The 66,600-nt window shown below is 49.4% G+C and overlaps 1 protein-coding gene across 2 annotated transcripts; it reads right to left on the reverse strand.

Moving 5' to 3' along the window:
• Positions 1-5,895: 5,895 nt before the first annotated feature.
• LOC144509185 (GATOR2 complex protein WDR24-like) lies at positions 5,896-57,300 on the reverse strand. 2 transcript variants are annotated; one of them, XM_078237625.1, is made up of 9 exons: positions 57,045-57,300; positions 40,132-40,760; positions 34,271-34,448; positions 32,143-32,922; positions 19,147-19,271; positions 17,933-18,031; positions 15,256-15,593; positions 12,593-12,777; positions 5,896-8,844 (listed from the first exon to the last, which is right to left on the reverse strand). In XM_078237625.1, the coding sequence occupies exons 2-9, from the start codon at positions 40,601-40,603 to the stop codon at positions 8,676-8,678; spliced, it is 2,346 nt and encodes a 781-aa protein (XP_078093751.1). In that variant the 5' UTR covers positions 40,604-40,760; positions 57,045-57,300; the 3' UTR covers positions 5,896-8,675. The 2 variants fall into 2 exon arrangements, with proteins under 2 accessions (XP_078093751.1, XP_078093752.1); XM_078237626.1 differs by lacking the exon at positions 57,045-57,300 and adding an exon at positions 49,005-49,141.
• Between the last annotated feature and the right edge of the window lie 9,300 nt (positions 57,301-66,600).

The following is a 66,600-nucleotide window of genomic DNA, read 5'->3' on the forward strand; positions in this document are numbered from 1 at the left end:
CACAGTCTGAAAGACGCACTGGTTAGGTGCATTGTCCTGAACAGGCATCGGAATGTGGCGACGAGGGGAATTTCACAGTAACTTCATTGCAGTGTTAATGTAAGCCTACTTGTGACAATAATTAAACTTTAAACTCCTTATGTCTATATTGGCATCCGCTGGGGGACTAATTTTGTAAATTAAAGTGTGAAATTCAGGTTGGAGGTGGGGTTGCCAACACTGACTGGATGTGTTCCTGGAAGTTACACCACAGATAATCCTCAAATTCCTGCCCCCTTTGCTCGCCCCATTGTCTGCCTGACGCATCCATTCTTGTCACATCCAACCTTATTGTAAAGTGAAATGCTTTTTATTACCCAATTGGATAATTCCTGACCATCAAACAGCCTTTCCCCCATCTCCGTTATTTTTATAACTATTAAACCAGTGTTGAGAGACAATTATCCTTTGTTTTTTCAAAACGCTGCTTTGATTTCTCCTGTGTTGCTCCAGGGAGTGAATCTTCAACTCCTGGAGGTTTCGGGCTCTACCTGAATGTAGGAGAGGTCATTCTGCCCCTCAACCCATGGATGATTTTTAATCTAATTTTATCTTTCTGTCAAGTACTAGGGGACATGGGTTTAAGGTGCGTGGGGAAAAGTTTAGAGGAGATGTGCGAGGCAAGTTTTTTACGCAGAGGGTGGTGAATGTCTGGAACACGCTGCCCGGGGAGGTGGTGGGAGCGGGTACGATAGCGACATTTAAGGGGCAACTAGACGAATACATGAATAGGATGGGAATGGAAGGATACGGACTCCGTAAACGCATACAGTTTTAGTTTAGGCAAGCATCATGATTGGCGCAGGCTTGGAGGGCCGAAGGGCCTGTTCCTGTGCTGTACTGTTCTCTTTGACTCTTCTCCATACCCATGAATACTATTGCCTGTCGCTTAATTGTGACCCCATGCCTTGTCAGTTGTGTAGCAGTGCTTCCTGATGCTATCCCTGATTAGCCTAGTGACTTTCCTAAGGGGATGTTGGTGGCATGGTAATGGTCTAGCAATCCGGAAACCCAGGGTATATATCCCTGATGCCATGGGTTCAAATCCCATCCTAGCATTTATAAAATTTAAATTTCATTAATCTGGAGTGTATAGTTGGTTGTGACAATTATCAATTGTTAGTATGTATGGCACAGTGGTTAGCACTGCTGCCTCACAGTGCCAGGGACCCGGGTTCAATTCCGGCCTAGAGTCACTGTCTGTGTGGAGTCTGCACGTTCTCCCCGTGTCTGCGTGGGTTTCCTCCGGGTGCTCCGGTTTCCCCCCACACGCCTAAGATGTGCAGGGTAGATGGATGGGCCGTGCTAAATTGCCCTTTGGTGTCCAAGGGTGTGCAGGTTAGGAGGATTAGTGGGGTAAATACATGGGGTTACAGGAATAGGGTCTGGGTAAGATACTCTATTGAAGAGTTGATTCAGACTCGATGGGCCAAATGGCCTCCTCCCTGCACTGTAGAGATTCCATGATAATGGGGTTGCAGCTTGATGGCATTAATCCTCGGTCATTGTGTGGAAGGTGAAGCTAAGCCGACCTGTCTCAGCATCCTGTCATGACTCTGTCTGAATCTCTCAGACCCCAGGTCAGTGCAGCAAACTGCCTGGCGCTCAGCATTCAGTCCTTTCTCAAACACTCTGGTCTCGCTGATTTGGGTTATTTATATTTGAGTGTTTTAATTTATTCTTGGGATGAGAGTGTCACTGACATGATCACATTTCTCACCCATCTCAAGTTGCCCCGTGGTGCGCCATTTCTGTCTTGTAGCAGTTTGTTGTGTGTGGCTTATAGGGCCATCTCAGAGGGCATTGAAAATCAATTCTGTAGCGTGGGTCTGGAATCCCTCGGAGATGCAGTAAGGGTGACACATTCTCTTCCCTGAGTCAGTTTGGTTTTTATGACAATCTGGTCCTGCCACCAAACACTCAGATTTATGGAATTCCATTTTGTAACTGATCCAGGTGGGAGGTCGAGCCCCAATTTTTAGGACAGGACCCTCAGTCCTGTCAGGAATACCAAATCAGGACATTTGATTAAAAGTCAATCATCTCGGTGCCCAAACTGTGCTGGGTTAGGTTATTACTGCCGCCTTTGTTAGTGCATAATGGAGATACGGTAGCACAGTGGTTAGCACTGCTGCTTCACAGCTCCAGGGTCCCGGGTTCGATTCCCGGCTCGGGTCACTGTCTGTGTGGAGTTTGCACATTCTCCTCGTGTCTGCGTGGGTTTCCTCCGGGTGCTCCGGTTTCCTCCCACAGTCCAAAGATGTGCGGGTTAGGTTGATTGGCCAGGTTAAAAAATTGCCCCTTAGAGTCCTGGGATGTGTAGGTTAGAGGCATTAGCGGGTAAAATATGTGGGGGTAGGGCCTGGGTGGGATTGTGGTCGGTGCAGACTCGATGGGCCGAATGGCCTCCTTCTGCACTGTAGGGTTTCTATGATTCTCCTCGTGTCTGCGTGGGTTTCCTCCGGGTGCTCCGGTTTCCTCCCACAGTCCAAAGATGTGCGGGTTAGGTTGATTGGCCATGCTAAAATTGCCCCTTAATGTCCTGGGATGCATAGATTAGAGGGATTAGCGGGTAAATATGTAGGGATATGGGTGTAGGGCCTGGGTGGGATTGTGGTCGGTGCAGACTCGATGGGCCGAATGGCCTCTTTCTGTACTGTAGGATTCTATGATTTCTGGTAAGAGAGCCTGGTGCTTGTACTCGTACTGTACTACACTCCAGTGTCTATTCACCTGCCAGTGCAGACCAGCATGGCCAGACCATTCGACAATGGAGGGCTATCATAACCAAGCGGGGCTGCTGAACCCTTTGTGCCTGTTCCACCATCTAGATTTACGACACCCCCTTGCTTTGCCCCTGTGCTGCTGCTGCCCCTAGCCCCACCACCAGAAGCTGCGTCGACAGACATCTGGAACTGGATTGCTCAGTTGTGCATCCTGTTCGGTGTAGCTGGGACTGGGAAATGAAGCAAGGGGCAGTGGTGCCTCACCAATGGTTTAATAAATGAGTCCTGTGAAGCAGAAAGCTCCTAAATTTGATCTCTGCTCTGTCCTGAATTGGGTGATTCTAGGGTGTGCTGACAGCTATGAACGGTATGCTTTGTCTTTTTAGCGGACCCACAAGCAATATGTTAATACATGCGACAATAATAAATCAAATCAAAATCACCTCAGTTTGGGCTAGAAAAATTGATCGGGGTTCGTGCTTTTATTCGGCACGGTGGTTAGCACTGCTGTCTCACGGTGCCAGGGACCCGGGTTCAATTCCAGCCTCGGGTGACTGTGTGGAGTCTGCACGTTCTCCCCGTGTCTGCGTGGGTTTCCTTCGGGTGCTCCGGTTTCCTCCCACAGTCCAAAGATGTGCAGGTTAGGGGGAAATTATAGAATCCCTACAGTGCAGAAGGAAGCCATTCGGCCCATCGAGTCTACACCGACCACAATCCCACCCAGGCCCTATTCCCACATATTTACCCTGCTAATCCCCCTGACACTAAGGGTCAATTTAGCACGGCCAAACAACCTAACCTGCACACCTTTGGAGTGTGTGAGGAAACCGGAGCACCTGGAGGAAACCCACGCGGACACGGGGAGAATGTGCAGAGTCCACATAGTAAGAAGTTTAACAACGCCAGGTCAAAGTCCAACAGGTTTATTTGGTAGCAAATGCTACTAGCTTTCGGAGCGCTGCCCCTTCGTCAGGTGGAGTGGAGACAGAGACACAAACTCAATTTACAGAATAATGATTGGAATGCAGTCTTTACAGATAATCAAGTCTTAAAGGTACAAACAATGTGAGTGGAGAGAGCATTAAGCACAGGTTAAAGAGATGCGTATTGTCTCCAGACAGGATAGCCAGTGAGATTCTGCAAGTCCAGACAAGCTGTGGGGGTTACAGATAGTGTGACATGAACCCAAGATCCCGGCTGAGGCCGTCCTCATGTGTGCGGAACTTGGCTATCAGTTTCTGCTCAGCGACTCTGCGCTGTCGTGTGTCATGAAGGCCCTGATGAAGGGGCAGCGCTCCAAAAGCTAGTGGCATTTGCTACTAAATAAACCTGTTGGACTTTAACCTGGTGGTGTTAAACTTCTTACTGTGTTTACCCCAGTCCAATGCCAGCATCTCCACATCGAGTCCACACAGACAGTGATCCAAGCCGGGAATCGAACCCAGTTTCCTGGAGCTGTGAGGCAGCAGTGTTAACCACTGTGCCACCCAAAGCCATGTTAAATGCACATGGGGTTACAGGGACAGGGTGGGGGAGAGGGCATTGGCAAGATATTGTCGGTTGGTGAGGGCTTGATGGGCCGAATGGCTTCCTCCTGCACTGTAGGGATTCTATTGACTCCTGTTGAGTGGTAGACATCTGTGGCTGTTGGGTTGTAGCGGCCTCCAACTTAATCAAATAATCTGCAGTGTTAATGTTGAATCAGTACGAAGTCTCACAACACCAGGTTAAAGTCCAACAGTTTATTTGGAATCACGAGCTTTCGGAGCGCTGTACCTTCATCAATAAATCTGTTGGACTTTAACCTGGTGTTGTGAGACTTCTTACAGTGCCCACCCCAGTCCAATGCTGGCATCTCCACATCATAGCGTTGGATCAATGATAGCACACTTGCCTCTGACTGAGCTTGATGTGCAGAAACCAGGCTGTCACTTCAGTCGAGTACTGAGGGAGTGCAGTCTGTCAGATGAAACATCAAACCAAGGTTAGGTGTACACTCTCCTGGGTGGATTTAAAAGGTGCCTTGTAATATTTTAAAGGAACGCTGACCACTTCTCCCCAATATCCTTGTTAATATTTAAGCCTCAACCATAGAAAGCATTCTTTCTGGTTGTATCACAGCTTGGTGTGGCTCCTGCTCTGCCCAAGACCGCAAGGAACTACAAAAGGTCATGAATGCAGCCCAATCCATCACGCAAACCAGCCTCCCATCCATTGACTCTGTCTACACTTCCCGCTGCCTCGGCAAAGCAGCCAGCATAATCAAGGACCCCACGCACCCCGGACATTCTCTCTTCCACCTTCTTCCTTCGGGAAAAAGATACAAAAGTCTGAGGTCATGTACCAACCGACTCAAGAACAGCTTCTTCCCTGCTGCCATCAGACTTTTGAACGGACCTACCTCGCACTAAGTTGATCTTTCTCTGCACCCTAGCTATGACTGTAACGCTACATTCTGCATTTTCTCCTTTCCTTCTCTATGAATGGTATGCTTTGTCTGTATAGCGCGCAAGAAACAATACATTTCAATGTATGTTAATACATGTGACAATAATAAATCAAACCATCACTGAAACCATTTTTTAAAAATAGCAAGTCAATGATGTTATAGATGGTAGTTGTATTACTGCATGAGGGATCTTGCATCATTTGGTTTCTGCATCAGTGGCTAACACTTTGTATGTCATTGGCTGTAAAGCACTTTGGGCCGTCCTTTGGTCATGAAAGACACTGAATCCATAAATACAAATTTAGTTTTGTTACCTTCACCACTAAGGCTCACACTTGAGGATAAGCGTACTTGGCAGAGGTACCAGAATCCAAAATCGAAGAGAGGGAAAGGGGAGGGAAATGGGCAAGGATTGAACGAACACAGAAACTGTTGAATTTCCCAATGAATCCTTGCGGTCATAGTTTTCTCCATGTTAACTTGCACTGAATCCTTTTGCCGAGGTATATCACCTTCTGGATTGTCTCGGGTATGACTGCAGTGCGAGTGTAAGCTTCAATGATTCTGGATGATGGATTGACATTTCCTCTGAAAAATCAAGGTGAGTAAATGTGTGCTTGTGTTCAAACTGAATAAATAACGATTATAGTAAATAGGGAGCAGAAAACACCATTCCACACCCACAATCCAACGCCTGGAGTTTACAAGCTCCCTTTTAAATTAAAACTCAGCATTCGTTAAAATATTACAGGTATTAAAGATCTTTCCACGGCTGGGTTCTCCTTCTGGGCTTTAACCCAAGTGCCAGTGAGGTTTGTGTTAATTTAGCGAATGAGCTATTTGTTAATTCTCTGAATTGCAGCAGTGGAGGCAGAGGCTTTGCTAAGCAACAGAAGAAATAATGAGAAAAAAACCAACCTGAGCTTAAACCAAACCCCCCCTCCCCCCCGCTGCCCACAAGTTTTCTGCATTGATCTGCTGATGCCTGGGTCAGTTTTTTTTTGTTCTGGCCGCTCTTGTCCATGATAACATTAGGCAACATCAGGGACCCGGGTTCGATTCCTGGCTTGGGCCACTGTCTGTGCGGAGTCTGCATGTTCTCCCCGTGTCTGCATAGGTTTCCTCCGGGTGCTCCAGTTTCCTCCCACAGTCTGAAAGACGTGCGTTGGCCGTGCTAAATTCTCCCTCAGTGTACCCAAACAGAAGTGTGGCGACTAGGGGGATTTTCACAGTAACTTCATTGCAGTGTTAATGTAAGCCTACTTGTGACACTAATAAATAGACTTTATTAGATGTGCCGGTTTAGAGTGGAGTAACTCACCGCACCAACCAGCCTGTCACTAACTACACGTCGAGAGTCTGATGGAATATTCTCCACTTGCCTGAATGAACGGCGCTCCAACAACATTCAACAAGTTTGACAGAATCCAGGACAATTCGCCTGCTTACTCTGTGCCTTTTCATAGAAATCATAGAATCCCTACAGTACAGAAAGAGGCCATTCGGCCCATCGAGTCTGCACCGACCACAATCCCACCCAGGCCCTACCCCCATATCCCTACATATTTTACCCGCTAATCCCTCTAACCTACGCATCTCAGGACACTAAGGGGCAATTTTTAGCATGGCCAATCAACCTAACCCGCACATCTTTGGACTGTGGGAGGAAACCGGAGCACCCGGAGGAAAGATTGGACATTTATTTCCTCCATCAGTGCAGCACTGCCATGTGAGGAAGGGGAAGGAATTAATGCTGTTTCTTCAAGCGCTCCTCCTCTTCCCTGTTCTAGCCACAGATAAACTCTAACTAATGGGATTGACCGTGTGTTCCCAGGGCTTTAACATTCCACACTGAGTATGAGGACCAGTTGAGGACTCTGGGTCTGTACTCAAAAGAGAAAATGCTGGAAAATCTCAGCAGGTCTGGCAGCATCTGTAAGGAGAGAAAAGAGCTGCCCAAAGCTTTGACAAAGGGTCGTCTGGACTCGAAACGTCAGCTCTTTTCTCTCCTTACAGATGCTGCCAGACCCGCTGAGATTTTCCAGCATTTTCTCTTTTGGTTTCAGATTCCAGCATCCGCAGTAATTTGCTTTTATCCTGGGTCTGTACTCGTTGGAGTTTAGAAGGATGAGGGGGGGGATCTTATTGAAACTTACAGGATACGGCGAGGCCTGGATAGAGTGGACGTGGAGAGGATGTTTCCACTAGTAGGAAAAACTAGAACCAGAGGGCGCAACCTCAGGCTAAAGGGACGATCCTTTAAAACAGAGATGAGGAGGAATTTCTTCAGCCAGAGAGTGGTGAATCTGTGGAACTCTTTGCCGCAGAAGGCTGTGGAGGCCAGGTCAGTGACAGTGATTGTTAGTCATTGGCCTAATTCTGCTCCTTTGTCCTATGGTCTTATGGTTGCTCTGCAGCAGACAGGTCAGTGGTCAATGAAGAATTGCATCTCTGACGCTCTTCCCCACTCCACAGAGGAGCAGGGAAGTAGTTAGCACAGAACTGAGATTGGGGAGGGAATCTAAAACCCCAGCCAGCCAGGCAGTGTGTTTGCAATCTGCTGAAACCACTCTTTGCCACAAGAGTAACTTTGGTTTTCTTTAATCTCACTGTCGTTACCCCCACACCCAGTCCACGGCTGCAATGCCACCTCCCCCACCTTTACTTCACCAGAAGTAAAATATCCCCGGGCAGCTTGAGTTTGCCTTTACCCACCGGCCTGGAATTATAGAATCCCTACAATGCAGAAGGAGGCCATTTGGCCCATCGAGTCTGCACCGACCAAAATCCCACGCATTCACCCCAGCTAAACTAGGGAACTCGACCACTTTCCTTCCAGGCTGAAGTGCTGGAAGTTGAGACTGCTTCTGCCAATGTGACTACCCAATCGATGGAGACCCCTCTATGCTATAATCCTGCCCAAAGCAGCAGTGCCAGCTTGAGACCCTGTGGTACTCTCTGTTGGAGAGTAGGTGCAGACTTGATGGGCCAAATGGCCTCCTTCTGCACTGTAGGGATTCTATCCTTGGATTATGTAGCAATGACGATGGTGGGGGTTGGGGTGGGGTGCATGGGGGAGGTGAATGGCAATTATTCTCTCCCCGTAACCATTAAAAGCCACAGTTCTTCCTGTAAAGCGTGTCCTTTGTATGTACAATAGGTGCACAGTGTCTGAAATCCATCCATATTGCGTGTGCGCACAGTGCCTGCTGCCAGGTGCCTCATCCTACCAGCCAAATGCCCCCGACCAACACCCCAGTGAACCCCACTCCAGCCTCTTTCCATTCAGAGTAAATCTTGCTTGGGGGGGTGGGGGGGTGGGTGGGTGGGTGGGTGGGCGGGTGGGGGGGTGGGTGGGTGGGTTGCCCCTGTGTAACTGAATTCCTTCCATTCCGAATCTCCGTTCTTCCTCGCCCACCATGTGTCATCGTCCGGAGGCTCCCTGGTGTTTGGCAGGGCAGCTACGTATATTCACAGAGATGTCCACATCCTGTGGGGCACTGGGTGTGCAACTGAAACCAGTCCATGACGTGTTGGAGGTGTCCTCCGTGAGTGCAGCCCTGGCACCAGACAAACAGCCCCTTCACCGCGTGATGGCAAATGGCACACGTACTGGCTCCACGCCGACACCTAGCAACAATCAGAACACATCGTAAACAACACGTACTTAATATCAGGAGGCCACCAGTCCCACAGACTCCTCCCTAATATTATTTTCATAGAATAGAATGAATCGTAGAATCTCTACCGTGCCGAAGGAGGCCATTCGGCCCATTGAGTCTGCACCGACCACATTCCCATAACCCCACATATTTACCTCAATTCCCCTGACACTAGGATCAATTTATCATGGCCAATCAACCTAACCTACACATCCTTGTACTGTGGGAGGAAACCGGAGCACTCAGAGGAAACCCATGCAGACACAGGGAGAATGTGCAGACTCCGCACAGACAGTGACCCGAGGCTGGAATCGAACCCGTGTCCCTGGTGCTGTGAGGCAGCAGTGCTAACCACTGTGCCACCGTGCCGCTCGTAATTTTGAGGTGTTGATCAGAATAGATGGAGGGGGAGCTTTCCGACAACAGATTAGATGACCCGAGACTAGAGGTTTAAAGACATTGGCGAAACCAGGTAAGAATATTTTTTACGCAGCGAGTTCTGATGTTCTGGAGTGCAGTACCTGAAGAGGCGATGGAAACAGATTCAATTGTAACTTTCAAAACAGAATTGGATGGATAAACGTAGAAGGTTCAGCTATAGGAGTCAAAGTGTTGAGGGCCACTATTTAACATCAAATCTTATCTGGGCAGGAGTCACTTTCCTTGCCTGCCACTGGGTGGATTTATAAGCTGATAACCTGTTTGACCGTGTAATAAATGTACCTTCTTTGACCAGCAAGTCTTGGGGTTGGGCTCAAACCCGAAGCTTCTGGTTCAGAGGCCGGGACAGCACCACAACACATCCTAATTGGGTCAATACTTGAAACGCAAACTGTTACAGGGCACTGGGGAGGGGGTGAAATGAGTAGCTTTTACAAAGAATCGGCACAAACGCAATGGGCTGAATGGCCTCTTTTTGTGCTCTATGGCTCAACACTCCTCCAGGGACCAGGCCGTAAGAGGGCGCTGGCGACCATGGATTCCTATTGGATTGCCCCATGAATCTGCTTGGCAGTGGTTTGCTGTTACCTTCTACAGTGTGGCCAACCAGGAAACTCTCCCACTTTTACCACTAGCCCTCATTGGAAGGATTTAGAGGTGGTTAATTAATCTACTTAACCATCTTAAGAACGCACCTTCCATGGCCATCAAGTCCTGAAGAGGGACTTTTTTTTAAAGTTTATTTATTAGTCACAAGTAAGGCTTACATTAACACTGCAATGAAGTTACTGTGAAATTCCCCTAGTCGCCACACTCCGGTGCCAGTTTGGGTCAATGCACCCTAACCAGCACGTCTTTCGGATTGTGGGAGGAAACTGGAGCACCCGGAGGAAACCCCCGCAGATACGGGGAGAACGTGCAAACTCCACACAGACGGTGATCCAAGACGGGAATTGAACCCAGATCCCTGGCGCTGTGAGGCAGCAGCGCTAACCGCTGTGCCACCATGCCGCCCCACTTAAGCCCAGTAGTAGGGACACTAACCCACTGCACCACAAGACACCTCTGACTACTGAATACTGTGTACCGTTCTGGTCACCCTATTATAGAAAGTTATAAACTTTCTATAACCTATTATAAACTAGAAAGAGTGCAGAAAAGATTTACGAGGATCCTACCGGGACTTGATGTTTTGAGTCATAAGGAGAGGTTGGATAGACTGGGACTTTTTTCTCTGGAGCGTAGGAGGCTGAGGGGTGATCTTATAGAGGTCTATAAAATAATGAGGGGCACAGATCAGCTAGATAGTCAATATCTTTTGCCAAAGGTAGGGGAGTCTAAAACTAGAGGGCATAGGTTTAAGGTGAAAGGGGAGAGATACAAAAGGGTCCAGAGGGGCAATTTTTTCACACACAGGGTGGTGAGTGTCTGGAATGAGCTGCCAGAGGCGGGTACAATTTTGCCTTTCAAAAAGCATTTGGACAGTTACATGGGCAAGATGGGTATAGGGAGATATGGGCCAAATGCAGGCAATTGGGACTGGCTTAGTGGTTAAAAGCTGGGTGGCATAGACAAGTTGGGCCGAAGGGCCTGTTTCCATGCTGTAAACCTCTATGACTCGGGGCGGCACGGTAGCACAGTGGTTAGCACTGCTGCTTCACAGCTCCAGGGACCTGGATTCGACTCGATGACCCAACACTACTTTTTAATAATACTTCTTCCCCATTCGGATAATCTCACTCTTGGCTACTGTTCCCCAAGTCCTTGCCCCAAGTACCCAAACGAGTCTATTCAAAAAAGGGAGGTAGAGAGAATACAGGCAACTATAGACCAGTGAGCCTCACGTTGGTACTGGGGAAGTTGTTAGAGTCCATTATCAAGGATTTCATAACTCAGCATTTGGAAGGCAGTGGTTATAATCAGACAAAGTCAGCATGGATTTACAATCTTGATGAATCTATTGGAATTTCTTGAGGGTGTAACTCGATCCACCGAGGAGAACCAGTCAATGTGGTTTATTTAGACTTTCAGAAGGCTTTCAACAAAGTCTCACATAACAGACTACTATGTAAAGTTAAAGCATGGGATTGCAGGTAATGTCTTGAGTTGGATAGAAAGCTGGTTAGCAGATAGGAAGCAAAGAGTTGGCATAAATGGGTCTTTTTCTGATTGGCAGTCAGTGACCAGTGGGGTTCCATAGGGATCTGTGCTGGGACTCCAACTGTTCATATTATATATTAATGATTTGGAAGAGGGAACTGAATTCTTCTCTCCAAATTTGCAGATGATACAAAGTTGGGTGGGAGGGTGAGCTGTGAGGAGGATGCAGAGATGGTTCAGTGTGATTTGGACAGGCTGAGTGTGTGGGCATCTGCATGGCAGATGCAGTATAATGTGGATAAATGTGAGGTTATCCACTTTGGTAGCAATAATAGGAAGGCATTATTATTTGAATGGGTGTAAATTGAGGAAGGTGGATACGCAATGAGACCTTGGAGTCCTCATGCATCAGTCGCTGAAAGTAAGCGCGCAGGTACAGCAGGCAGTAAAGGCGGCAAATGGTATGTTGGCCTTCATAGCGAGAGGATTTGAGTATAGGAATAGGGATGTTTTTCTGCAATTGTATAGGGCGTTGGTGAGGCCACACCTGGAGTATTGTGTGCAGTTTTGGTGTCCTTATCTGAGGAAGGATGTCCTTGTTACAGCGAAGGATTACCAGGCTGATTCCTGGGAGGGCAGGTCTGTCATATGAGGAGAGACTAAGTTGGTTAGGAATATATTCACTGGAGTTTAGGAGAGTGAGAGGGGATCTCATAGAAACTTATAAAATTCTAACAGGGTTAGACAGGGTAGATTCAGAAAGAATGTTCCCAATCGTGGGGGAGTCCAGAACTAGGGGTGATAGTTTGAGGATAAGCGATAAACCTTTTAGAACCGAGGTGAGGAGAAATTTCTTCACCCAGAGGGTGGTGAATGTGTGGAATTCACTCCCACAGAAAGTAGGTGAGGCCAAAACGTTGTGTGATTTCAAGAAGAAATTAGATATAGCTCTTGGGGCTAAAGGGATCGAGGGATATGGGGGGGAAAGGGGGAATCAGGATATTGAATTCGATGATCAGCCATGATCATAATGAATGGTGGAGCAGGCTTGAAGGGCCGAATGGCCTCCTCCTGCTTCTAGTTTCTATGTTTCTATGTTTGCAGCCCCACCCCTTTCCAGCCCCACAATGCAACAAGTTTGCAACGGCAGGTTTCCCGCCACCTATTCCACTTGCCTCTCGCACATCCACCCTCGGGTGTTCATTGGCCGTTTGCAGTTGTTACAGTTGACGTGCAGGGTTGTTGAGGCCTGGTTCAGGCAGTTGATGGATCGACAAGTACTCAGCTTGATAACTTCATTGGCCACGTTCCAAAGTCGGAAGCGCTGGAGGAGGTCGATGTAGGATGTGTACCAGTGTTCCTAACGGGTTTACAGACAACAGGGGTTACAATTCACACCGATGTAAACAGCTCCCAACAAAAAAACTGGACACAAGAATCCAGAAACAAAACGAGGCCATTCAGCCCCACAAACCTGTTCCATCACTCAATTATAGGAGCAGGCATAGGCCATTCAGCCCCTCGAGCCTGCTCCGCCATTTGTGGTTGTGGTTTCAGTTCCTCTTTCTTGCCCGTCTTCCCCCATTATCCTCCACTCCCTTGTAGAATCATAGAATCCCTATAGTGCAGAAGAGGCCATTTGGCCCATTGAGTCCCCACTGACTCTCTGACAGAGTATCTTACCCACGCCCTCTCCCCCACCCTATACCCGTAACCCCACACATTTACCATGGCTAATCCACCAAACCTACACATCTTTGGACTGTGGGAGGAAAAGGCAGTCAAGTAGGCATACGGCATGCTTGCCTTCATCAGTTGGGGCATTGAGTATAGAAATTGGCAGGTCATGCTGCAGCTGTACAGAACCTTAGTTAGACCTCATTTGGAATATTGTGTATAATTCTGGTCACCACACCACCAGAAGAATGTGGATTCTTTGGAGAGGGTACAGAAGAGGTTTATCAGGATGTTGCCTGGTCTGGAGGGTATTAGCTATGAGGAGAGGTTAGATAAACTCGGTTTGTTCTCACTGGAACGAAGGAGGTTGAGGGGTGACCTGATAGAGGTTTACAAGATTATGAGGGACACGGACAGAGTGGATAGTCAGATACTCTTTCCTAGGGTAGAAAAGTCAAGTACTAGGGGGCATAGGTTTAAAGTGCGTGGGGAAAAGTTTAGAGGAGATGTGCGAGGCAAGTTTTTTACACAGAGGGTGGTGAATGTCTGGAACGCGCTGCCCGGGGAGGTGGTGGGAGTGGGTACGATAGCGGCATTTAAGAGGCATCGAGACGAATACACGAATAGGATGGGAATGGGAGGATACGGACTCCGTAAGTGCATACGGTTTTAGTTTAGGCGCATCATGATCGGCACAGGCTTGGAGGGCCGAAGGGCCTGTTGCTGTGCTGTACTGTTCTTTGTTTTTGTTCTTTGAAACCGGAGCACCCAGAGGAAACCCACGTAGACATGGGGAGAACGTGCAAACTCCACACAGACAGTGACCCAAGCCGGGAATTGAACCCGGATCCCTGGCGCTGTGAGACAGCGGTGCTAACCACTGTGCCACCGTGCCACACCTCGTCAATCAAAAATCTGTCGTGTCCCAGCCCCAATGCTTTCTGGGGGAGAGAATTCCAAAGACTAACAAACCTCTGAGAGAAGAAACTCCCCCTCATCTCTAAACCCTTTAATCTGGAAACTGTGCCCCCCCCCAATCCTAGATTACCCCAGGAGGGGAAACATCCTCTCGGCATCGACCCTGTCAGCATCAGTTTCAATATCTTCGACTCAAACCTGCTGATGAATACAGCATTAAGCTGCCATTAACTTGTCCATCGTGCTGAGAGCAGCCACTAGGTGAGTGACGGAGGTCGGAGCCGTTCTCCATGGGGTGGGGGAATGTCGCCCTCATTCATGGCACAGAGACGTTAGCATGACGCTGAGCCATGTCTAGACAAGCCACATCTAGACAAGCCACGTCTAGACAAGCCACGTCTGGACAAGCGACATCTAGACAAGCCACATCCAGACAAGCCAGGTCTAGACAAGCCAGGTCTAGACAAGCCACATCTACGCAAGCAATGCCTAGACAAGCCACGTCTAGACAAACCACGTCTGGACAAACCACATGTAGACAAGTCAGGTCCCTGCCTGACCTGTGCTGATTTGTTGATGAGGGCTTTACACCAACCTTCCCAGAACCAGGAAAGAGGGAAAGCAGCCAGAACCCAATCCTGATCATTGCCATAGTGGTTCCGAGTCAGGCTTTGAACCTGTGAGTGTCAGCTGTGATGGTAGGGTTGGGTTCGGACTCACACAGGGGGGGTAAGTCTGCCAGTGCTCATTAACTACAGGCGATGATAGAGTAAGCGGTGTCCCACCCTCCAGAAACTTCAAACCATCCCAAACTCCTCGTAAAGTTCCATTCGCCCATTGCCCCTACCCTGATTGACTGGCTCCCAGTCTGTAACTTTAAACCTTTCATCTGTGCTTTCAATCTCTGTAACTTCCTCCAACCCATCCACCCTCCCAGCATTCTGTGTCCCTCCAGGTCTGTCCTCTTGGGCTTCTCCGCTTTATCCGGTATTTAGCAGTCTGCAACGTAAGCTCTGGGAACTCCCCCTCTCCTCCCCCAAACCTCCCCCTCTAGCTCCCTCTCCGTCTGTAAGTTCCTCCTCAAAATCTAACTCTTGATTTAAATACCCGCCCTTATACCTCCTTTGGACTGGTGTCACATTTTTGCTTTTGTATAGTGCCTGGGATGCATTTGTCTATGTTAAAGGCGCGTTGTCATTGGAAGAGTCACCACTCCATTCACCCTGATGGTGTCGGGCCATACCTGCGTCTGATCATCGATCTCTTTCTTGATCCTGTCTCCGAGGATGATTAGGACCGAGACGGCCATTTGCACATCACCCCGCTCAGCGTAGAAGCACATCATGTCCCTGACGATTGGATTGAAGTAATCGGTGGAAAAGCCATGCTCAAAGGGCGGCTGTGAGACCGACACCAGGGAAATGCCCTCGGTCGGAGTCAGTGAGACGGAGTCTGCCTCGTTGCCACTGATGTGGGGAGAGTCCGTCTTGTCCTGGAAGTGGTCGAGGGTGGTGGGGTGATCCAGGATTTCGTGACGCAGCGGGAAGCCCTCCTGCGGAAGAATGAACTCATTGTCCTCTCCTGGAGAAATGGAAGCAGCAACTTCAGTTAATCCCGAGGGAACAGGAGGAGGCCATTCGGCCCTTCGAGCCTGCTCCGCTATTCATTATGATCATGGTTGATCATCCAACTCAACAGCCTGATGCTGCCTTCCCCCCATATCCTCTGATCCCCTCACCCCAAGTGCTATATCTAACTGCCTCTTGAAAACATGCAATGTTTTTGCCTTAACTACTTCCTGTGGTAATGAATTCCACACATTCAACACTCTCTGGCTGAAGAAATGTCTCCTCATCTCTGCCCTAAGTGGCCTACCCTGACTCCTCAGACTGTGGCCCCTGGTTCTGGACTCCCCCACCATCGGGAACATCCTTCCTGCATCTGCCCTGTCTAGACCTGTTAGAATTTTATAGGTTTCTATGAGATCCCCTTTCACTCTTCTGAACTCCAGCGAATACAATCCTTACGGACTCAATCTCTCCTCATACGTCAGTCCTGCCATCCCAGGAATCAGCCTTTGCTGCACTCCCTCTAGAACATCCTTCCTCAGATAAAGAGACTAAAACTGCACACAATACTCCAGGTGTGGCCTCCCCTGTATCTCGGTAACTCAGACACTGCCTGCCAGAACACTGAGTCACAGTGACCGGGTATTAGCTAAACACAGCCAGATCAGCAACAATGGGTCTTAATGAGCTTCAGAACACCCTGCACACTGGCAGAATAGCAAAGGCCCCACTGTTATCCGCTGACCCTGTCAGTACCAGGCTGAGCTGTTAGGTTTCCCCAGCAGTCAGAAGGCCTATCTGCCACACTCTCTAAGTCAATATAGGAATGATGGCATCTTAGAGTAGCTGGTGATACCCTGGAACTGCAACATGGATGAGGGGAGGAGGAAGGATCTTCTCTCGCTCAGTCTTATGGAGAGAAAGCAATAGACTGCTGTCCACACCTTGACCTGACACCTGCCTTTCCCACTCCAGAGGCAAATCATAGTCCCCTCTCCTGTCAACCTGGTCCTCAACATAGAGTGGACAGCACAGGCCATTCATCCCAACTGCTCCATGCTGGTACAAAAACAGAACAAAAAAATGCAGGAAAATCGCAGCAGGTCTGACAGCATCTGTGGAGAGAGAATAGAGCCAATGATTCGAGTCTGGATGACCCCTCATTATGCAGTATTCCGTGCTGATTCCACACCAGTCTTCACCCATCATACTTTATCAAACTCTATCGACATAAAGTTCTGTTCCTTTCTCCCTCCTGCACTTTACCTAATTTCTATGGGTGGCGCAGTGGTTAGCACTGCTGCCTCACAGTGCCAGGGACCCGGGTTCGATTCCCGGCTTGGGTCATTGTCTGTGTGGAGTTTGCACATTCTCCCCGTGTCTGCGTGGGTTTCCTCCGGGTGCTCCGATTTCCTCCCACAGTCCAAAACACTGCTGGTTAGGTGCATTGGCCGTGCTAAATTCTCTCTCAGTGTACCTGAACAGGCACCGGAGTGTGGCGACTGGGGGATTTTCACAGTAACTTCATTGCAGTATTAACATAAGCCTACTTGTGACAATAATAAATAGACTTAAAAACTTTTGAAGCATTCTTTCTGGTTGTATCACAGCTTGGTATGGCTCCTGCTCCGCCCAAAAAACTGCAAGGAACTACAAAAGGTCGTGAATGTAGCCCAATCCATCACGCAAACCAGCCTCCCATCCATTGACTCTGTCTACACTTCCCGCTGCCTCGGCAAAGCAGCCAGCAAAATTAAGGACCCCACGCACCCCGGACATTCTCTCTTCCACCTTCTTCCGTCGGGAAAAAGGTACAAAAGTCTGAGATCACGTACCAACCGACTCAATAACAGCTTCTTCCCTGCTGGTGTCAGACTTCTGAATGGACCTACCTTGCATTAAGTTGATCTTTCTCTACACCCTAGCTATGACTGTAACACTATGTTCTGCACTCTCTCCTTTCCTTCTCTATGAACAGTATGCTTTGTCTGTATAGCGCACAAGAAACAATACTTTTCACTGTATACTAATAATGTGATAATAATAAATCAAATTAAATCAAATCAATTAAATGCATCAATGCTTCACTTCAACCGATCTCCATGGTGATAAGTTCCACTCTCTCGCCACTCCCTCGGAGTTATTAGTGACTATCTTATATTTGTGACCTCGGGTTGTGGTCTCTCTCCCTCTCTCTCTCTGTGCCAGCTGACCCACCCCCTGACCTGGGCAAACTCCTCCTCTATGTGTCAAACTCGATCAGGTCACCTGTCAGACTTCGCGTTTCTAGGGCAATGACCTTCGATCTTTCCGGAGAGTTCTAAAGCAGGAGAAATGGACTCTCACACTCACCTGGAGCATTCTCATGGTCTACGATGAAGAAATCGTCTTCATCACCTTCACAGAACAGATAATCTGCCGGAGCATCACTGCCCTCTGTCTCCTCATTTTCTGTCAGGGTGTGGAAACACTGAGTCAGGTTACCAGGATAAACAATCCTTTATAACATGTTACAAGTATTCAACGGTAGCACAGTGGTTAGCACTGCTGCCTCACAGCGCCAGGGACCCGGGTTCAACTCCTGGCTTGGGTCACTGTCTGTGTGGAGTTTGCACATTCTCCCCGTGTCTGCGTGGGTTTCCTCTGGGTGCTCCGGTTTCCTCCCACACTCCAAAGATGTGTGGGTTAGGTGGATTGGCCGTGCTAAATTGCCCCTTATGTGTCAGGGGGGGGTTAGCTAGGGTAAATATATGGGGTTACAGGGATAGGGTCTGGATGGTGTTGTTGTCGGTGCAGGCTCGATGGGCTGAATGGCCTCCTGCACTGTAGGGATTCTGTGACCAGATTAGAGAGAGCGGCTCCAACCTCACTACCCAGCCTTCTCAATCAGCCTCTCCCCACCACTACCTTAAACATTCACTCCCTCTGTGACTGTCGCACAGTGGCAGCCGTGTGTACTGGCTACAAGATGCACTGCAGCAACTCCCCAAGGCCGATTAGACAGCGCCTTCTAAACCCACGACCTCTACCATACCACTCTTCCATCCCTATCGCTGAGCGAAAATCCTGGAACTCTCTTCCTCCAAGCACTGTAGGAGCACCTTCATCACACCAACAGCAGCACCGAGGGCAGGTCGGAATGGCCAACAAACACTGGCCCTGACAATGATGCTCTGGGAAAGAATCTTACAACACTGGGATATCAGTGGAAAATGCAAGTGGAGGGCTGATCATAGAATCACAGAATCCCTAAAGTGCAGAAGGAGGCCATTTGGCCCATCGAGTCTGTACTGACACTCTGACAGAGCATCTTACACAGTTCCACCTCCCTGCCCCCACCCCCCGCCCGCCCCCCCTACACCTTATCCCTGTAACCCAGTGCACTTAGCAGGGAAACTGGAAATGGTTTCAGTGGCGTAGGGCATCCGCGGAATGTAGGTGGAAAGAGACTGGACAGAGGGAGAGAGGATGGAGTTGAGATCGGAAGAAATGAGTTCCGAGGGGCAGGAACAGGCTGTGGTGATGGGTCTACCGGGGCAGTCCTGTTTGTGGATTTTGGAAGGTACCTTCATTCGTCTGCAATAAGGTGACAGTTGAGTCCAGGGGTAGACTGTCCTGTCGGTTCTCCATCCGGGCTCGCTCCAGTTTAACTTCACTTCCCAATGCTGTCGTACCATCTTTTAAAGTAAAGCTGTGGGGTTGGATTGGGGAGAGGGTGGTGGAGGAAAGAGGGGAAGAGAAGAGAAAAGATCAAGCGAATCCTTCACCAACCAGAGCAACAGTTCAATGGGGACTGGGTCAGTGCAGTGGGTCAGATCTCAAACAATGACGAGACAGAGTACAGGAATGAGATAGAGAATCTGGTGAACTGGTGCGGCAACAATAATGTCTCCCTCAATGTCAATAAAACAAAGGAGATTGTCATCGACTTCAGGAAGTGTAGTGGAGAACATGCCCCTGTCTACATCAACAGGGACAAAGTAGAAATGGTCAAGTTTTTAGGTGTCCAGATCACCAACAACCTGTCCTGGTCTCTTCATGCCGACACTATAGTTAAGAAAGCCCACCAACGCCTCTGAGCGCCTCTACTTTCTCAGAAGACTAAGGAAATTTGGCATGTCAGCTACGACTCTCACCAACTCTTACAGATGCACCATAGAAAGCATTCTTTCTGGTTGTATCACAGCTTGGTATGGCTCCTGCTCTGCCCAAGACCACAAGAAACTACAAAGTGTTGCGAATGAAGCTCAGTCCATCACGCAAACTAGCCTCCCATCCATCGACTCTGTCTACATTTCCTGCTGCCTCGGAAAAGCAGCCAGCATAATTAAGGACCCCACACACACTGGACATTCTCTCTTCCACCTTCTTCCGTCAGGAAAAAGATACAAAAGTCTGAGGTCACGTACCAACCGACTCAAAAACAGCTTCTTCCCTGCTGCCATCAGACTTTTGAATGGATCTACCTCGCATTAAGTTGATCTTTCTCTACATCCTAGCTGTGACTGTAACACTACATTCTGCACCCTCTCCTTTCCTTCTCTATGAACGGTATGCTTTGTCTGTACAGCGCACAAGAAACAATACTTTTCACTGTATACTAATAATGTGATAATAATAAATCAAATTAAATCAAATTAAATCAGTTGGATGAGCTCATTGTCCAAACCGGTCGGAGGCTCAGGCTCCTCTTTATTCACATTAAATTAGATTGTGTTGGCGATGGGTTGAGGGAGGAATGTTGGCCAGGACATTAGGGGAGTTCCCCGCTCTTCAATTGTGGCTGTGGGATCCACATGAACCATCAGAACAAGCAGATGGGACCATTTTATCCAAAGGATCTTTTATTCCCGTGGGACATGTGTGTCGCTGGCTGGGCCAGCATCTATTGGCCATCCCTAGCCACCCTCGAACTGAGTGTCTCGCTTGGCCATTTCAGAGTCAACCACATTGCTGTGGCTCTGGAGTCACATGTAGGCCAGACCGGGTAAGGATGGCAGATTTCCTTCCCTAAAGGACATTGGTGAATCAGATGGGTTTTTCCGACAATCGACAATGGGTTTCATGGTCATCAGTAGATTCTTAATTCCAGATTTTTTTTATTGAATTCAAATTCCACCACCTGCCGTGGTGGGATTCGAACCCGGGTCCCCCAGAGTTTCTGGATTAATAGTCTAGCGATAATACCACCGGCAATGGCACTCCCTCAACACTGCCCTGTCTGGATTATAGAATTATAGCATGTCTGTCCCTGCTTCTAGATTCTAGCCCGACAAATCTTTCCCCTTCTAGTATTTATCCAATTCCCCTACAGGTTCCTGTTGAATCTGCTTCCACCAGCCTTTTGGGTAGCACCTTCCGGATCACAACTCGCTATGTTAAAAAAAAGAGTTTCCCTTTTTCAATTCAGCTTCTCTAAGGTCCGGGTACAGAATTGGAACAGGCAACTTTCTGACCCAGAGTAAGATTCCCCTGTCAGCCACTGGGTGAGACGTGTCTGTGAGTTTTAACCCACTGGCTCCGAATCCGGAGCTTTTGCCCATAATTCAGGTCACTGCGCTCCGTGGGGTATTAGGGGTGGTGTCATTATCTCACCTGGCACCATGGCAACGGATGCTGTGTTGCCGTAGAAACGCCCGGGAGAAGCAGCAATTTCCTTGCTCAGTTTACAACTAGAATCTGAAAATATTGCCTTTCAGATGGGGGCGGACATGCTACTTGTTCCTTGGACTTAACCCCAGAAGGGAGACTCAGAGTAAGCAGAATATTCCATCCAGTCTGCTGAATGTAGATTGCATTGATATAGCCCCATTCGTGACCTTAGGTTTGCCCAAAACCCTGTACGGCCAATGAAATGTCGTCACTGTTTTATATGACAGTGTGGCTTTTGCTACCAAATAAACCTGTTGGACTTTAACCTGGTGTTGTTAAACTTCTTACTGTTATTGCAGGAAATGCAGTAATTTGTGCACAGCATGATCCCACAACAGCACCACGATAAATGACCGGATAATTTGCTTTACTGATGTTGCGTGTGGGATAAATATTGGCCCGGGATGCGGGGGGAGAAGGCCCCAGCTCTCCAAACTTTGCCGTGGCTCCTAAGGATGTTGCCTCGTATGGAGGGCATTAGCTATGAGGAGAGGTTGGAGAAACTTAGTTTGTTCTCACTGGAACGACGGAGGTTGAGGGGGCGACCTGATAGAAGTCTACAAGATTATGACGGGCATGGATAGTCAGAAGCTTTTCCCCAGGGTGGAAGAGTCAATTACTAGGGAGCATAGGTTTAAGGTGCGAGGGGCAAGGTTTAAAGGAGATGTACGAGGCAATTTGTTTTACACAGAGGGTGGTGGGTGCCTGGAACTCGCTGCCGGGGGAGGTAGTGGAAGCGGATATGATAGTGAGTTTTAAGGGGCGTCTTGACAAGTACATGAATAGGATGGGAATAGAGGGTTATGGTCCCCGGAAGAGTAAGGGGTTTTAGTTCAGTCGGGCAGCATGGTTGCTGCAGGCTTGGAGGGCCGAAGAGCCTGTTCCTGTGCTGTAATTTTCTTTGTTCTTTGTTCGCCAATAGAAGGAACCAAATCTCAGGATACTGAGCAGTATCAGGTGACATAAGACCTGGAAGTTACTCTTACCACCACAAAGCCATCTGAGTCCAACATCAACAGAGCAGAGTGAGCAGTGCTCAATGTCCCACATTCAGACCCTTCGATTCAAACACATTTCAGGTGGATTGGCCATGATAAATTGCCCCCTAGTGTTAGGGAGATTAGCAGGGTGGGGATGCGGAGATGGGCATGGGTGGGATTGCTGTCGGTGCAGGCTCGATGGGCCAAATGGCCTCCTTCTGCACTGCAGGGATTCTATGATTCACTAACTGCTGACAAGAGAAATGTCGCGATTGACACCAAGCAGGAGAGAAGATTTAACATCTCCTCAACATTGGATATCTACAAGAAACTCCCCATAGACCTTATCTCACAGCGCCAGGGACCTGGGTTCGATTCCCGGCTTGGGTCACTGTCTGTGTGGAGTTTGCACGTTCTCCCTGTGTCTGCGTGGGTTTCCTCCGGGTGCTCCGGTTTCCTCCCACAGTCCAAAGATGTGCGGGTTAGGTTGATTGGCCATGGGGAATGTGCAGGGTTACGGGGATAAGGTGGGAGGGCGGGCGTCTGGGTGGGATGCTCTTTCAGAGAGTTGCTGCAGACTCGATGGGCTGAATGGCCTCCTTCTGCACTGTAGGGATTCTATGATTTCTCTGGTTCCATTTGGAAGAAGACTTTTCCTAATCTGACAGAAATGTGATGCCTGGTCAAATTTATAAACTTCCACTGATGTTCCTAAACTCAAGGTCTTTTCAGGGGAGGCAAGGTTTGATCAGTGGTAGTCAGCATGGCTTTATCAGAGAGAGGTCGGCCTAACAAATCTAATTGAATTTTTCGAGAGGGTGATCGGGTGTGTAGATGAGGGTAGCGCAATTGATGTAGTTTTTATGGATTTCAGCAAAGCCTTTGACAGGGTTCCACATGGGAGGCTTATAAAGAAGGTAAGAACACCTGGGATCCAGGGTAACTTGGGAAGATGGATCTAAAACTGGCTGAGTGGTAGGAATGATGTGGAGATGCCGGCGTTGGACTGGGGTATTCAGCGTTCTCCAAGGCGGCCTTCGCGACACACGACGGCGCAGAGTCGCTGAGCAGAAACTGATAGCCAAGTTCCGCACACACGAGGACGGCCTCAACCGGGATATTGGGTTCATGTCCCACTATTTGTAACCCCCACAGAGTTTCACTGGCTGTCTTGTCTGGAGACAATACACATCTTTTTAGCCTGTCTTGATGCTCTCTCCACTCATGTTGTTTTGTTTCTTAAAGACTTGATTAGTTGTAAGTATTTGCATTCCAACCATTATTCATGTAAATTGAGTTTGTGTCTTTATATGCTCTGTTTGTGAACAGAATTCCCACTCACCTGAAGAAGGGGCTTGCAGCTCCGAAAGCTTGTGTGGCTTTTGCTACCAAATAAACCTGTTGGACTTTAACCTGGTGTTGTTAAACTTCTTACTGAGTGGTAGGAGACAGAGGGTGGTGGAAGAAGGCTGTTTGTATGACTGGAGGCCGGTATCCAGTGGGGTACCACAGGGATCAGTGTTAGGTCTGTTATATTTAAATGATATAGATGAGTATGTGGCGGGGGGGTGGGGGGGGGAGGGGGGGTGATAGGTAAGTTTGTGGATGACACGAAGATTGGTAGGGTGGTTAACAGTGAGGGGGAAGGTTGCAGGAAGGTTGTAGATGGGTTGGTCAGATAGACAGAGCAGTGGCAGATGGAATTTAACCCTGATAAGTGTGAGGTGATGCACTTTGGAAGGAGTAACAAGACAAGGGTGTATTTAATGAATGGCAGGACACTGGGAAGCTCAGAGGAACAGATGGATCTCAGGGTGTTTGTCCACAGATCCCTGAAGGCAGCAGAACAGGTTAACAGGATAGTTAAGAAGACAAATTGGACACTTGTCTTCATAGAGTATAAGAGCGAGGAGGTGATGTTGGAGCTGTACAATGTGTTGGTGAGGCCACAGCTGGAGCACTGTGTGCAATTCTGGTCACCTCACTATAGGAAGGATGTGATTGCACTAGAGGGGGTACAGAGGAGATTCACCAGGATGCTGCCTGGGACGGAGCATTTGAACGATAAGGAGAGACTGGATAGGTTTGGATTGTTTTCTCTAGAGCAGAGAAGGCTGAGGGGGGACATGATTGAGGTGTCTACGATTATGAGGGGTAGGGACAGGGTGAATAGGGAGCAGCTGCTCCCCTTGGTTGAGGGGTCAGTAATGAGGGGGCATAATTTTAAGGTGGCTTAGAGGGGATTTGAGGAAAAGATTTTTCACCCAGAGGGTGGTGGGAGTCTGGAATGCGCTGCCTGGGAGGATGGTGTAGGGAAACCCTCACGATCTGTGAAAGGTATGTGGATGAGCACTTGAAATGTCAGAACATTCAAGGCTATGGGCTAAATGCTGGCAAGTGGGATTAGTGTAGATTAGTGTAGTTTTGTCGGTGCAGGGTTGATGGGCCGAAGGGCCTCTTCTGTGCTGTATGACTCTGACTCCAGGGAGTGTACAATTCAAACAAATAAATGATGCTGTGATGGGATCTCCATTGTCACCAATCATCGCGAACACCTTCATGGAGGAGTTTGGGCAAACAGTGAGTCTTCAACTTAAACTACGGCTTTGAAACTATCAATAACGCTTTCATAGATCATAGATCATAGATCATAGAACCCTACAGTGCAGAAAGAGGCCATTCGGCCCATCGAGTCTGCACCGACCACAATCCCACCCAGGCCCTACCCCCATATCCCTACATATTTTACCCACTAATCCCTCTAACCTACTCATCTCAGGACACTAAGGGGCAATTTTAGCACAGCCAATCAACCTAACCCGCACATCTTTGGACTGTGGGAGGAAACCGGAGCACCCGGAGGAAACCCATGCAGACACGAGGAGAATGTGCAAACTCCACACAGACAGTGACCCGAGTGGGAATCGAACCCAGGTCCCTGGAGCTGTGAAGCCGCAGTGCTAACCACTGTGCTACCGTGCCGCCCTTTCAGCAAATGATAGCACAGAGCTCTTTAGCTTCCTACAACAATTTAACCATCAACATTTGAATATTTACCAGGGAGGTGGAACAACAACTCTCTGTACCATTTCTCCATGTTCTCATCACAGAGTCTCTCACGCCATCACATCAAATCTATTATGAACTCTTCAGAGACCTGGACTATCCATCATCCCTCAGTGGGTACAGAAAGCCCACACACATCACTGAAGATTCCACCACATTCTTCATACTCATAACAACAAGAAAAATCTCACAATAAATATAGACCGGTTGGCGACTTGGACAGAGAAATGGCAGATGGAGTTTAATCTGGACAAGTGTGAGGTAATGCAATTTGGAAGGTCCAATGCATGTAGGAATTATACAGTAAATGGTAGAACCCTTAGGAGTGTTGACAGGCAGAGAGATCTGGGTGTACATGTCCATCGATCACTGAAAGTGGCAACGCAGGTGGATAAGGTTGTCAAGAAGGCATACGGCATGCTTGCCTCCATTGGTTGGGGCATTGAGTATAAAAATTGGCAGGTTGTGCTGCAGCTGCACAGAACCTTAGTTCGGCCTCATTGAGAATATTGTGTACAATTCTGGTCGCCACACTACCAGAAGGATGTGGATGCTTTGGAGAGGGTACAGAAGAGGTTTATCAGGATGTTGCCTGGTCTGGAGGGTATTAGCTATGAGGAGAGGTTGGATAAACTCGGTTTGTTCTCACTGGAACGACAGAGGTTGAGGGGCGACCTGATAGAGGTTTACAAGATTATGAGAGGCATGGACGGAGTGGATAGTCAGATGCTCTTTCCTAGGGTAGAAAAGTCAAGTACGAGGGGACATGGGTTTAAGGTGCGTGGGGAAAAGTTTAGAGGAGATGTGCGAGGCAATTTTTTTACACAGAGGGTGGTGAATGTCTGGAACGCGCTGCCCGGGGAGGTGGTGGGAGCGGGTACGATAGCGGCATTTAAGGGGCATCGAGACGAATACATGAATATGATGGGAATGGGAGGATACGGGCTCTGTAAGTGCATACGGTTTTAGTTTAGGCAGGCATCATGGTCGGCACAGGCTTGGAGGGCCGAAGGGCCTGTTCCTGTGCTATACTGTTCTTTGTTCTTCTAAACAAGGGATTTACAGCATTCTCTGTGATCGTCGGCCTGTTTACATTCGGAAAACAGGTCACAGCCTACAATCAAAACTCAAGGAACATCAAACCTATTTCAAATACAGTGAACGGGACAAATTGGTAATTGTCAAAGACTCTCAACTTAAGAACCATCACATCCAGTGATCCAGTTTTAGACTTATCTCATCCATCGCACACTGGCATACTCGATGCATCATGGCGATTAACCAATGCCACACCATCCCCAAGACAGTCACCTTCATATCAGTGACGTCTGACCACCCTTACTCAAGAAACACAATCAGACCAATCAGCAGCCAGGATGTTATCACATACCAACCTATTACACACACAATAGCCTGACCAATCAGCAGTAAATCCTGCCCATCCTCCACTCTCTACAACCTCCTCTTTCACTTGTCAAGTTATTGCTCCAGAATGTGGTGCCTGAAACATCGAGTCCTATCGGTGCGGGGCGGCAACACTGCTGCCTCACAGCGCCAGGGACCTGGGTTCGATTCCCGGCTCGGGTCACTGTCTGTGCGGAGTCTGCACGTTCTCCCCGTGTCTGCGTGGGTTTCCTCCGGGTGCTCCGGTTTCCTCCCACAGTCTGAAAGACGTGCTGGTTAGGGTGCATTGGCCGTGCTAAATTCTCCCTCAGTGTTACCCGAACAGGCGCCGGAGTGTGGTGACTAGGGGATTTTCACAGTAACTTCATTGCAGTGTTAATGTAAGCCTACATGTGACACTAAGAAAAAAATATTTAAACTTCTTGAGGCGATAACTGTTCTTTTCAGAGCAAATTTTAAAAGGTGTAACCATAAAATATCCAACCTGGTGTTACTGCTCTCCCCAAGAAAAAACTTCTCCCCCATCTCGACCTTCACCAAAATAGTGCGATAGCATCGAATCCAGTAATCGGAAAGGACGGAGAGGTCTCTCTCCCAATCTCTCTCCATCACACCCAATCTCTCTCTATCTCTCTTTCTATCGCCCTAACTCTTTATCTTTCTCTCTATCTCTCTGCCTATCTATCTCTCTTCCTATCTCTCTCTCCCTATCTCTATATCTCTATCTCTCTCCCTCCCTCTCTTTCCCTATCTCCCTCCCTCTCTCTCTCCCTATCTCTATCTCTCTCCCTCTCTCTCTCCCTATCTCTTTCGCTATCTCCCTCTCTCTCTCCCTCTCTCTCTCCCTCTCTCTCTCCCTCTCTCTCTCCCTCTCTCTCTCCCTCTCTCTCTCCCTCTCTCTCTATCTCTTTCGCTATCTCTCTCCCTATCCCTCTCCCAATCCCTCTCCCAATCCCTCTCCCAATCCCTCTCCCAATCCCTCTCCCAATCCCTCTCCCAATCCCTCTCCCAATCCCTCTCCCAATCCCTCTCCCAATCCCTCTCCCAATCCCTCTCCCAATCCCTCTCCCAATCCCTCTCCCAATCCCTCTCCCAATCCCTCTCCCAATCCCTCTCCCAATCCCTCTCCCAATCTCTCTCCCAATCTCTCTCCCTATCTCTCTCCCTATCTCTCTCCCTATCTCTCTCCCTATCTCTCTCCCTATCTCTCTCCCTATCTCTCTCCCTATCTCTCTCCCTATCTCTCTCCCTGTAATGACTTCAAACAAGCCATATGAACTCCTTGATTAAGGAGCCAATTGATGGGCCAATCAGGAAGACTTTTCCTTGTATTTAACTGGGACTGTCAGTTCCTCTGGCACCCCCGAAGGTAGACTGCTGACTGCGAGCACTCTGTGTACTGCTGGTGGAATTGTAAATAAAGGAATTTTGGTGAAGGGACTTCTGCCTCTGAAGACTTATTACACTCCCTATCTCTCTCTCTATTTCTCTCTGTCTCTCTTTCTCTCTGTATCTCTCTCTCTCTCTATTTCTCTCTGTCTCTCTTTCTCTCTGTATCTCTCTCTCTCTGGGGGCGATTCTCCCAAAAGAATTCTAAGTGCTGGATTGGCAGGAAAACTGGTGTAAATCACGCTTTTTTTTCAGTGGGAGTCACACTAGAATCTCTGCACTCTGTGCACTGCAGAGGTCCCAATTGTGAATCTCATTAAAAGCACGGGGGACGGCGGGGCCTATTCGCGCCGGAGTCTGACAGTTCTGGAACTCTGCGCATGCGCAGTGGCCCCGATCTGTCAGTCTCCCCGTTTGTTGCCAGCTCCGTCGCTGGCCAGCCCGGGACCCCCGCAGTGCTGCCCCTCCAGCCCCCCTCCACGGCCCAATCATGGCCCCCATGACCATTCCCGGGCCAGCCCTGACCCCTCCCCCTGCCCCCAAGCGCTCCGATGTCCAGCCCACCCCCCCTACCCCAGCAGTGGCGATCCCCCACCCCCCTCACCCCAGCAGAGCCCCCTCCCCCTGCAGACTAACACCCCAGCCCGCCCCAATCGCTGCCCTCCCTCATGCCCTGACCAATTCCAATGCAGAGTGGCAGCGGGACTCCCTACCCCCACCGATCGTTCCCATGCCCCACCCACAATAGACCCTGCCCTCTTGGCACTGCCCCATGCCCGGTGGGCAGTGCCAAGGTGCCTCCTAGGCATGGGCATTTTGCTCCTTGGGCAGTGCTGAGGGCACAGGCTGGCACTGCCAGGGGGCCCATGCCCAGGGGACACCACCCACCCACCACCAAACCCCCTCGGGGGGGGCTCCGGTTGCCCCCCCTTCACTCCAGCGGGGTGTCCCGCTAGTTCCCTGAAAGTGGGGAGCTAGTCTGAACCCCACTGGAGTGAATTTATACTGACAGGGTGGGAGATGCTATCGGGTCCAGAGAATTCAGTCCCGGGCCCAATAATCACATTTAAATCACATTAAAAATAGATTCAAATCACTTACCTGGTCTTCCCACTGGTTTCCAGCATGGTCCCGACTGCACCTGCTCTCTGGCGGTGGGAGATCGCATGTGTCGGGAACTCAAGCGTGAATCCCGTGAATCAGCGCACGCGTCTCCCAACCCAACCCATCAAAAAATTAGCGGGTCGCAATGGGAGAATCGCCCCCTCTATCTCTCTCTCTTTATTCTCTGTCTCTCTCTCTCCCTATCTCTCTCTCTCTCCCTCTCTCTCCCTTGCTCTCTCTCTCTCTATCTCTCTGTCTCTCTGTCTCTCTATCTCTCTCTCCCTATCTCTCTCCCTGTCTCTCTCTATCTCTCTCTCCCTATCTCTCTCTCTCTGTCTCTCTCTATCTCTCTCTCCCTATCTCTCTTTCCCTATCTCCCTTTCTCCCTCTCTATCTCTCTCCCCTATCTCTCTCTCTCTTTCTCTCTCTCTCTCTATCTCTGTCTCCCTATCTCTCTTTCTGTCTCTCTCTATCTCTCTCTCCCTTTCTCTCTCTGTCTCTCTCTCCCTATCTCTCTCTGTCTCTCTCTATCTCTCTCTCCCTTTCTCTCTCTGTCTCTCTCTCCCTATCTCTCTCTGTCTCTCTCCCTTTCTCTCTCTCTCCCTATCTCTGTCTCTCCCTATCTCTATCTCCCTCTCCCTTTCTCTCTCTCTCTCTGTCTCTCTATCTCTCTCTCCCTATCTCTCTCTGTCTCTCCCTTTCTCTCTCTCTCTCTATCTCTCTATCTCTCCCTATCTCTATCTCTCTCTCCCTATCTCTCTCTGTCTCTCCCTTTCTCTCTCTGTCTCTCTCTCCCTATCTCTCTCTGTCTCTCTCTATCTCTCTCTCCCTTTCTCTCTCTGTCTCTCTCTCCCTATCTCTCTCTGTCTCTCTCCCTTTCTCTCTCTCTCCCTATCTCTGTCTCTCTCTATCTCTCTCTCTCCCTATCTCTATCTCTCTCTCCCTTTCTCTCTCTCTCTCTCTGTCTCTCTATCTCTCTCTCCCTATCTCTCTCTGTCTCTCCCTTTCTCTCTCTCTCTCTATCTCTCTATCTCTCTCTCTCCCTATCTCTCTCTCTCTCTCCCTATCTCTCTCTGTCTCTCCCTTTCTCTCTCTGTCTCTCCCTTTCTCTCTCTGTCTCTCTCTCCCTATCTCTCTCTGTCTCTCTCTATCTCTCTCTCCCTTTCTCTCTCTGTCTCTCTCCCTTTCTCTCTCTCTCCCTATCTCTGTCTCTCTCTATCTCTCTCTCTCCCTATCTCTATCTCTCTCTCCCTTTCTCTCTCTCTCTCTCTCTGTCTCTCTATCTCTCTCTCCCTATCTCTCTCTCTCTCTCCCTATCTCTCTCTGTCTCTCCCTTTCTCTCTCTGTCTCTCCCTTTCTCTCTCTGTCTCTCTCTCCCTATCTCTCTCTGTCTCTCTCTATCTCTCTCTCCCTTTCTCTCTCTGTCTCTCTCTCCCTATCTCTCTCTGTCTCTCTCCCTTTCTCTCTCTCTCCCTATCTCTGTCTCTCTCTATCTCTCTCTCTCCCTATCTCTATCTCTCTCTCCCTTTCTCTCTCTCTCTCTCTCTGTCTCTCTATCTCTCTCTCCCTATCTCTCTCTGTCTCTCCCTTTCTCTCTCTCTCTCTCTCTATCTCTCTCTCTCCCTATCTCTATCTCCCTATCTCTCTCTGTCTCTCCCTTTCTCTCTCTCTCTCTATCTCTCTCCCCTATCTCTCTCTCTCTTTCTCTCTCTCTCTCTATCTCTGTCTCTATCTCTGTCTCCCTATCTCTCTTTCTGTCTCTATCTCTCTCTCCCTTTCTCTCTCTGTCTCTCTCTCCCTATCTCTCTCTGTCTCTCTCTATCTCTCTCTCCCTTTCTCTCTCTGTCTCTCTCTCCCTATCTCTCTCTGTCTCTCTCCCTTTCTCTCTCTCTCCCTATCTCTGTCTCTATCTCTCTCTCTCCCTATCTCTATCTCTCTCTCCCTTTCTCTCTCTCTCTCTCTGTCTCTCTATCTCTCTCTCCCTATCTCTCTCTGTCTCTCCCTTTCTCTCTCTCTCTCTATCTCTCTCTCTCCCTATCTCTATCTCTCTCTCCCTTTCTCTCTCTCTGTCTCTCTATCTCTCTCTCCCTATCTCTCTCTGTCTCTCCCTTTCTCTCTCTCTCTCTATCTCTCTCTCTATCTATCTCTCTCTCTCCCTATCTCTCTCTCCCTTTCTCTCTCTCTGTCTCTCTATCTCTCTCTCCCTATCTCTCTCTGTCTCTCCCCTTCTCTCTCTCTCTCTATCTCTCTGTCACATCCTCGATCTCTATGAGTTTTCACGATATCTGCACTCCTCCGACTTTGGCCTTTTGACAACAGCTGATTCTAATCACCTCACGACTGGGGCTTGTGCCTTCAACCTGCCTTGGCGCTGAACTCAGGGTGTTCCTCCTGACCCTCTCCCCCCTCACTGCCTCTCCTCATTTAGATTGTCCTGAAAACCGACCACTTTAACCAAGCTTATGGTCATGTTATCACCTTTTGATCACAAAGGGCCTTGGGCCAGTTTACAACATTGAAAGTGCTGTATGAATGCATGTAGGGAAGGCGGTGGTGTAGTGGGATTGTCACTGGACTAGTAACCCAGAGACTCAGGGTAATGTTCTGGGGACCCAGGTTCAAATCCTGCCACAGCAGATGGTGAAATTTGAATTCAATAAAAATCTGGAATGATGATTATGAAACCATTGTCTGAAAAATCCATCTGGTTTACTCATGCCCTTTATGGAAGGAAATCTGCCGTCCTTACCCGGTCTGGCCTACATGTGACTCCAGAGCCACAGCAATGTGGTTGACTCTCAACTGCCCTCAGGCAATTAGGAATGGACAATAAACGCTGGCCAGCTCACACCCCATGAATGAATATTAAAAAGACAATTGTGCTACCCTGTGTGTGACAGTTTTGATGTGTTGTATGTATGTTGAGTGTTATAACCCATGTCTGAGGATGCCCTGGGGATACTGTACCTGCTGAGGGGGTGACCCGCCTTGCCAGCACCTGGCACCATGTTGCCCGCAGCCCCTGCAGCACACGCCCCCGCGTAAATGATCTTCAGCATCATCCAGATCTGTGCCACCTGGTAGCGTTTCAGTTCCCGGGCCACGTTAGCGTTGCGGTCACACAGCTCAGGCAGCGGCCCACCGCTCAGGCAGTACCGCCTGGCCGTCTCGGCGAACCACTCCATGGAGGCGGCGCCGGGCTGGGTCTCGAAGAGGTTGAGGGTGCTCGACACGTTGGTGAACTGCTCGGCGGGGTCCTGCCGGCGGATGAAGAAGAAGGGGTAGCGGCGGTCTGCACCGAAGGACTTGCGGTGGGACTCGGCCGAGCACAGGTCCTCTTTGACGGCGAACGCCACGTCACCAAACAAGCCGAAGCACAGGCCTTCGGGGACAGCCCGGCTAGCCGGCCGCTGGGCATCCTTGAAGAAGTGGTGGTAGAGGGTGCTGTCCTTTGACCCAGAGAGGAGGAAGTGGGGGTCGTGGGCATTGCGCCAGGCAATGCCAGTGGTGACATCCTTGTGTTCCTCAAACATGGCAAAGGGGACGTAGGGTCTGCGGACATCCCAGACGTAAATGTTGTGGTCAACCATCATGGAGCAGGTGGCAATGTGGTACTTCCTGTCTGGGCGCCAAAGCACGTGTGCCACAGAGGCGATGGTCTGGACACAGTACATCTCCCTGGCCTTGTAACCAGTCAGGTCCCACACTTTAACCATCTTGTCGCGGCCTCCAGTCACCAGGCAACCCCTACAGAAGACATGTAAAGAAGTGAAGACTGTCCCAACAAGCACGGCTCTGGAGACTGTATTTGAACACACTGTACCAACTCTAAGGTACCATCAGTAACACAGAGAGTTCCCCACACGCTAACATCCTCCCGGTGATTTCAGAGTAAAATTACAATCTCTGCCAATGATACCAAACGTGAGCCAGTGACAGAATCCGGGTGATACAAATCAGCTGGAACAGGACACAGATCGGCTGACTGAATGGGCAGAGAAGTGGCAGATGGAATCTAATACAGGGAGGTGTGAGGTGATACGTTTTGGCAAAGGGATAGAGAGAGACAGGATCGAGCCAATGGCACAATTCTGGAGAGTGAGCAGGGACAGAGACACCTGCGGGTTCATGAGCACCAATCAATGAAGGCGGCCGGACATATTGAGAGCGGTTTGCAAAGCATCTTGGGCTTCATACATAAAGGCACTGAGGACAAAAGGAGGAAAATGATGCTGAACCTGTACAAAGCCCGGGTTTAGGCCCCAATTCTGCTCAATTTAGGAAGAATGTGAGAGGGTGCAGAGGGGATTCACCAGAATGGTTCCAGGCCGGGATGGGGGCATTTTAGCTCCGGGCTTAGGGTTGGAGGAGAAGGGGTTGTTCCTCGTGGAGCGAAGGAGATTGAGGGGAGATTTGAAGGATGTGAACAAGAGTATTACAGATTTGGATAAGGAAAAGCTGTTGCCATTGGGCTGATAGGACAAAGACTAGGCCACGCACAGGTTTAAGATTTTGGGCAAAGGATGCTGGGAGGTCTGGGGGCAGGGACATGCAGGAATGTGAGGATGGACTTAAATACCCAGCGAGTGTTAATGAGCTGCAACTCACTGCCCACGGTGCAAATGGAAACAATGATTTCAAAAGGAAATTGGATGGACAGTTGAGGAAAATAAGCACACAGGGTTCTGGGATGGAGCGAGAGAGAATAGGGCTGACTAGATTGTTTCCTCCTTGTTTGCTGTAAATAACTCTAACCTCAGGAATGATATCATCGTTGCTTCACTGTCAAAATCCTGGAACTCCCTCCCTAACAGCACTGTGGGTGTACCTGCACCACGTAGACTGCAGTGGTTCAAGTAGGCAGCTCGCCACCTCAAGGGCAACTAGTGATGGGCAATGAATGCTGGCCTAGCCAGCGGCACCCACATCCCAAGAACAAAATCCTTTGCTGGTGATGGAATCTTACTGTGTAATGTGGTAGCAACCCACGCAGAATGGTGTACTGTACTTGTAGCCATGTGTTTACACCTGTACCTGTACATCTCTATGTACAAACACACACGCAATGCTGCCCTCGCCACATACTCTGTCCTACCTGTCATCTGGGTGCCAGTCACAGGAGAAGACAGGTCCATTGTGCGCTGTAAACATTCGCTCACACCGGTCTGGTCTCCTCATGTCCCACAGCTGCACGTTGCCATTCTCGAAGGTGGCAGCAAAGGTGAAGAAGTCTCGGACACTGAAGTGGACATTGCGCACGCTCTCCGACTGACCTGCAGGAGGCAGTGCACCACAGTACGGTCACAGGCTTTTCGGGTTAACAGAAGGGCCCAGAGTTACACCCACGCCACAACCAGCTTACTACTTTCCCAAGACAGCGAGATGGGCGATACAGTCACACTGCTGCCCCACAGCGCCCAGGGACCCGGGTTCGAATCCTGGCTTGGGTCACTGTCTGTGTGGAGTCTGCACGTTCCCTCTGTGTCTGCGTGGGTTTCCTCCCACAGTCCAAAGGTGTGCGGGTTAGGTGGATTGGCCATGCTAAATTGCCCCTTAATGGCAGGGGTACTAGCTAGGATAAATGCATGGGGCTATGGAGATAGGGTCTGGGTGGGATTGTGGTTGGTGCAGACTCGATGGGCTGAATGGCCTCCTTCTGCACTGTAGGGATTCTATTCTATTCTAAGACAGGTGAAGAAGTTTTGAAGTGTCATCACTTGTGTAATGTAGGAAATGTGGCAGTCAATTTGTGCACAGCAAGCTCCCACAAGCAGCAGTTTGACAATGACAATAGCTCATCCAGTTATAGAGACAGACACCATGGTGTACCCCCTTGGCATGAGATCTTTTACATCGCCCTCAGAGGCTAACAAGGTCTCAGTCTGCAAGACAGCTCCTCCAACTCTGCGGCACACTGTCAGTGCTGCACTGGAGAAGGGGACTGTCACTCAGGAGCTAACAGTGCAAATTAAGCGTCCTTGACCCCTGTCCTTCCTCATGGCTGGTTTTAAGGAACATCTTGGAGTTTAAGAGCCGTGGGGTTATGCTGCAACTGTACAGGACCTTGTTGAGACCACATTTGGAATCTTGTTGTGCAGTTCTGGTCACCTCACTATAAGAAGGATGTGGAAGCGCTGGAAAGAGTGCAGAGGAGATTTACCAGGATGCTGCCTGGTTTGGAGGGTAGGTCTTATGAGGAAAGGTTGAGGGAGCTAGGGCTGTTCTCTCTGGAGCGGAGGAGGCTGAGGGGAGACTTAATAGAGGTTTATAAAATGATGAAGGGGATAGATAGAGTGAACGTTCAAAGACTATTTCCTCGGGTGGATGGAGCTATTATAAGGGGGCATAACTATAGGGTTCATGGTGGGAGATATAGGAAGGATGTCTGAGGTAGGTTCTTTACGCAGAGAGTGGTTGGGGTGTGGAATGGACTGCCTGCAGTGATAGTGGAGTCAGACACTTTAGGGACATTTAAGCGGTTATTGGATAGACACATGGAGCACACCAGGATGATAGGGAGTGGGATAGCTTGATCATGGTTTCAGATAAAGCTCGGCACAACATCGTGGGCCGAAGGGCCTGTTCTGTGCTGTACTGTTCTATGTTCTATCTTGGAAGAGAGACAAGGGGAGGGCATCTCAGAGTTTAAAGCCAAGACGGCCACCAGTGATGGAGGTGGACTATGTATCGAGGGCAGAGGGTTGGAGGGCTGGGGATTAGAGTGACAGGGAGAAGAGAGGCGATGGAGAGAATGGGGAGATTATAACGTGAGGGTGAGAATTTTAAAGCAGACGGAGAGTCAGTCTAGGTCAGCGAGCAGCGTGGGTGATGGGTGAACAAGGGTGGGTGCAACAGCAGCAGAGTATTGGGTGACCTCAGGTTTCCGGAGGGGGGGGAAGCTTGGAAGCTAGTCAGGGGAGGACTGGAATAGTCAGGTCTGTGTGTAAGAATGTCATGGTGAGGGTTTCAGATGAGCTGAGGCAGAGACAAGGGAGAATGGAGAAGGTCATTGTCACATGGGATTAGAATCTTAGAATCCCTTCAGTACAGAACCATTATTATTAGTATTAGGGTGAGTCTAACAGGACACAGAGGTCTGGATCAGACTGACACAGGAACTTTGGGAATTGAGGGAACTTTGGGGAGATGGTGGTGAGATGGGAATGTCAGTAGACTAGTAATCCAAAGGTCCAAACTAATGCTTTGGAGACATGGGTTCAATCCCACTAAGCAGCTGCTGGAACTTTTTTCAAATTCATTTACGGGACATGGGAGTGGATGGCCAGGCCCATTCCTAGTTGTCCTTGAGAAGGTGGTGGTGAGCTGCCCTCTTGAACCACGGTGTGGGGATGCCGGCTTTGGACTGGGGTGGACACAGTAAGAAGTCTCACAACACCAGGTTAAAGCTCAATGGGTTTATTTGGAATCACTGGTGACTAACCTGGTGTTGTGAGACTTCTTACTGTTCTTGAACCACTTCAGAGCTGTTAGGGAGGGAGTTCCAGGATTTTGACCCAGCGACAGTGAAGGAATGGCTGATATATTTCCCAGTCAGGATGGTGAGTGACTTGGAGGGGAACCTCCAGATAGTGGTGTTTCCAGGTACCTGCTGCCCTTGTCCTTCTAGTTGGTAGTGGTCATGGGTTTGGAAGGTGCTGCTCTTGCAGAGCATCTTGTAGATGGTACACACTGCTGCTACTGAGCGTTGTTGGTGGAGGGAGTGAATGTTTGTGGATGAGGTGCCAATCCTGTGGGCTGCTTTGTTATGAATGGTGTTGAGCTTCTTGAGTGTTGTTGGAGCCGCTCCTATCCAGGCGAGTGGAGAGTATTCCGTCGCACTCCTAGCTTGTGCCTTGTCGATGGTGGACAGGCTTTGGGAGGGTCAGGGGGTGAGTTACTTGCCTTAGGATTCCTAACCTTTGACCTGCTGTGGTAGTCACAGTATTTATATGGCTAGTCCAGTTCAGTTTCTGGTCAATAGTAACCCCCAGGCTGTTGATAAGTGGGAGTGATGTACTGCCATTGAATGTCAAGGGGCAATGGTTAGATCCTCTCTTGTTGGAGATGGTCTTTGCCTGGAACTTGAGTGGAGCAAATATTATTTACCGCTTGTCAGACAAGGTCTGGATATTGTCCAGATCTTGCTGCATTTGAACATGGACTGCTTCAGTATCTGAGGAGTTGCGAATGGTGCTGAACATTGTGCAATCATCAGCAAACATCTCTACTTCTGACCTTATGACAGAGGGAAGGTCATTGATGAAGCAGCTGAAGATTGTTGGGCCGAGGACACTACCCTGAGGGACTCCTGCAGAGATGTCCTGGAGCTGAGGTGATTGACCTCCAGAGTAGACTGATGGGGTGGTAATTGGTCGGGTTGGATTTGTCCTGCTTTTTGTGCAGGACATACCTGGGCAATTTTCCACATTGTTGGGTAGATGTCAGTGTTGTAACTGTACAGGAACAGCTTGGCTAGGGGAGCGGCAAGTTCTGGAGCACAAGTCTTCAGTACTATTGCCGGAATGTTATCCGGGCCCATTGCCTTTGCAGTATCCAGTGCCTCCAACCGTTTCTTGATATCACATGGAGTGAATCGAATTGGCTGGAGACTGGCATTTGAGATGCTGGGGACCACTGGAGGAGGCCGAGATGGATCATCCACTCGGCACTTCTGGCTGAAGATTGTTGCGAATACTTCAGCCTTATCTTTTGCACTGATGCGCTGGGCTCCTCCATCATTGAGGATGGGGATATTTGTGGAGCCTCCTCCTCCAGTGAGTTGTTTAATTGGCCACCACCATTTATGACTGGTTGTGGAAGGACTGCAGAGCTTAGATTTGATCCGTTGCTTAGCTCTATCACTTGCTGCTTATGCTGTTTGGTATGCAAGTAGTCCTGTGTTATAACTTCACCAGATTGATACGTCAATTTTAGATATGCCTGGTGCTGCTCCTGGCATTGCCCTCCTGCACTCTTTATTGAACCAGGGTTGATTCCCTGGCTTGATGGTAATGGTAGAGTGGGGGATATGTCAGGCCATGAGGTTGCAGATTGTGCTGGAGTACAATTCCGCTGCTGTTGATGGCCCACAGCGTCTCATGGATGCCCAGTCTTGAGTTGCAGGGTCTATTCAAAGTCTATCCCATTTAGTACAATGGTAGTGCCACACAACATGACGGAGAGTTTCCTCAATGTGAAGGCGGGACTTCGTCTCCACAAGGACTGTGCGGTGGTCACTCTTACTGATACCGTCAGATGTATTTGTGACAGGCAGGTTCTGAGAATGAGGTCAAGTATGTTTTTCCCTCTTGTTGGTTCCTTCACCACCTCCACAGACCCAGTCGAGCAGCGATGTCCTTTCGGACCCGGCCAACTTGGTCTATGCTGGTATTACCAAACCACTCTTGGTGATGGACATTGAACTCCCCCACCCAGAGTGCATCCTGCACCCACCACCCTCAGTGCTTCCTCCAAATGGCGTTCAACATGGAGGAAACACTGATTCATCAGACAAGGGGGGACAGTACTTGGTAATCAGCAGGAGGCTTCCTTACCCATGTTCGACCTGATGCCATGAGACTTCAGGCATCTGAGATTGATGTTGAGGACTCCCAGGACAACTCCTTCCCGACTGTATACACTGTGCCACCCGCCACCTCTGCCGGGTCCGCACTGTCGGTGGGACAGGACATACCACAGGAATGATGATGGTGGTGACTGAGACATTATCTGTAAAGTATGATTCCGTGAGTATGCCTCTATCAGGCTATTTCCTGACTAGTCTATGAGACAGCTCTCTCAGTCTGTCACAAGTCCCCAGATGTTAGTAAGGAGGACTTTGCAGGGTTGGCAGGGCTGGGTTTGCCATTCTCGTTTCTGGTGCCCAGGTCAATGCTGGGTGGTCCGTCCAGTTTCATTTCTTTTTGTTTTCTTTTGTGGAGGTTAACTTGCTAGGCTGTTTCAGAGACCATTGAAGAGTCAACCACATTTCCCTGGTTAATAAATTAATTCAATTCAACAAATTTTATTCATTCAATTCATAAAATCTGGAATTGAAAGCTAGTCCCAGAGAACATAGAACACAGAATCCCTACAGTGCAGAAGGAGGCCATTTGGCCCATCAAGTTTGCACCGACCACAATCCCACCCAGGTCCTATTCCCGTAACCCCAAATATTTACCCTGCTAATCCCCCTGACACTTGGGTCAATTTAGCATGGCCAATCAACCTAACCCGCACATCTTTGGTTGACCATGAAACCATTGTTGATTGTTTCAAAAACCCATCTGCTTCACTAGTGTCCTTTAGGGAAGGAAATCTGCCGTCCTTACCCGGTCTGGCCTACATGTGACTCCAGAGCCACAGCAATGTGGTTGACTCTCAACTGCCCTCTGAAATGGCCGAGCGAGACACTCAGTTCAAGGGCAACTAGCGATGGGCAACAAATGGTTGCCCAGTCAGCGATGCCCACGTCCCATGAAAGAAAAAAGAAAAACGATGTTTGTGGTTTACTTGATTGAAACATAGAAGGTCTTGAGGGGCCTTAACAGGGTGGACGTGGAAAGAATGTTTCCTCTTGTGGAAGAATCTAGAACTAGTTTAAAATATTCTCCACATCTCAGACGGGAGATGTGGAGAATATTTTTCTCAGAAGGTGGTGAGTCTCTGGAATTCTCTTCCTCAAAGGGCTTTGAATATTTTGAAGGCAGAGCTAGATAGATTCTTGATGGAGGTGAAAGCTTATTGGGGAGCAGGCCGGAATGTGGACTTGAGATTCAAATTAGATCAGCCATGATCTTATTGAATGGTACAGCAGGCTGAAGGGGCCGAGTGGCCTACTCCTGGCTTTAATTGGTATGTTTGAGGTGGGCAGCCATGGACAATTGAGTTGTGAATCAGACATTTCCATAAAGCTGGACTCTCAGAATTCTCCTGCGCAGCCGGTCGAGATCTTACCTGAGAAAGTGCAAACGGACTCCTTCCTCCTCAGGTCGAAACACTTCATCGAGCCGTCCTGTGAGCCGCTCAGTAAAATGTACAGTTCCACCGGGTGGAAGCAAACCTTGTTAACCGTGCGCTTGTGCTCCATGAACAGCTGGTCCTGCTTGTTACGGGACTGTTTGCCCAGGTTCCAGGTCACCACCGCGCCGTTGGTGGCTGCCGTCGCCAGCAGGTTCTCCTCCATCTGGTGCCAGGCCACGTCGGCACAGCTGAAATTGAGCGAGGGCTTGCGGCCTACTCGGAGGTTCGCCTTCTCAGTGAACTGCTCCTCCTCGATGCTGTAGATTTTGAAGATGTTCCGTCCGGCGACCGCCACTTGGGTGCCGTCGCGGCAAACGCTGATGGCGTTGGCGGGAGCATCCAGGTTGCAGAACATGGTCCTGCCACCGACGGCGCTGCCGCCCAATGCCGTGGACATTCTCGCCATGGCGGGCGACCTTTGACCTGCTCAGTCACTTGGGGGATCCGCTGTGTCCACGGCCAACTGATCTTCACCTCCCCCTCACTACCCCTCCCCACTCGGGGCCTGATGGGTAAAGCTGACAGCTGTCAATCATTGATGAACATCGCCATGGTTACCGGGCCTGCAAAAGGAAGTAAACGGATTGTGTGGGATCATGGGAAGATACATTCACCCCTGCCACACAATTCCCCACCCATCCCAACCACATGCTCACCCAGGCTGCACAGTGTGAAATTCATAAACCCTTTCTTTATAAACATTTATAATTTTTCGAAAAACAGTGAAGAGGGAAGCTACCTAACTATTATAAAGAAAATAAGCTAAGAAATAGGAGTAGGAGTAGGCCATTCAGCCCATCGAGTCTGCTCCATCATTCTATAAGATCATAGTTGATCTTCAGCTGCAACTACATTTTCCTGCTCGCTCCCTGTATCCCTAAATTCCCCGAGAGACCAAAAGCTCTGTCTATCCCAGCCTTAAGTCTATTCAACAATGGAACATCTATAACCCCATTGGGGAGAGAATTCCAAAGATTCACAACCCTTTGAGTGAAGACATTTAGAACATAGAACATAGAAAAAATACAGCACAAACAGGCCCTTCGGCCCACCAGTTGCGCCGGTCATGTCCCTAGGCTTATATATACGCTTACCTATAACCCTCAATCCTATTCAGTCCCATGTACTCCTCCAAAAGTCTCTTAAAAGACCCTATCGAGTTTGCCTCCACCACCACTGACAGCAGCCGATTCCACTCACCCACCACCCTCTGAGTGAAAAACTTACCCCTGACATCTCCTCTGTACCTACTCCCCAGCACCTTAAACCTGTGTCCTCTTGTAGCAGCCATTTCAGCCCTGGGAAAAAGCCTCCAAGAATCCACCCGATCTATACCTCTCATCCTTCGTCTCTCCAAGGAGAAAAAACCAAGCTCCCTCAGCCTATCCTCATAAAGCATGCCAACCATCCTCATCTTAGTCTGAAACAATCAGGGCGGCACAGTTGCACAGTGGTTAACACTGCTGCCTCACAGCGCCAGGGACCCGGGTTCCATTCCCGGCTTGGGTGACTGTCTGTGTGGAGTCTACATGTTCTCCCCGTGTCTGTGTGGGTTTCCTCCGGGTGCTCCAGTTTCCTCCCACAGTCTGAAGGACATGCTGGTTAGGGTGCATTGGCCGTGCTAAATTCTTCCTCAGTGTACCCGAACAGGCGCCGGAGTGTGGCAACTAGGGGATTTTCACAGTAACTTCATTGCAGTGTTAATGTAAGCCTACTAGTGACACAAATAAATAAACATTAAAAACATCCTTATCCTGAGAGTGAGTTTTAAATTCCCCAACCAGCGGAGACAATCTTTCAGACCATGTTATCAAACCCCTCAGAATATTGATGTTTCAATGAGATTGCCTCTTGAAGATGAAGGCATGTAAAATCGCCGGCTCCAACGCACCCCTCCCTGATGAGCTTGATGCATTCTACGCCCGTTTTGAGCAAGAGGTCAGCGAGAGCTCGCCCTCCACCCTGGAAGCCCTGGATGAACCTGTATCTGGGGTCACCACTGCAGATGTCAGAGCAGCTTTCTCGAAGGTCAACCCACGGAAAGCGACTGGCCCGGATCGGGTACCCAGACAAGCACTCAGATCCTGCGTGGATCAGCTGGCGGGGGTATTCGCAGATATCTTCAACCTCTCTTTACAACAATCTGAGGTCCCTATCTGCTTCAAGAAGACGACCATCATCCTGGTACCAAAGAAAAGCCAAGCAGCGTGCCTTAATGACTATCGTCCGGTGGCTCTGACATCCATCATTATGAAGTGCTTCGAAAGGTTAGTCATGGCACGAATCAATTCCAGCCTCCCGGACTACCTAGATCCACTACAGTTTGCCTACCGCTGCAACAGGTCCACAGCAGACGCCATCTCCCTGGCCCTGCACTCAACCCTGGAACACCTAGATAACAAAGACCAATGCGGGTTAGGTGCATTGATCGTGCTAAATTCTCCCTCAGTGTACCCGAACAGGCGCCGGAGTGTGGCGACTAGGGGGATTTTCACAGTAATTTCATTGCAGTGTTAATGTAAGCCTACTTGTGACACTAATAAATGAACTTTAAAAAGTCAAGCACACCCTTTCCCAACACCTGTGCCTTGTCTTTGTATCGTAAGGACTCCCAGGTCAGGGCTCACAGATTAGGAAAGTGAAAAATACTGGGAATCTCAAAGAAATAAAACAGGATAAACTCACGGCAGATCAGCCATGATCGAACTGAATGGCAGAGCAAACACGAAGGGCTGAATGGCCTACTCTTGCTCCTAAATCCCATTTTCAAATGTTAGGTCAATCAATCACTCGGAGACACACAGGATCTCCTCTGTCAACCAAAAAAAGGACATTTGTCATAAGAAAAATGAGGAGGCCATTCAGCCCCTTTAATTGTTCCGCCATTTAATTATAGTAAAAAGTAAGTAAAGTTATTTATTAGTGTTACAAGTAAGGCTTACGTTAACACTGCAATGAAGGTACTGTGAAATTCCTCCTGGTCACCACACTCCGGCACCTGTTCGGGTCAATGCACCTAGCCAGCATGTCTTTCAGACTGTGGGGGGAAACCAGAGCACCCGGAGGAAACCCACGCAGACACGGGGAGAACGTGCAGACTCCACACAGCTGGGAATCGAACCCGGGTCTCTGGCGCTGTGAGGCAGCAGTGCTAACCACTGTGCCACCGTGCCGCCCACATCTTAGAAAGGTTACAGCACAGAGGGGAGCCATTCAGCCTGCCTTGCCCCTGCTGGTTCTCTGTAGAGGTCATAGAGATATACAGCAGGGAAACAGGCCCTTCGGCCCAACTCGTCCATGCCAACCAGGTTTCCTTACCTGAACTAGCCCCATTTGCCTGAAATTGGCCCATATTCCTGTAAACCTTTTCTATATATGTACCTGTCCAAATGTTTTTTAAATGTTGTAATTGTACCCGCCTCTACCACGCCCCCTGGCAGCTCATTCCATACACGCACCACCCTCTGTGTGGAAAAGTTGCCCCTCAAGACCCACTCAACCAATCCCACTCCTTTGCCCTTTGTCTCTCGTCCTCAAAATGTTTCCTGTTCTAGTGTTTATCCCTTTTGGTTGATCCACCCTGTGGGGCAGTGCGTTCCAGATCCTAAACCACTCACTGCATCAAGCTAACTTCATCCTCTTGTCGCCTTTAGTTCTTTTGCCAATCACCTTAAATCTGGTTCTCAATCCTTCCACCGATGAGAACAGTTTCCCCCTGTCCACTCTGTCGAGACCCTTCGCGATTTTGAACAATTCTATCAAACCCCCTCCCGACATTCTCCTCTCCAAGAGGAACAGTCCCAATTCCTTCAGTCTATCCACATAACTGAAGTTTCTCATCCCTGCAACCATCCTGGTAAATTTTTTCTGCCTCCTCTCGAATATTGGGTCATAACTGCTGTTTATTTTAACTCCTTTTCCCTGCCTTTGAATCATAGAACCATAGAAACCCTACAGTGCAGCCGGCCCATCGAGTCTGCACCGACCACAATCCCACCTAGGCCTTATCCCCACTAGCCCTCACATTTACCCCACTAATCCCTGCTCCATAATCTCTTGATACTTTCATCTAACGCACATCTATCTAATTCCTGATTAATTGGTCCCTTGAAGACCACAACAGACCCAAGAGAGAGCGGACTGCCCAACACTTGCCCCCCGCCCCCGCCACCCTTGCAAAATGGGAGCCAGGACGGGATGGGCGAGCAGGAGACGTGCTGTATTTGATGAGCACCATCCGCACCTCCATACACACCGGCGGAGGGCCAGAGAATCCATACAATCCCTACAGTGCAGAAGGAGGCCATTCGGCCCATCGAGTCTGCACCAACACTTCAAAAAAGCATCTTACCCAGGCCCTCTTCCCCGCCCTATCCCCGTAAACCTCACACATTTAGCATCCCAATCCACCTAACCTACACATCTTTGGACACTAAGGGACAATTTAACATGGTCAATCCACCTAACCTACACATCTTTGGACTGTGGGAGGAAACCGGAGCACCCGGAGGAAACCCACGCAGACACGGGGAGAACGTGCCGACTCCACACAGACAGTGACCCAAGGCCGGAATCAAACCCGGGTCCCTGGCGCTGTGAGGCAGCAGTGCTAACCACTGTGCCAGCCAGTCTTTGTCCTGTGTGTTTCCTCGGGCCATAGTTAGACATTTCCTGCACATTCCTAACAAGCGCTCGCTAGCCAACTCTTACCAGAATCTTAAATCATCTACCACTTCTTAACTTGAATCACTTTTTACTGCAGAAATTGTGGCGAGGGGAGGGGGAGGGGGGTGGGGGGGGCGCGTGGGGGCGGTGGGGGGATGTGGGGGTAGGGGCTGGTGGTGTTTTGAATATAAAACTATACTGTTACTCTCCCTTTATTCCTAAATTCCACGTCCCTCCTGAAGATCATTAACCTCAAATATTTTGCTCTGAATCATGCTCAGGTTTTTAAAAAAATATTTTTTCGTGGGATGCAGGTGTCGCTGGCTGGGCCAGCGTTTGTCACCCATTCCTAATTGCCCCTTGAACTGAGTGTCTCGCTCGGCCATTTCAAGAGGGCAGTTGAGAGTCAACCACATTGCTGTGTGCCTGGAGTCACATGTAGGCCAGACTGGGGTAAGGACGGCAGAAGGTTTCTTTTGACAATTGGCAGCGGTTTCACGGGCCAGTTTACGGCCTTGCTTGCAACGTGTCCTCCCCGCACCTCCCAACCCGGCAGATGTGGCGAGCCATTTAAACCTCCATTTAGTTTGACGGGACTGTAATATCCCACGGGGCAGGAGGGGTACATAAAATCCTGGCCACAGTCACCATTACAGAGAATAGCTTTCAATTCCAGATTTATTAATTAATTGAATTTAAATTCCACCAGCTGTCATGGTGGGATTTGAACCTGTGCCCTTAGAGCATTAGCCTGGGCCTATGGGTTACTAGCTCAGTGCCATCACCACTACTCCACCATCTCACCTTACTGGTTAGCTAGTTAAATTTGTAAATATAAAAACATTTCCCAGCAAATTTACAGATTAATAGTAACCCTGTGGTCTTGATGTCTTTTTCTAATTGTTTAATTGCCTCAAAACATTATAAAGCACAGAAATAGGCCATTCAGCCCAGCTGATCCATGCTGCTGTTCAGCCTCCACACAAACCTCCTCCCATCTCACCTATTTGCGCCTTTTCAGTACATCTTTCTATTCCTTTCTCCTTCATGCGTTTATCCAGCTTCTCCTTACTTGCATTGGGGCTAGTCACATCAACCAGTCCACTAGAATCATAGAATCCCTTCAGTGCAGAAGAGGCCATTCGGCCCATCGAGTCTGCACCAACTCTCTGACAGAGTATCTTACCCAAGCCCTCTTCCCCCAACTGTATCTCTGTAATCCCACACAACTGGGGTGGCACAGTGGTTAGCACTGCTGCCTCATAGCGCCAGGGACCCAGGTTCGATTCCCGGCTTGGGTCACTGGCAGTGTGTGGAGTTGGCACATTCTCCCTGTGTCTGCGTGGGGTTTCCTCCGGGTGCTCCAGTTTCCTCCCACATTCCAAAGATGTGTGGGTTAGGTAGATTGGCCATGCTAAATTGCCCCTTAGTGTCAGGGGGCCTAGCTAGGGTAAATGCATGGTGTTATGGGGATAGAGCCTTGGTGGGATAGTGGTCGGTGCAGACTCAATGGACTGAATGGCCTCCTTCTGCACTGTAAAATTCTATTTACCTTGGCTAATCCCATCTAACCTACACACCTTTGGACACTAGGGACAATTTAGCATGGCCAATCCACCTAACTTGCACATCTTTGGACTATGGGATGAAACCGGAGCACCTGCAGGAAACCCACGGAGAGAATGTGGAAACTCCACACAGTCACCCAAGGCCGGAATTGAACCTGGTTCCCTGGTGCTGTGAGGCAGCAGTGCTAACCACTGTGCTGCCATGGCAAAGAAGGGGACATTAGGAAGGGGTCGAACATGAACCCGATGAAAGAGGCAGGGATTAAGGCAGATCTTGAAGGAGAAATGGAAGTTTGCTGGGAGGGAGGTATCGAGTTTGGGGACTGAGTGACTGAGTGGTCAGGTGAAAGAGGAGGGAAGGGTGTGCGCCATAGACTCGAGTCACGTGAAGAGCCCCGCTCAGCCGTGGCGTCCCCTCAGGCCTGTCAGCTCCCAGCTGCTGGATAAGGCTCATGGACAAGCTCCAGCTGCTGGAAAGGCCAATGGACAAGCTCCAGCTGCTGGATAAGGCCCATGGACAAGCTCCAGCTGCTGGATAAGGCCCATGGACAAGCTACTGGGTGGAGTGGGGCCGACCCTGACCATGGGACTAAATCCAATAATGAACCTGCACCTTCAGGAAAGGAGAAAAGGCTGGATCAAGGGAGTAACAATGGAATCCAGAGTAGAGAATTTCACAGACTAACGACTCTCTGACAGAAAAAAAATCTCCTCATCTCTGTGTTAAAAGGGAGACTTCTTATTCTTAAGTTCCCCTTTTTCTAGAGTCCCACACATCTTCCTGGTACCCACCCTATCAAGCCTCCTCAGGATCTTATATGTTTCTATAAATGCTTAGGGTTACGGGGATAGGATGTGGACGTGGAGAAGATGTTTCCACTAGTAGGAAAAACTAGAACCAGAGGGCACGACCTCAGGCTAAAGGGACGTTCCTTTAAAACAGAGATGAGGAGGAATTTCTTCAGCCAGAGAGTGGTGAATCTGTGGAGCTCTTTGCCGCAGAAGGCTGTGGATGCCGGGTCACTGAGTGTCTCTAAGACAGAGATAGATAGGTTCTTGATTAATAAGAGGATCGGGGGTTATGGGGAAAAAGCAGAGAATGGGGATGAGAAAAATATCAGCCATGATTGAATGGTGGAGCAGACGCGATGGGCTGAGTGGCCTAATTCTGCTCCTATGTCTCATGGTCTTATGGATAGAGTAGATGGTGGACCTAGGTAAGATGCTCTGTCGGAGGGTCAATGGAGATTCGATGGGCCGAATGGCCTCCTTCTGCTCTGTAGGGATTCTATGATTCTATGAAGATCACCTCTCATTCTTTTAAACTCCAGTGGGCATTGGCACATTCTTTCCATCTTTCTTCGTAAAGATAAGCCCTTCATCCCAGGGATGATCTGAGTGAACTGGACTCAGTCTGGACTTATTCTGACGCAATTATATCCTTTTACACTTCACTTTGAAGAGCAGCAGGGGAGTTTATCCCCAGATCCTGACCTCCGTTATTCACCTCATCCACCTCCACCAAAATTGATCAATTGTTGCTGATTGATTGCTGTTGGTGGGATCTTACTGTGTTCAAATTGGCTGCCACGTCTGCCAAGGGTGACTACACTTGGAAAGTAATTCCCTGAGCTGCGAAATGCTTCGAGGAGGTGAAAGTTGCTACGCAAATGCGAAAAGGGGTGAGATAAGGAGAGTATTTTCTCACTCAGCGAGTTATAGTTATAGAGTTATAGTTATGTTGTGGAACACGCTACCTGAAAGGATTCAAAAGTGACTTTGATCGGAGAAACACTCGAAAAGGAAAGTTTGCAAAGTTACGGGGGATGTGGGGGGGGCAAGCGGCAGTGCGACTAATCAGCTAAAGTTAATTTATTAGTGTCTCAAGTCGGCTTACATTGAAGTTACTGTGAAAATCCCCTAGTCGCCACACTCCGGCGCCTGTTCGGGTACACGGAGGGACAATTTAGCACGGCCAATGCACCCTAACCAGCACGTCTTTCGGATTGTGGGAGGAAACTGGAGCACCCGGAGGAAACCCACTGTGGTGAACCATCGTTGGTTCCCACTGGATAGTACTGAGCCAGGGTCTGGCCAGTACTATAAGTATGTATATATGTTGCTGTTGGGTTAGGGATGGGTTGTTCTACTTGTTGCTGTTGGGGTTAGGGTGGGGTTGTTACACCTTTGTATTGTAGTACTGTGGTACATCCCAGTCGGGCTCCACCTCCTGGGAGAGGTATAAAGGTCCCTGCTCTGGCTGGGACCCCTCAGTCTGGGATCGTGTATATAATTGTTGGCTGCCTCGTTACAGCAAATAAAAGCCTTTATTTCCTGAGCATCTAGCCTCGTGTATGATAACGCGCATCACCCACACAGACATGGGGAGAACGTGCAGACTCGGCACAGACAGTGACCCGAGCTGGGAATCGAATCCGGGTCCCTAGCGCTGTGAGGCAGCAGCGCTAACCGCTGTGCCGCCCCCAAATGTAGTCCTTTCAAAGAGGTAGCACAGGCAGAAAGGGGCTGAATAGCCTCACGCGATAGCTGTCTGTGATTCTATCCATTACTTACTGTGTCAAACAGTGAAGTAAACATGGTTTAGGCCCTTTACCGAAGGCTTTGCCTCTGATTAATCACAAATCTGTGGATGAGTTGGGTCTGTAAAGCGATGAGTCAGCTTCACAGCTGCCCCCGTCCAAATAATTAAGTTCGGCTCCTCCTAATTATAGAAATATGAAACGAAACACTGAAGTAACCAACACATTGACTAAAATAGAGCGTGTTTTCATTAACACCCACAGCAGCTGCTGTTTAAAGCCACAGTCCCAACACTGTCCCTGCTAATTAAAGCTGCAGCCCCAGGGGCTCTGAGCGCCACAATCTCCATTCCTCACCCATCAGGCTTATGAAATTTTATGTCTACCCCTTGCTGGGGTTACCCTGCGTGGGCCTAGACTTCTCAGCAGCTCTACTCTTGAGCTGGGAAATCCGAAATCAGAACCTCCATTTGCGTTGCATTAAGTAAAGAAGGCATATGGAGCAGGCCTTTTGGCTAAGATGCAAATGAGATCAAGCCTTGGAGAAGCCTTGGAATGCCTACTCCAATCAGCTTGGATCATGTCGATCAAGCCCAAGGCAGGAAATGGCGAGCCTCTCTTGTCAGCTTGGATCGGGAATGTCTCACTTGCTGAGACTTTGAATTGGACTTTGATTGGAATGAATTGGATATAAAAACAACAACAAAAAGAAGGCATATGGAATGTTCCCCTTCGTTGGCAGAGGTACAGAATATAAAAGTAAGGTTATAATGTTGGAATTGTGTAAAACACTGGTGAGGCCACAACTGGAACATTTTGTGTGCAGTTCCGGTCACCGCATTACAGGAAGAGTTGCACTGGAGAGTGAAGAGGAGGTTTATAAGAATGTTGCCAGAGCTGGAAAGGTGTAGCCATGAGGAGAGATTAGATAGGTTGGGCTTATTTTCCTTGGAGGCTGAGGGGTGACTTGGTAGAGGCGGCACGGTAGCACAGTGGTTAGCACTGCTGCTTCACACCTCCAGGGACCTGGGTTCGAATCCCGGCTCGGGTCGCTGTCTGTGTGGAGTTTGCACATTCTCCTCGTGTCTGCGTGGGTTTCCTCCGGGCGCTCCGGTTTCCTCCCACAGTCCAAAGATGTGTGGGCTAGGTTGATTGGCCATTCTAAATTGCCCCTTAGTGTCCCGGGATGCATAGGTTAGAGGGGTTAGTGGGTAGATATGTAGGGATATGGGGGTAGGGCCTGGGTGGGATTGTGGTCGGTGCAGACTCGATGGGGCGAATGGCCTCTTTCTGCACGGTAGGATTCTATGAAAATTAAATTGGATAAACACTGGAACATAACATTGGGGAAGGTAAAGAGGAAACAGGGTGGCACGGTAGCACAGTGGTTAGCACTGCTGCTTCACAGTTCCAGGGGCCTGGGTTCGATTCCCAGCTCGGGTCACTGTCTGTGTGGAGTTTGCACGTTCTCCCCGTGTCTGCGTGGGTTTCCTCCGGGTGCTCCGGTTTCCTCCCACAGTCCAAAGATGTGTGGGCTAGGTTGATTGGCCATTCTAAATTGCCCCTTAGTGTCCCGGGATGCATAGGTTAGAGGGGTTAGTGGGTAGATATGTAGGGATATGGGGGTAGGGCCTGGGTGGGATTGTGGTCGGTGCAGACTCGATGGGCCAAATGGCCTCCTTCTGCACTGTAGGGATTCTATGAGTAAAATTATGAGGGGGAGAGATAGAGAGGACAGGATAAAATTGTTTCCTTTGGTAGAGACTTCTAGAACCAGGGCACATAGATTCAAGGTGTAGGTGTAGAAGGGACATGAGGAAGAACTTTTTTACGCAGGGGGTGTTGGGTGTCTGGAACCCACTACCCAAGTTGGTGATGGAGGCAGAGACCCGCAACTCTTTTAAAAAATGCCTGGATCTGCACCTTAATTACTGTTAGCTACAGGGCTGTGGGCCGGGTGCAGGAAGGTGGAGAAAAGAAAGGGCACCTGGGTGCCCTGGGGCTGGCATGGACAAGATAGGCTGAACGGCCTCCTTCTGCGCTGTAACATTTTTATGGTTCTATTACTGACCTGGAGTCATAAATGGGCAATATCAGGTCAGGTGAGCAAAGGTGTGGTCAAAAGAGGAAGGTTTTGAGGAACATCTTGTCGGAGGACAGAGAGGGAGACAGGTTTGGGGAAGGAATTCCAGACGTTGACTGTCTGTGTGGAGTCTGCATGTTCTCCCCGTGTCTTTCGGTTTCCTCCCACAGTCCAAAGATGTGCGGGTTAGGTGGATTGACCATGCTAAAAATTGCCCCTTAGTGTCAGGGGGAACTAGCTAGGGTCAATGCATGGGGTAATGGGGATGGGGCCTGGGTGGGATTGTGGTCAGTGCAGGCTCGATGGGCTGGGCGGCCTCCTTGCTGCACTGTAGGATTCTATAATTTCTATGAAGTTGGGGTCCAGGCAGCCACCAATAAAGATCAGAGATATTCAAGAGGACACAATTAGAGAAGAAGGGAGATCTCGGAGGCTTGTAGAGGTTACAGAGCCGGGGAGGGACAAGATTGTGGATGCTTGCAAACAACCCCAGGAATAGTTAGTATTGGCAAGTGGTATGTAAGTTGAAGGGAAGGTGAATTTGAACTTTCTATCTGGTTCATATCTGGCCCATCCCCCATGCTGCAGGGTGCAGACTTAAAAGAGGGCTGTGAAACTAACAAACTGGTGGTCACGTGAGTGATGTTGGTTCTGTGGTGAGAAACTCAGCAACAGAGTGTAGGAAATTCCCCAGTTTCTCAATCTGTGCTTTCACTGAGGTCCACCAGGGGAATCTACAACTATTCCCTGGGTCTGAGGGAGGTCATTCAGGGGTTAAGCCTCCAGCCCCGGTGACCTTCTGAGGTCTCCGACCTGTGGGGGAGAGGTGGGGAGGGATGGAGGTGGGGGGGGGGGGGGGGGGGGTGGTAACCCTCCCCTCCCAGCCAGCACTGACCAGTGCTCCAGAGGGGAGTGGCAGGGAAACTACTGAGATCCAATTGCTAAATTCTTTCTTACCTCTGTCCCACCCTTGGAGCTGAAATCACAACAGTTTCAGTGTCAAATACTCAGAAAATAAAAGGGGAAGTTCGGGCAAGGAAATTGAACTTCTGCAACTTTCACACAGGACATGGCGAGACATGCAAACCGCAAAGCAGGTGACCAGAAGGACTGCTGCATCCCCGGGTTAGTGCAATGGTAATCCAAGATAATGGCAGGCACGGTAGCACAGTGGTTAGCGCTGCTGCCTCACAGTGCCAGGGACCCGGGTTCGATTCCCAGCTTGGGTCACTGCCTGTGCGGAGTCTGCACGTTCTCCCGGTGTCTGTGTGGGTTTTCTCCGGGTGCTCTGGTTTCCTCCCACAGTCTGAAAGATGTGCTGGTCAGGGTGCATTGACCCAGGACAGGTACCGGAGTGTGGCAACTAGGGGAATTTCACAGTAACTTCATTGCAGTGTTAATGCAAGTCTTACTTGTGACACTAATATATAAACTTGAAATCCACCAGAGACAATCGCAACAAGACCTATTTAACCAGAGCAATCAGTAATGGTTAAATCCCGGAGGAAGATTTAAGAACATCATTTAAGAGATTAGGAACAGGACAAGGGCCATTCAGCCCTTTGAATCGTCAATGCTATCAGCCATTTCCAAACTCAATATGGACATGGCTAATCTTCACCCTGAACCCCACTTTCCCACTCTATCCCCATCTTCTTTCATTCTCCTGGTACCCAAGTATCTGTTGATTTCTTTCTTGAATATACTCAACAAATGGGCCCCCAGAGCTCTGTGGAGTAGAGAATGTCCAAAGATTCACAACTCTTTCAGTGAGGAAATTTTAAAGTTTATTTATTAGTGTCACAAGTAGTATTAACCCTGCAATGAAGTTACTGTGAAAATCCCCTAGTCGCCACACTCCAGCGCCTGTTCGGGTACACCGAGGGAGAATTTAGCATGGCCAAGCACCCTAACCAGCAGGACTGTGGGAGGAAAGAGGGCTGTGTAGCCCTCTTTAGCATGGTACATGCTACCGTGCAAAGGGACCTGGGGGTCCTTGTGCATGAGACGCAAAAGCCCAGTCTGCAGGTACAACAGGTGATCAAGAAGGCAAATGGGATGTTGGCCTATATTGCGAGGGGGATAGAATATAAAAGCAGGGATGTCTTGATGCACCTGTACAGGGCATTGGTGAGGCCGCAGCTGGAATACTGTGTGCAGTATTGGTCCCCTTATATGAGGAAGGATATATTGGCATTGGAGGGAGTGCAGAGAAGGTTCACCAGGTTGATACCGGAGATGAGGGGTTTGGATTATGAGGAGAGGCTGAGGAGATTGGGTTTGTACTCGTTGGAGTTTAGAAGGATGAGGGGGGATCTTATGGAGACTTATAAGATAATGCGGGGGCTGGATAGGGTGGAGGCGGAGAGATTCTTTCCACTTAGTAAGGAAGTTAAAACTAGAGGACACAGCCTCAAAATAAAGGGGGGTCGGTTTAAGACAGAGTTGAGGAGGAACTTCTTCTCCCAGAGGGTGGTGAATCTCTGGAATTCTCTGCCCACTGAGGTGGTGGAGGCTACCTCGCTGAATATGTTTAAAGCGCGGATGGATGGATTCCTGAGCGGTAAGGGAATTAAGGGTTATGGGGATCAGGCGGGTAAGTGGTACTGATCCACGTCAGATCAGCCATGATCTTATTGAATGGCGGGGCAGGCTCGAGGGGCTAGATGGCCTACTCCTGCTCCTATTTCTTATGTTCTTATGTTCTTATGAAACCGGAGCACCCGGAGGAAACCCACGCAGACACGGGGAGAACGTGCAGACTCCGCACAGGCAGTGACCCAAGCCGGGAATCGAACCCCGGTCCCTGGCGCTGTGAGGCAGCAGTGCTAACCACCACGCAGCCCAAATTTCTCCTCATCTCAGTTCCCCGATTAACCGTGGCTAACTGCATTTACACCCTCTTTCTCTCATTCCACCTCGGCCTTTTCTCTTGTCATCTCTTTCTCCCGGTCTGTAACCCCCATGGACTAATTTCAACAAAGGATTTTCATTGCCCGCTGGGATAGCCCAGGCTGGTCCTCCTTCCAAAGGGAAATATCGAACGTTGCAGCATGGTGGGGTGGATGTAGACAGTACCAATCCTGAACCTGGAGAGGCAGCGCTGGAGGGCGCATGGGAACGGAATCTGCCAGGTCAAAGCCGGGCTCACTGACGGGGAGTTTGCCGGGCTTTCTGAAGATCCGGAACACGGCCGCAATGCAGAGGGATTGCCTCTTTAAAGCTTCCCCCACCTTCCTCCTCTAACTACAGTTAAGAAAGCCCCACCAACGCTTCTACTTTCTCAGAAGACTAAGGAAATTTGGCATGTCAGCTACGACTCTCACCAACTTTTACAGATGCACCATAGAAAGCATTCTTTCTGGTTGTGTCACAGCTTGGTATGGCTCCTGCTCTGTCCAAGACTGCAAGGAACTACAAAGGGTCGTGAACATAGCCCAATCCATCACACAAACCAGCCTCCCATCCACTGACTCAGTCTACACTTCCCGCTGCCTCAGCAAAGCAGCCAGCATAATTAAGGACCCCACGCTCCCCGGACATTCTCTCTTCCCCCTTCTTCCTTTGGGAAAAAGATACAAAAGTCTGAGGTCACGTACCAACTGACTCAAGAACAGCTTCTTCCCTGCTGCCATCAAACTTTTGAATGGATCTACCTTGCATTAAGTTGATCTTTCTCTACACCCTAGCTATGACTGTAACACTACATTCTGCACTCTCTCATTTCTTTCTCTCTGAACGGTATGCTTTGTCTGTATAGCATGCAAGAAACAATACTTTTCACTGTATGCTAATACATATGACAATAATAAATCAAATCAAATCAACCTCTCCATATGAACTCGAAAAGACACTATTCTGGTCGCCACACTACCAGAAGGATGTGGAGGCTTTGGAGGGAGTACAGAATAGGTTTACCAGGGTGTTGGAGGGACTACAGAAAAGGTTTACCAGGACGTTGCCTGGTATGGAGGGTATTAACTATGAGGAGAGATTGAATAAACTGGGATTGTTCTCCCTGGAAAGACGGAGGCTGAGGGGTGACCTGATGAAGTTTATAAAATGATGAGGGGTATGGAGAGGGTGAAGCTTTTTCCCAGGGCAGAAATGATAATTACAAGGGGGCACAAGTTCAAGATAAGGGGGGAAAGGTTCAGTGGAGATGTGCGGGGGAAATATTTTACACAGAGGGTGGTGGGGGCCTGGAATGCGCTGCCAAGTGAGATTGAGGCAGTAACTGTTAATGACATTTAAGACTTATTTGGATAGACACATGAACAGACAGGGAATAGAGAGATATAGGCGGTTGGTCTAGATAGGACAATGTGATCGGCGCAGGCTTGGAAGGCCGAAGGGCCTATTCCTCTGCTGTATGGATCCCCATTCCCTGGTCCAGCGGAGGATGAAGCAGCCAGGTTGACGGTCGGAGCCTGGACAAAAGCCCATTGGTAGATCTGGCACACGCGGGTTGGCTGGTCAGGTGAGCACCATTGCACCCATCATAAACAATGCCCCTCCCCTTCCCCCCACTGCATTAAAACAACAACAACTTACATTCCTACAGCACCTTTAACGTAATGAAACATCCCAAGGTCCTTAGTTCAGAGGAACTTTATAAAACAACGCCTGACACGTGAGGAGATATTGGGTCTGGTGACCAAAATCTTGATCACTGAGGTGTGTCTTTAAGGAGTGTCTTAAAGGAGCAAACACAGCGAGGTCGAGAGGGTTAGGGAGGGAATTCCAGAGCTTGGGACCCCAGCAACTGAAGGCCCGGCCAGGAACATCAGAGCGATTATGATTAGGAATGCCCAAGAGGCCAGAGTCAGAGGGGCACGGTGATCTTGGAGGGTTGTGGAACTGAGTTCAAAGTTTATTTATGAGTGTCACGAGTAGGCTTACATTAACACTGCAATGAAGTTACTGTGAAAATCCCCTAGTCGCCACACTCCGGTGCTTGTTTGGGTACACTGAGGGAGAATTTAGCACGGCCAATGCACCCCAACCAGCACGTCTTTCGGACTGTGGGAGGAAACCGGAGCACCCGGAGGAAACCCACGCAGACACAGGGAGAATGTGCAGACTCCACACAGACAGTGACCCGAGCCTGGAATCGAACCTGGGTCCCTGGCACTGTGAGGCAGCAGTGCTAACCACTGTGCCACCCTGAGGAGATTACAGAGATGGGACCATGAAAGGATTTGAAAACAAGGACAAGAATTTTAAATTCAAGGCATTGCTCGCCTGGGAGTCAATGTTGGTCAACGAGCACAAGGGGGTGATTGGGGAATGGGACTTGATGTGGGTTAAGCCACGCACAGCGGGTCTAAGGAGGTGAATGTTCTGTCCAGTGTAGTACTGAGCTACACTGATCAGCTTCAGCCCTTGGTTCATGATGCTGTTGGCTTCAGTGCCCCTGGGGTTTGGAGGGGAGGGGAGGGGAGGGGTGGGTCGGGGTGGGGGTGGGGGGGGGTGTGCCAAGCTCCTGCCCAGTATCCGCAGCAGCCCTGGCTGGATGTGCGGGCCATGTGTGTGCAGGAACCCTGCGTTAGGACAGGTTTACACCAATGTCTGACACTCTCCCCCTCCCCGAGATTGACCCTCTGGCACTTGGGGTGAGGGGGAACTGGAACCCGCCCCACCTCCTTGTGGGAGTGAGCGCCTTCAGGAGAGGAAGGGGGTGAAGAGAGAGAGAGAGAGAGGGGGGGGCACAGACTCATGGAGATTTGTATTCAGCGGTTCCAGCACTGAGCCACATTAAACAGGGCTCGGATTCTGACTGGGGTTCAAGTCTGCATCCCCAGATGAGAATCCATGCTGGATAAAGCCCGGGACTTGAAGCAACACCGAAGATCACACAATGGAAGCAGCCAAAAGAACAGAATTGGGAGTCGACTGTGAGATGTGGCTGAAAGGACAAAGAGAATCGTTATCAAGCACAATGCACTGACAAAACCGTCATCTACTGCCTGCATGGCGAGTAGGTCATACCTGCTGCTTCTAAAGATTCCAAGTCAGACCGTCAGTGTTTCCCACAGCCACTGCCCAGCCTGGCATGCTAACTACGAAATGAAAGCTCCTTCGGTGGGCTGCAGGATCTCACATTCTCCCACTCTGCCTCCCCGCCCAGCTCCAGTCACCCAGTGCTCGGGCTGCATGCCTCTCTATCCCTGCCCACTACAGCCTCTCAGCTGATCAGTGCAGTCGACGAGAGAATGGGGGCTGGAGAGGGAGCTGAGACAGGCTGAGCGATGAAGGAGGGCCCCCTGGACACACACAGGGCCATCTGCCGGCCAAACAGGGCAGAGACTATTTGTGCAGACAGACAGATACACACACTCACACAGACACACATCGGCACACACACTCATTCACACTCACACACAGATACACACACACACACATAGACACACACACACACAGATACTCACACACACAGACACACACACACTCATTCACACTCACACACAGATACACACACACACACATAGACACACACACACACAGATACACACACATAGACACACACACACACACACACATAGACACACTCACACACAGATACACACACACACATAGACACACACACTCATTCACACACACACACAGATACACACACACACACATAGACACACACACACACAGATACACATCGGCACATACACTCATTCACACTCACACACAGATACACACACACACACAGATACACATCGGCACACACACTCATTCACACTCACACACAGATACACACACACACACATAGACACACACACACACAGATACTCACACACACAGACACACACACACTCATTCACACTCACACACAGATACTCACACACACACACAGATACTCACACACACAGACACACACACACTCATTCACACACACAGACACAGACACACATCGGCACATACACTCATTCACACTCACACACACACACATAGACACACACACACAGATACTCACACACACAGACACACACACACAGATACTCACACACACAGACACACATCGGCACATACACTCATTCACACTCACACACAGATACACACACACACACATAGACACACACACAGATACTCACACACACAGACACACACACACTCATTCACACTCACACACAGATACTCACACACACACACAGATACTCACACACACAGACACACACACTCATTCACACACACAGACACAGACACACATCGGCACACACACACACTCATTCACACTCACACACAGATATACACACATAGACACACACACTCATTCACACACACACACAGATACTCACACACACACAGACACACACTCATTCACACACACACACAGATACTCACACACACAGATACACACACACACAGACACACACATTCACACACACTCACACACACACTCACACTCATACACACACACACACTCACTCACACACACTCACACACACTCACACACAGACATACACTCACATTCACACTCACACACACTCACACACGCACTCACACACACATACTCACTCACACACACTCACTCACACACACACTCACACACACACATACTCACTCACACACACTCACTCACACTCATACACACACACACACTCACTCACACTCACACACTCACATACACACACACTCACTCACAAACACACACTCACACACACACTCACTCACACACACACACTCACATTCACACACTCACACACGCACTCACTCACACACACTCACACACACATACTCACTCACACACACTCACTCACACACACACACTCACACACACACACATACTCACTCACACACACTCACTCACACTCATACACACACACACACTCACACACTCACATACACACACACTCACTCACAAACACACACTCACACACACACTCACTCACACACACACACACACTCGCACACACATATTCACTCACACACACAGACACACACCCACACTAACACACACAGACACACTTACACTCACAGACACACTCACTCAGACACACTTACATAGACACAGACACACTCACACATACACACTCCCACACACTCATACACACACTCACATTCGCACACACACACACACTCACTCACACACACACACACACACACACATACTCACACACACACATACTCACTCACACACATACACACACGCATACTCACACACATACACACGCGCATACTCACACACATACACACGCGCATACTCACACACACACACATACTCACACAGTCACACACACTCACTCACACACTCACACACACATTCACTCATTCACACACACATACACATACTCACACAGACACACACACACACTTACATAGACACACACACGCAGACACACACACACACACAGACACACTTACACTCCCACAGGCACACAGACACACACTGACACACACACAGGCACAATCACACATACACACACACAGGCACACTCACACATACACACACACAGTCACATTCACACATACACACACACACATACTTACAAACACACTCACACATACGCACACACACATACTCACACACAGTCACTCACACACACATTCACACACACACTCACTCACTCACACACACATTCACACACACACTCACTCACTCACACACACTCACTGACACACACATACATACACACTCACACCCACATACACACAAACACTCACAAGCACTCTCACACACAAATACACATAATCTCACAGACACACACACACACTTACATAGACACACACACACAGACACACAAACACACATACTCACACAGACACTCACACAGACACTCACACATTCACTCACACACACACTCACATACACATACACACTCATTCACACACACACAGACACCACAAACCCACACTGATACACACACTGACACACACACACACTTACACTCACAGACACACTCACACACACTCACACAGACATTCTCACACACACACACTTACATAGACACAGACACACTCACACAGGCACACACTCACACACATACTCACTCTCACACAAACACACACACACTTATTCACACACACAAACACACACTCATTCACACACACACGCTCACACACATACATACTCACTCACACACACACACTCATTGACACACAGACACACACTCACACACTGAAGAAAAGGCTGCCTGTTTTCTGAGACCAAGTTGACTATTGTTATTTTTAGGTTTGTGGCTATTTTTTAGCTGAAGACAGAGGAAACAGCAGCAGACCCAGTCAGAATACAGACAGATGCTGCAGTAACAAGTGGCACTGACGCACAGCCACAAAGTAAAATTGCCAATCAGAATGACACAGTCCAGGGAAGGCCATTTGGCCCATTGTCCCTATGCCAGCTGCTTTTTTCATTCTTCCACGGGCTGTGGGTGTCGCTGGCATTTATTCCCAAGTCTAATTCCCCTTGAGAAGGCGGTGGTGAGCCGCCATCTTGAATCGCTGCAGTCCATGTGGTGTAGGTACACCCACAGTGCTGTTAGGGAGGGAGTTCCAGGATTTTGACCCAGTGACAGTGAAGGAACAGCCGATATATTTCCAAGTCAGGATGGTGTGAGACTTGGAGGGGAACTTGCAGGTGGTGGTGTTCCCAGGTACCTGCTGCCCTTGTCCTTCTAGGATGTAGAGGTGCTGTCCAAGGAGCCTTGGTGAGTTGCTGCAGTGCATCTTGTAGATGGTTCATACTGACACTGTGCACCGGTGGTGGAGGGAGTGAATGTTTAAGGTGGTGAATGGCGTGCCAATCGAGCGGGGCTGCTTTGCCCTGGATGGCGTTGAGCTTCTTGAGTGTTGTTGGACCTGCAACCATCCAGGCGAGTGGGGAGTGATTTCTGGCTAGGGTGACTGTCTGTGTGGAATCTGCACGTTCTCCCCGTGTCTCTGTGGGTTTCCTCCGGGTGCTCCGGTTTCCTCCCACAGTCCGAATGACGTGCTGGTTAGGGTGCATTGGCCGTGCTAAATTCTCCCTCAGTGTACCCGAACAGGCGCTGGAGTGTGGCGGCCAGAGGGATTTTCACAGCACAGTGTTAATGCAAGCCTACTTGTGACACTAATACATAAACTTTAAACTTGTGCCTTGTTGATGATGGACAGGCCTTGGGGAGTCAGGAAGTTTAAAGTTTATTTATTGGTCACAGGTAAGGCTTACATTAACACTGCAATGAAGTTATTGTGAAATTCTGCAGCGGGATTCTCAGCTCTGACCTGCTCTTGTAACCAGAGTATTTATTGGCGGGTTCAGTTCAGTTTCTGGTCAATGGTAACCCTCAGGATATTAATAACTCTTTGGAAAAGCTGTCCAATTGGACTCACTCCTTTGCCCTTTCACGACAGCATTTATCCACATCTATTCTGCAGGTAACTGTTGGATCTGCTTCCACTGCGCTTTCAGGCAGCACATTCGGGATCACAACCATCTCTGCTCCATAATGCTAACAGTCTCACCATGAAACTCAACTCCTTCAACCTGGGTACCATGCTGGTAACTCTCCTTCCCAATGCCTTCCTGTCTCTCTTAACGACTGCTCCAGCCGTGGCTTAGCCAGTGATTTAGAAAGGTTTTACCGTAACGTGTTTGCTTTTGTACTCAATGTCTCTACTTATAAAACCAAGCAGACTCGCAGAATCATACAACAGTTGCAGAAAGAGGCCATTCAACCCATCAGGCTGGGTCTTGACAAGAGGAACTTAGTTAGTCCTCCTCCCCAGCCTTTTCCCATAGCACAGCAACTCTTTCCTTTCCAGACAATTATCAAATTCTCATTCGAAATCCACGATTGAATCTCCCTCCACCACACTCTCAGACAGTACATTCCAGATCCTAACCACTCACTGTGTGAATCTGTCTCCACCACACTCTCAGACAGTACATTCCAGATCCTAACCACTCGCTGTGTGAATCTGTCTCCACCACACTCTCAGACAGTACATTCCAGATCCTGACCACTCGCTGTGTGAATCTGTCTCCACCACACTCTCAGACAGTGCATTCCAGATCCTAACCACTCGCTGTGTGAATCTGTCTCCACCACACTCTCAGACAGTACATTCCAGATCCTAACTACTCGCTGTGTGAATCTGTCTCCACCACACTCTCAGACAGTGCATTCCAGACCCTAATTACTCGCTGTGTGAATCTGTCTCCACCACACTCTCAGACAGTACATTCCAGATCCTAACTACTCGCTGTGTGAATCTGTCTCCACCACACTCTCAGACAGTGCATTCCAGACCCTAACCACTCGCTGTGTGAATCTGTCTCCACCACACTCTCAGACAGTGCATTCCAGATCCTAACCACTCGCTGTGTGAATCTGTCTCCACCACACTCTCAGACAGTACATTCCAGATCCTAACTACTCGCTGTGTGAATCTGTCTCCACCACACTCTCAGACAGTGCATTCCAGATCCTAACTACTCGCTGTGTGAATCTGTCTCCACCACCCTCTCAGACAGTGCATTCCAGATCCTAACTACTCGCTGTGTGAATCTGTCTCCACCACACTCTCAGACAGTGCATTCCAGATCCTAACCGCTCGCTGTGTGAATCTGTCTCCACCACACTCTCAGACAGTGCATTCCAGATCCTAACCACTCGCTGTGTGAATCTGTCTCCACCACACTCTCAGACAGTGCATTCCAGATCCTAACTACTCGCTGTGTGAATCTGTCTCCACCACACTCTCAGACAGTGCATTCCAGATCCTAACTACTCGCTGTGTGAATCTGTCTCCACCACCCTCTCAGACAGTGCATTCCAGACCCTAACCACTCAATGTGTGAATCTGTCTCCACCACACTCTCAGACAGTGCATTCCAGATCCTAACCGCTCGCTGTGTAAGAGTTTCTCCTCATGTTGCCACTGCTCCCTTTGCCAATTGAATTAATTCTGTGTCTCTCTGATTCCACCAATGGGTAAGAGTTTTAACAACACCAAGTTGAGTCACCACATCATGTCCACCAATGGGAACAGTTTCCTTCTCTCCAATCTGTTGATTGTGAACATCACCTTCAAATCCCCTCCCAACCTTCTCCAAGGAAAACAGTCCCAACCTCTCCAATCTATCTCAGTGACTGAAGTTCCTCATCACTGGAAACATTTTGTGAACACTTTCTGCATCCTCTCTCTATTGCCTTCATATCCTTGCTAAAGTGTGCTGCCCAGAAATGGATGCAATTCTCCAGTTGAAGTTGAACCAGAGTTTTATAAAGGTCAATGTAATATTCTTGTTTTTGTGCTCTGGAAGCCCGGAATCCACCTTCTCTCTCTAATCACTTTTGCAACCTGCCCTTCCCCCTTCAACACATATACGCCTCAACCTCTCTGCATTAAATTTCATTTGCCACTTTCCACCAGTCAGTGTCACCGTCTTCCTCACACTTTCTAATGCTTCAATGTTTTGTGTCATAGAATCATAGAATCCCTACAGTGCGGAAGGAGACCATTTGTCCCATCAAGTCTACACCAACCACAATCCTACCCAGGCCTTATCCCCATAACCCCATGTATTTACCCTGCTCATCCCCCGACACTAAAGGGCAGTTTACCATGGCCAATCCATCTAACCTACACATCTTTGGACTGTGAGAGGAAACCGGAGCACCCGGAAGAAACCCACGCAGACACGGGGAGAACGTGCAGACTCCGCACAGACAGTGATGCAAGGTCAGGATTGAACCCGGGTCCCTGGCACTGCGAGGCAGTGGTGCTAACCACTGTGCCACCCTGTCATCTTCAGATTTTGAAATTGTGCCCCGTGCCCCCAAGTCTAGGTTTTCTGGTCAAAGCTAAGTATCCAATATGGCCTTTAAACAGCCTTTATAAATTGTCCGACCAACATCAAAATATTGGTCTCACTGTTCCTCTGCTCTGTACAAACATTATACAGTTCAGGATATATTGTCTCTTCTTATTCTTCTCAGTAAACTGCATCACGAGAATATTAATTGCCCCGTCTCAGCAGATTTTGGACTGGGCTGTTCAGTACAACAAGGTCAGCAAAAAGATCTGTTGCTCCAAAGCTAGTTTTTCAGAAAGGGATGTGAGCACAAGCTAACGAGGGGTTCAATCTCAGTGTGCCTAACCCATTTGCATACGCACGCAAACTCGAAGCTGGCTGGTTTCTCGACTGAGAGCCACGATTAAACTGTTTCTGCACATCACAGATCCTCTTTATTCACCTCTCAGCCCCTGTGCCCTCTGACCTATACTGGCTCCTGGTCACGCATCATCCCCTGTGCCCTCTGACCTATACTGGCTCCTGGTCACGCATCATCCCCTGTGCCCTCTGACCTATACTGGCTCCTGGTCACTCATCATCCCCTGTGCCCTCTGACCTATACTGGCTCCTGGTCACGCATCATCCCCTGTGCCCTCTGACCTATACTGGCTCCTGGTCACGCATCATCCCCTGTGCCCTCTGACCTATACTGGCTCCTGGTCACCCGTCACCCCTTGTGCCCTCTGACCTACACTGGCTCCTGGTCACGCATCATCCCCTGTGCCCTCTGACTTACACTGGCTCCCCGTCACCCCATGTCCTCTGACCTACACTGGCTCCCGGTCTCCCATCACCCCTGTGCTCTCTGACCTACATTGGCCCCTGGTCACCTGTCACCCCCTGTGCCCTCTGACCTACACTGGCTCCTGGTCACCCATCACCCCCTGTGCCCTTGACCTACACTGGTTCCTGGTCACCCGTCACCCATGTGCCCTCTGACCTAGACTGGCCCCCCGTCACCCCCTGTACCCTCTAACCTACACTGGCTCCTGGTCACCCATCACCCCCTGTGCCCTCTGACCTACACTGGTTCCCGGTCACCCCCTGTGCCCTCTGACCTACACTGGCTCCTGGTCACCTGTCACCCCCTGAGCTCTCTAACCTACACTGGCTCCTGGTCACCCATCACCCCCTGAACTTGGGGTCCGGGTCCATAGGACTCTTAAATCGGCCTCGCAGGTGGAGGATGCGGTCAAGAAGGCGTACGGCGTACTGGCCTTCATTAATCGAGGGATTGAGTTTAGGAGTCGGGAGATAATGCTGCAGCTTTATAGGACCCTGGTTAGACCCCACTTGGAGTACTGCGCGCAGTTCTGGTCACCTCATTACAGGAAAGATGTTGAAGCCATTGAAAGGGTGCAGAGGAGATTTACAAGGATGTTGCCTGGATTGGGGGGCATGCCTTATGAGGATAGGTTGAGGGAGCTTGGTCTCTTCTCCCTGGAGAGACGAAGGATGAGAGGTGACCTGATAGAGGTTTACAAGATGTTGAGAGGTCTGGATAGGGTAGACTCTCAGAGGCTATTTCCAAGGGCTGAAATGGTTGCTACGAGAGGACACAGGTTTAAGGTGCTGGGGGGTAGGTACAGAGGAGATGTCAGGGGTAAGTTTTTCACTCAGAGGGTGGTGGGTGAGTGGAATCGGCTGACGTCGGTGGTGGTGGAGGCAAACTCGTTGGGGTCTTTTAAGAGACTTCTGGATGAGTACATGGGATTTAATGGGATTGAGGGCTATAGATAGGCCTAGAGGTGGGGATGTGATCGGCGCAACCTGTGGGCCGAAGGGCCTGTTTGTGCTGTGGCTTTCTATGTTCTATGTTCTATGAACTACACTGGCCCATGGTCACCCGTCACCCCGTGCCCTCTGACCTTCACTGGCTCCCAGTCACCCCCTGTGCCCTCTGACCTACACTGGCTCCCCTCACCCCCTGTTCCCTTTGACCTACACTGGCTCCCGGTCTCCCATCACCCCCTGTGCCCTCTGACCTACACTGACTCCCGGTCACCCTCTGTGCCCTCTGACCTATACTGGCTCCTGGTCAAACAAGGCCTCAATTTAAAATTCTCATCCTAATTTACAAGCCCCTCCAGGCCTTGCCAATCCCCTATCTCTGTAACCTCTTCCAGCCCCAAAACCCTCCGAGCTCTCCACATTGGAATCATCCAATTCTGGCCTCTGATGTATCCCTGACTTTAATTGCTCCACCATTGTTCAAGATGTACGAGGCAAGCTATTTACACAGAGTGGTGGGTGCCTGGAACTCGCTGCCGGGGGAGGTAGTGGAAGCAGATACAATAGTGCCTTTTAAGGGGTGTCTGGACAAATACATGAATAGGATGGGAATGGAGGGATTTGGTCCCTGGAAGAGTAGGGGTTTTTAGTTCAGTCGGGCAGCCTGGTCGGTGCAGGCTTGGAGGGCCGAAGGACCTGTTCCTGTGCTGTAATTTTCTTTGTTCTAAGTTGGCTTACATTAACACTGCAATGAAGTTACAGTGAAAAATCCCCTAGTCGCTACACTCCGGCGCCTGTTCGGGTACACTGAGGGAGAATCTAGCATGGCCAATGCACCCAACCCGCACGTCTTTCAGAATGTGGGAGGAAACTAGAGCACCTGGAGGAAACCCACGCAGACATGGGGAGAATGTGCAAACTCTGCACAGGCAGTGACCCAAGGCTGGAATTGAACATGGGTCCCTGGCGCTGTGAGGCAGCAATGCTAACCACAGTGCCACCATGCCGCCCATTGGCGGCCGAGCCTTCAGTTGCTGGGCCCCG

Source organism: Mustelus asterias, chromosome 21 (assembly GCF_964213995.1).
Source record: "Mustelus asterias chromosome 21, sMusAst1.hap1.1, whole genome shotgun sequence".
NCBI lineage: Eukaryota > Metazoa > Chordata > Chondrichthyes > Carcharhiniformes > Triakidae > Mustelus > Mustelus asterias.

What these genes read in the sequence shown, in the direction of transcription:
- LOC144509185 (XM_078237625.1), bottom strand. Translation starts at nt 40,603, where the DNA reads ATGGCGAGAATGTCCACGGCATTGGGCGGCAGCGCCGTCGGTGGCAGG. An exon ending in GTCCGTTTGCACTTTCTCAG is followed by an intron (nt 34,449 to 40,131) that starts GTAAGATCTCGA and finishes TGCCTCCTGCAG; the next exon opens with GTCAGTCGGAGAGCGTGCGC. An exon ending in GCGGGTCACCCCCTCAGCAG is followed by an intron (nt 19,272 to 32,142) that starts GTACAGTATCCC and finishes CCAACCCCACAG; the next exon opens with CTTTACTTTAAAAGATGGTA.